The sequence below is a fragment of the Podarcis raffonei genome, chromosome 3 (genome assembly GCF_027172205.1).
Source record: "Podarcis raffonei isolate rPodRaf1 chromosome 3, rPodRaf1.pri, whole genome shotgun sequence".
Lineage (NCBI taxonomy): Eukaryota > Metazoa > Chordata > Lepidosauria > Squamata > Lacertidae > Podarcis > Podarcis raffonei.
In genome coordinates, this window is record NC_070604.1 from 109,353,135 (window position 1) to 109,423,563 (window position 70,429).

Genomic DNA, 70,429 nt, shown 5'->3' on the forward strand with positions numbered 1-70,429 from the left:
ATCCCACACCTTGACTAAAAATGCATGCTCCTAGAGTGGCTAACAGAATAGGAAGGAACAGAAAAGTACAATAAGAGGAATATAATGTAATGCACATTAATGCAGCAAATTAAAACAACTAAAGGAGAAATCAGATGTTGTTAGACTCCAAATCCCATCAGCCACAGCCATTATAGACAATGGTCAGGGATGATGGGACCTGTTGTCCATCGTATGGATGGTCACAAACTCCACATCCCTGGCTTAAATAAAGTCTCCAAGTGCTGGGGGGGTGGCATTCCAACCCATGGGTGCCTGGAAACTCTGCCGAGGAACAAATTATACATTTAAATCACAGCTGAAGCACATTTTTCTCCTCAAAGAATTCTGGGCACTGTAGTTTGTTTAGGGTTGCTGCGAATGGTCACTCTGACTGTGAGTGGTAAATTACAGTGTCCAGAATTCTTTGAAAGAATGTGCTTTAAAGTTATAGTTTATAACAGGCACCCCCAAACTTGGCCCTCCAGATGTTTTGGGACTACAACTTCCATCATCCCTAGCTAACAGGACCAGTGGTCAGGGATGATGGGAATTGTAGTCCCAAAACATCTGGAGGGTCGAGTTTGGGGATGCCTGGTGTATAAGCAGCCTCTGATGAGCTGAAGAAGGCAGCCTGGCCAAAGGTTGGAGGGGGGATGGAGTTAGTGGTGATATAGCAGTGTGGAGATCATGATTGCACCTACTTGTCTGATGAATTCTTCCATGTTGCTCTGCCAGAATCTGTTAGGTTTGAGCCCCCAGTGGTTTTCACCAAGCAGCAGGATTTTTGCAATGCAGCTAGCAACTCTGCTGGAATCGTAAGTCGGGAGGCTGCCTGTAAGGTGTACAAAACATGTGGCCTCTAAATGATCTGGGACCAGCCCATCTGAAGGACCACCTCCTCACACCTCTGTATATCTGTGTGCTCATGTCTACACCTGAGGCCTCGCCCTCATTTGGCACCTGGCTCAGCTGTTGCTTAGCAATGAAATACATGTTTTTGCAGGCCTTTGTGGCAAGTTAATAGCCTACTGCTATATATAAATAATATTTCTCATGTGCCAGGGTGTTTTTTTCTTTTTCACGCTGCCGTTTCGTTTTGCACATTTTTATAACTGATTTAAGTCAGTTTGTTATTTATTGAGTATGTTTGTATGCTTCCTTCGAGGTGCTTTGGGACGACTTTGGGGTGTGCAATATGATAAATTAATAACTAAGCAGATCCTTCGCCTGGTGGTTTTTGTGATTTTAGACCACCTTGCATTGTATCCTTTGAACCAGTCAATACAACCCTAAATAATGAGAGTCCTGCAGAGGAGAAGATGCTCATTACCTGTCCATTATACACTATTTTCAGACACAGGAGGAACTGCAGGGAGTCTGAGATCTTACAATAGCGGCATGACCCCCCAAAATGAGAGAGAAAACTGGTTTCTATTCTCCATCACCTGCTGTAGCTAGAACTCTCTCATATAATCTCACCATACTACTGCCATGTTAAAAAAAAACCACAGTAATTTTTGTGCATTTTTCCTCTGGCAGAAAATTACTTACACACCCATCAGCTTTGAAACGGGACGCCCTTTTTTTCTCTCTAGAAGACAGGTATCTTGAAAGCGCAATCAAATAATTTCTCAACAACTGATAAAATACCAAGTCATCAGACTCGGAGCATGATTGTTTAAAACGCAGCAGACGCACACAGTAATACAATATAACCATAACCAGAAAACAAATAGGACATGCTTTTAATGGAGTCCTTCATTATCTAGCGGTCGCCTTTAATGGAGCAAACAGCGTGTGCCATTTCTGTTATCTTACCGTAGACAGTTTGCACACACTGTAAAAATTGCTCTCCATTCTCTGGCTGAAAAGATCAGTGTTTCTAAAAGGTGATGGGGAGGGGAGGTCATGCTGATTTATTGGCAATTAAACCTGAAGGATCTCTATACCCTCTTCAAAACAAAGCCTATCTGGGTAATTCAGCCGGGGAGACCGCAGAGCAGGCTGCCTCTCCTGTCACGAGCCCACCTTTTCTGTTTGGGCTCAGCAAAAACAACTGCCTTGGCCTTGCTGAAAATGTCCTGGCCTGTGCAGGTTCTAGCTGCAGTTGCTATAGAAACTAGCTTCCAGGGAACCCTTTCCACAGCAACTAGAGGAAGCCCTGCGGGTTTGCAGTGGAACCAGAGCACTGAATTCTGGGGAAGTGTTTCCATTCTTGAGGGCTGCTGGCCAAGTCTATTGGTCCCCAACCTTTGCTCCGCATAAGTAGAGAGCAGACACAAGAGAGTGCGGCATAGTGGTTAAAGGGTCGGACCTGGGGGATCAGGGTTCAAATCCTCACTCAGCCACAAAGCTCACTGCACTGATGACGTTGGGCCAGCCAATGGTCTCTTAGGGTGGTGTTCAAAAGCAGACCCATGGAAATGAATGGAAATGACCACAGGCAGTCCATTAACTTCAATGGATCTGTTCTGAGTAAAGATTTGTTGAATACCACCCCTTGCCTACACACTGTTGTTGTGAGGGAAAGTTCGAGAGTTCTATCCAAATGCGATTTTGGTTTTAAACACAGTGTAAGGTAGTCTCTATGGGAGTATATTGTATTTAATTATGGGGTATCAGAGTTTTTAGGGGGTTAACCAAGCTGGGATAGCAGGCTTGTTGGTTTTTGAATGTCTGATGTAGACTTTTTCAATTTCATTCGCACTTTCCCCTGAATTTTTTTTTTTTTAAATTCGTTGTTCTGTATGGGACAATGACAATAAAGATTATCGTATCATATCGAGGTGGAGAGCCACTTGTGGCACTTTGAGCAACTTGGGAGATACAGAATAATACGCAAGTCAAATCTTGAGGTGCTCTCTTTATTTTTTATTTTATTTTATTTATTAAATTTGTATACCACTCTATACTCACAGGTCTCTGGGCAGTTACAGCATAAAAAACTCCCACAATATAAAAACACAACATACATAATAAAAATAATTTGCTGGGGCCTTGACTATAGGCTTGCCTGGCAGAGGTGACAGCCATTTCAGGACAATTTCAGGTCCAGGGAAATCAAAATGGCTTCCGGTCACTTGGTTAGTCCACGGCTGAGGTCAAGGAAAGGTATCAGCAAAGTGAGCCTTGCCAAAGAGCTGTGACAACTTGTAGCTGCCTATGAGGTGCTGGGCGCTGATACTAGGCCTGTCTGCCCTTCCCAGTCTTCTAACAGATGTGACCCCTGATCAACATCTGGGAACATCTGTGGTGTGTGTGTGTGTGTGTGTGTGTGTGTGTGTAGGTGACCTCTCCCTACGCACCATGGTTCCAATCCAAGGCTGCTAGTTAAATTTTAAAAACTAGGCTTGTTAGTGGCAATCACACAATTCATGTCACATCTAACTGGACCTAGGACCATAAGGTTTCCAGCTCAGCCCTCCGAGTCTCTGACAGGTCTCTCCCCTAATAATAATAATAATAATAATAATTTTTATTTATACCCCGCCCATCTGGCTCGGTTTTCCCAGCCACTCTGGGTGGCTCCCAATCGAGTATTAAAAACACAATACAGCATTAAACATTAAAAACTTCCCTAAATCAGTTGCCTGTATAAGTATCTCATTAAGTTGGGACAGGGAACGTGTTGCCCTCCGGATAATGGATCATAGAATCTCAGAATTGTAAGTTGGAAGGGACCCCGAGGGTCATCTAGTCCAACCCCTGCAATGCATGGAATCTCAACTGAAGCATCCGTGACAGATGGCCATCCAACCTTTGCTTAAAAGCCTCCAAGGAAGGAGAATCCACAACCTTCTGTGGGAGTCCGTTCTACTGTCGAACAGCTTTTACCATCAGAAAGTTATTCCAATCGTTTAGTCAGAATCTCCTTTCCTGTAACTTGAATCCATTGGTCCTAGCCTCTGGAGCAGGAGAAAACAAGCTTGCTCCCTCTTCCATGGGACAGCCCTTGAGATATCTGAAGATGGCTATCATCTCTCCTCTCAGTCTCCTCTTTTCCAAGCTAAACATACACAACTCCAGTGCTATTTCCCTGGGGGGTGGGGTGTACTCAAGGTTAAGCCGTACCATCACTTTCCCCCAAAATGTTAAATGTGTGGCACTTACTGTAACAACTTCATGGTGAGTACCAGCACCTTTTTTCCTAAACAAGGGGGGGGGGGGAATGCACTGCCCAACTTCCTCAACCATTCCTCATAAGGCCTGGTTTCCAGACCCTTGATCATCTTGGTCGCCCTCCTCTGCCACATTGCAGCCTGTCAATATCCTCCTTAAACTGTGGTGCCCAGAACTGGATGTAATATTCCAGCTCCGCTCTGCACAGGAGCCGACAAAGCGGGCGGTGGGGGTCCATGGGCTGGTTAAACAACCCTTATGGGCCGCAGTTTGCTGACCCCAGGTCTGGACTGTATACTTCTGTTGATACAGAATTAACCTTTTTTTGCTGCTGCATCACACTGTTGACTCACATAATCCAACAATGTCTGAAGAGCCACCGGTTCCCAAGTCTTGTGATAAAGTTAAAAATACAGTTCAGGCACAATTTGATTGATTGGGGAAGAGCCCCCCCCCATCTTTTATACTCTAGACAACATACTGGGCAAGATTACTTATCAGAGCTGTTTCTTCCTGACTAGACTGACTGTACCAAATTGCTGCAATGTTTAGATGTGAATGCTATCCCCCAAATCCCGTATCATGCAGCAGAACTCTTCAGTGTAAACACAGCACACAGAACACTGAGCTGAACAAATACCAAAGTTCTTGGCCAGAGGAGCTTATAAAGCTAAAACTATCAGGATACAAGATGTGGGACAACGCAAAACAAACAGCTGAGCAGTCGGGCTTTACAAACAGAAACCTTGTGGGGTTTTTGTCACTGTCCTCGACCCATAAAATCATGTTTAATTTACTTTAAATTCAGGAAATAAAATCTAAGCAACACCTACACTGCAGATGTCACCTGTGTTCCTGCAGTTGAAGTCTACAGATCTGTTATTCCAATTTAAAAATTATGACCCATGTTTAAACATTCTTAAGGCAGTACATTTCAAAAGTCCATAAAAGACATCCATTATTTCATGACTTTCCCAGGCCATACTGTATAATCTGGGGTAGACGTTATGGTTTACAGCTTTTTAAACATAAAGGGTTATATCAAATATTAGACGTACTTAGGAGTAGATCCTTTGAAATCAAAATAACTTGCATAAATCCACTGATTTCAGTGGATCTACTGTGCATATGACTAATACTGAATATTACCCAGTGTGTTTCTTATTTCACGATAAAGTGACATATTCTATTATGAATAATGAAGCCATAAGAAAGACCTCCTGGAGCTCTCCAAAAGTAATATACACATGTGGATATGAATTTGGAGCCAGTTTCACCACCACACAAGAGACAAGATGCTTTATAAAAAGTAAACAGTGGCTTACTTCTTTGGCAAGAAGTCCAAGAGAAAAACCATAGCAAAACCCAGTTGTAGTTGTTGTTTTCTCTCATGTGCACCCTCCTTTGTTACTGGATGTTGTTTCTAGGTGCAAAAAGTGTGCTGACACCAATGCCATCTTGAGTATGAATTGTAAGTCAAACTTGTCTGGAACCTGGTTTTGTCACTTGGGCCTCACTTTCAAAATCTTATTTTGACTGAAGCTATAACAACAATCGCATACTATTATCAACACACTAAGGCCTGCTGGGATTGTTCAGATCACCAAGGTACTTAGCACAGTAATACCCTGCCACCGTAAACACGACCAGTCACTCATAGTTAAGAAAATATCCAAGTACAGTGGTACCTCGGTTTAAGAACAGCCTGGTTTAAGAATGATTTGGTTTACAAACTCTGCAAAACCGGAAATAGTGTCCTGGTTTGAGAACTTTACCTTGGTCTAAGAATGGAATCCAAATGGTGGAAGGGCACCGGCGGCAGGAGGCCTCATTAGGGAAAGTGAGCCTCCGTTAAAGAAGGGTTTAGGTTTAAGAACAGACTTCCGGAACGGATTCAGTTTGTAAACTAAGGTACCACTGAATCTCAAATTAAGCTCCGGTGGTACGCCCACTATTTCTGGTGCTCCCTTGGACTTACGATACCTTCTCTCTGTTATCTGTGTGGATTTAAATCCATCAGTTTAGGAGACTACTTGATGCACCCGATAAACATCTCTTTTCAGCCATGAACCCAATTTGACGGTTTTTAGGATGCCACTGCAGATTCTTTGGCTGCCACTGTAAACATATTTATATGGAAATAAGTCCCACTGAGATCAGAAGGCCGTACTTCTGAGCAAATATTTAGGAGTGCACCTGCAACTTTAGCATGCTTGTGGCCTCCCTAGAGGCATCTAGTTGTTCACTGGAGAAAACAGGGGGCTGGACTAGATGGGCATTTGGTCTGATCTGGCTTGACTCTTCCATTCCTAGGATGGTTAACAGGAGTTGGCCCCCATCCCTTCAGGGCATATTTATGTAAGTGGTGGAGATTCTGATCTGAGAGTTTATGAGGACGGAACTTGATGGCGTTTCTCCTTTTCCCATCTGTGTAAGAGATGTGTATGTCGTATATTTGGGCACATGGTACCAGTGATATATCACTGCAGGTTACCTGAGGATTCATTTGATAAAACTCTTCTTGCAAGATGTATAAGAGAAACAAAAACAACATACCATTGAATTAAAGAAGCAACGGTGGTTATCAGGTCTTGCAGGGATGTAGCTAATTTTAGACCCAGCAATTAATGGACTTACAGGGCTCACCCCATTCAACGGTTTATAGCGGCTTCTACATTCCTGCTTTGTTAGATATTATTATTATTATTATTATTATTATTATTTAAACAAGGTTGGCAACCCAGATTTTCTACATACATATAAAAAGCAAATAATGTGAGCACTCCCGATTTCACATTTTAAACTCAATTAAATCATAGCACCACCACGACTCCAGGAATAAAATTGAGCTTGCTTCTGGTGCCCTGATACTAGCTCAGTTGGTACAGCATATGAGACTCTTAATCTCAGGGTTGTGGGTTTTGAACCCCATGCTGGGCAAAATATTCCTGCATTGCAGAGGGTTGGACTAGATGACCCTTGTGGCCCCTTCCAACTTTAAAATTCTATTATCAAAATAAGCACGATTTTATTGTAAAAAAGGCTGGCATCCGTCTGTCTCGGGAGACGATGGGAGTGCACCTTTGGGGGTGAGGTCAAGCTGTTGGACGGTTGCTGCACCTGCTGTGGCAACCACGTAATTTTAAAAGTAAAAATAATACAGTAACACGAGCATCGTAAGCATGTATATGCTATGCTAGCCTGGTCTGCTAGCCAATGACTAGAATTTGTGTATTTTTAAAAGTAGAAATAAATGATGCTTTGTCACCCTGGGTGGGTTCCAGCCAGCCATCTGTCTAGCACCCGTTTCATGAACAGAACTTTGGGGGAAATTACAGTATACAGCTCGCCCTATGTCTGCAACCCCATGCACCCCCACCTAGGCTATGGGCGGAATGCAATCTGCTGCTAAGCAAGCGTGCAGGCCCTTTGGATGCGGAGCACAAAGCGCCCCTAGAGACCATTCAGAAAGCATTGTCGCAAATTTAAATAGTTGGGCCAGTTCAGTCAGTACAGCACGAGATTCTTCATCTCAAGGGTCGTGGGTTCGAGCCCCACGTTGGGCAAAAGATCCCTGCATTGCAGGGGGTTGGACTAGATGATCCGTCCAACTCTACGGTTCTGCAACCATCTCCGCATTTGAACCCGGCACCGTATCCCTCCTTTGTGCCACCAGCCCGCCAGCCATGTGCTCCTCCGATGCCCGGGCAGACTCCACAGGCGACCGCCGTCCCTTTAACCTATTTGGCCGCCAACTCCCGACCTGCGGGGAAGAGTTCTGCCTGGACACTGAGGTCCAGCGCTGCCAAGTTACAAGGAACCAGGCAGAGGGCCTTCTCGGTAGTGGCACCAGCCCTGTGGAACGCCCTCCCACCAGATGTCAAAGAGAAAAATAACTACCAAACTTTTTGAAGACATCTGAAGGCAGCCCTGTTTAGGCAAGCTTTTAATGCTTAATAGGTTATTGTAGTTTAGTGTTTTGTTGGAAGCCGCCCAGAGTGGCTGGGGAAACCCAGCCAGATGGGCGGGGTATAATTAATAAATAATAATAATAATAATAATAATAATAATAATCAAGAGTCAAGCCAGCGCGCGTGGGAACTTCTAAGGGTAAAAAAACCAAACCCTTCCTCCCCACCCCCTTTTTTGCAGCGAGCTCCCGCGTGCCATGTGCCCCGCGCGCACCAGCGACGACCCCTGCCCTCCGCATACCCCACCCCCCAACTTCGCGCCGGCCCACCCCTTCCGCTTGCAATGGACTCGGCCGCTTTGCCGAGGGGGCGGTGCCACCGCCGCGAGGGGAGGGGAAAAAGGGGGCCGGTTGCGCGCCCGGAGGCTGTGCAGGCGGGCGGGCGGAGCGAGAGGAGGAGCCGTCGGCGGCCGGGGCGCCTTGTTGCTATGGGGAGACGGCGAGGGAGGGGGCGGCGTCGCCGCTGCTGCTGCTGCGCAGGGCAAGGGAAGCCAGAGGCAGCGGCGGCGGCGGCGGCAGCAGCAGCTGCTGATTCCTGACACATTTCCCCCCCTCGCTGCCATATTGCTGCCCCCTCCCCCTTTGCGCGAGCTTCATGCGTACAGTGAGTCGGAACCTCTCCTTTATTAACTATCTCGGGTCGAGGGATGCGGGTGGGGTGGGGAGCTGGGGGTGGCTAAGAGATACATACACCTCTCTTCTTAAATTTATTCTTTCCAACCCCTGGGTTTCTCCCCCCCTCCTTCCGATTTCTTTTTCTACTTCTAGCTTTTTAATTCTCACTTGTCTTCCCTTCCCGATTTCAGCAGCGACTACTTCCAGTTGTGTTTTGCTGGTGTATTTTTGTTTCATTCTCTCCCTCCCTTGACGTCTGGTGTGTGTCTGTGCAGCGCGGAGGCTTAAATTGTGCTCTGTGTGTGTGTGTGTATGTATTGTGTGTACACACACACACACACACACACACACACACACAAAATATATTGTGGGTATATGTGTGCGCGCGCGCCTCCAGCTGAGTTCCCTTTGGCTTCAAGATGCATGGCGAGCTTGGGATCTAGGGCGGCTGGAGATCAGAGGAAAGGTGAGGAGGTTTGAGTTGGTGTCAGAACTGGAGTACGCGTGTCTTTCTTGAGGGTTGTGCCTGCAAGTTGGTGTGTGTGTGTGTGTGAACAGACATTCGTGTTCCGGAGTCAGGGGTGTGCGACTTGGAGAAGGGAAGATAAATGCTCGAAACTGGAGAGGAGGACATTGGAGAGGAGAACGAGGGATTTTCTTGTGGGTGGTGAAAAAGGGTTTCTGCCCAAGCCAGTCGTGTGTGTGAATGTATAAAAAGCTTGACTGCCAGATCTGGGTCTGACCTGTTTATGTGGGGCGTTGGGAGGAGTGAATGGAACAAGAAGGTTGGATGCAGCCAAAGCTCTCTCTCTCTGTCGGACCTGAGTCTCTAAATACGCCCCTCGAGAGATAGGTGGACTTAGTGGGACCCAAATCTGATTTATTTTTTAACCTTCCTACTGACCACTTTAGAGCTGTGTGTTCTGATATAATGTGCTCCTCCTTCAGTGAAGTGGTCCGGGCTCCCTTGGGCGGTGGAGAGACGAAGGTGGCATCTGGGGCAGGCAGGCGAGGGTGGCGTTTCACTGGAGGGGCTCCGATCTCCTCCCTCACCAGTCCCCCCTTTCCTCTGACCCTTGTCCCTCTTCCTGCCCTAGACTTTTGCTACAAACACGCACACCCCTTTAACCAGGTAGCTTTGCCGTTGTGCACGCGCCCTTCCGCCTCCTTTTGGAGTTAGCTTCATCCTCAAGCGCTGCTTGTGCGGTTCCACCAGGCCCCCCACTAAATATGATGCGTGCGCGCTTGGGCTTTTGCTAAGACGCTTGTGTGCCCTTTTGCTGTCCGTATTCTTTTAATAAATCTTCCCCGCTTCCGGGTGAGAGTGACTGGCTCGATCTTTCTTTCCGTCGTCACGAAGTTGAAAGGGAGCAAGACATCCCGCGTGCGCACAAAAAAGTTCACCTGCTTTGGAAGTTTTTCAAAATGCAACTAAGTGAATTCTTCCCTTCTCCCCATAACCCCTTAGAAAAGAAAAAGAGATTTTTCTCCCGGCTTGCTCCGTCCCTCCTTCCTCCAGCCTCCCCCATTTTGGTTCAGGATTGTGACAGCCACGTGGCTGGCAAAGCCTCTCGCCGGGGAAAGGCGGCCACGGGGTCACCCGGGCGGCTCCGCGAGCGTGTGGGTGGCTGCGCGTTAGCAGCCCGGCACAAAGCCCGGCGTAAAGTCTGCAACGCCGCCGCCGCCCCCTCCTCCTCCTCTTGCATGCAGGCGTAAGAAAAGGTGCCCCCCTCTGCGCTTTAGTCCTGCCTCCCATCTCTCCCCCCCCCCGCGCTCCTGCTTAGAAAATGCAAACTCTCCGGACGCTGAATGCGAGCGCAAGAGATTCAAGCCAACGGAGAAAAGACCCCCCCCCAATCCTCTGAAAAAACTTGGACCCTTTTGTATGGGATCGATCAAGCCGCACTAAATAACATTAACCTCCCCCTCCTCCTCCCGTTCTGTAACTGGCACAATTGGGAGTACACTCCCCGCCCCCCAACGCCTAAATATGTGCAGGCATAGAGAGAATAGGGGGACAGCGCGCAGAGAATTTTAAACACGCTTCAGTATGTGTCAAACCCCCCCCCCCATATGCATGCGCTGTGAAAGGGTTAGGGAGGCAACAATCAGCACTCTTCTCTTTTTTTCTTTCCCTTAGTTAACAGCCCTAAATGTGCACTTGGGAACTCCTGGTTTGCAGAAATCCTGTGCAATGCTTCCTGCAAATAGGAATAAGTTGCATTGCTTTGAGGGGGGGGGTGCTGGTTCTGTTGCTCCTCCCACTGGGTTTTTAACTTCGGTGGACATGTGTGTGTTTTTTTGAAAGGTGTTTGTTAATGTTACAAATTATATCTTGGTGGTGTTTGTTGTTGTTTTTGGCAGTGGCTAATTGCACCTTTTGGTTGGATGGTTGTAAGCTGCTTTGAGGGTCATACGCCCGCGGGGAAAGTGGCTGAGATATTTTAATAAATGGGAGGGTAGTGAGCAAACCCTGTAGAAAACATGAAATGCATTTGTGGTGGTCTTTTTTTGTTCTAATGTATCTCAAGGGCAAAAAGTGGCCTTTAAAAATATTTCCTTTCTCTGTTTATTTTCTGCGGAGTCATGCTCAGGTAAAAAATTACTTTTTCGCCCTTTGCCAATAAGGGAATTTGTGCTTAGGTCTTTTCCAGATGTTTTGGACAACCAGGAGGGAAACCCAGATGATTGTGGGGCTGCCTTGGCCTTGGGGTCTCTTCCAACTCTACAGTTCTATTATTCTAAGTCATGGGTAGGCAAACTAAGACCTGGGGGCCGAATCCGGCCCAGTCGCCTTCTGAATCCGGCCCACGGATGGTCTGGGACTGAGCGTGTTTTTACATGAGTAGAATGTGTGCTTTTATTTAAAATGCATCCCTGAGTTATTTGTGGGGCATAGGAATTCGTTCATATTTTCCCCCCAAAATATAGTCTGGGTCCCCACAATCTCTGAGGGACAGTGGACCGGCCCCTTGCTGAAAAAGTTTGCTGACCCCTGGTCTAAGTTCTATGGGACCTGACTCCCAGGTAAATGTGTGTTTAGGGTTGCAACTGAAATTAAGCTCCTTCCGTTCCCACTGATTTCAGTAGGGGAGAGTTCAAGACGCTAAACTTCCCCAATGAAATCGGTGGGATGCAAAATCAGTTCCGAACTGGCTCATGCCCATGGTGCATGATGCTGATTTTTTGTTTTTTAATTTAAATTTCTGAACAAAATAAGAAGTACCTGCTGGATCAGGCCAATGTCCCACCTAGTCCAGCATCCTGTTCTCACAGTGGCCAACCAGATCCCTGTAGGAAGCCCACAAGCAGGAACCAAGCACAAGAGCACTTTCCTCCGGCTGGAATTCAGAAACATGCTGCCTCTGACCACAGAAGCAGAACACAGACACTGTGGTTGGTAGACATTGATAGCCCTTTCCACCAAAATCCTCTTTTAAAGCCATCCAAGCTGGTGGCCCTCACTGCCTCCTGGGGGAGCAGGTTCTGCATGAGAAGTACCGGTACTTTCTATTACCTGTCCTGAATCTCCCAGCTTCTTTGGATGTCCATGACTTCCTAGTGTTATGAGAGTGGGAGAAGATATTTTCTCTATCCACTTTCTTAAAGGTAAAGGTAAAGGTACCCCTGCCCGTACGGGCCAGTCGTGACCGACTCTAGGGTTGTGCGCCCATCTCACTTAAGAGGCCAGGGGCCAGCGCTGTCCGGAGACACTTCCGGGTCACATGGCCAGCGTGACGAAGCTGCAACTGGCGAGCCAGCACCAGTGCCGCACACGGAAACGCCGTTTACCTTCCCGCTAGAAAGCGGTCCCTATTTATCTACTTGCACTTAGGGGTGCTTTCGAACTGCTAGGTGGGCAGGAGCTGGGACCGAACGACGGGAGCTCACCCCGCCGCGGGGATTCGAACCGCCTACCTTGTGATCAGCAAGTCCTAGGCACTGAGGTTTTACCCACAGTGCCACCCGCATCCCACTTTCTTAGTGCCACACAATTTTCTGTGCTTCCATCCTGGCTCCTCTTACACCTCTTTTCCTTGAACTCAAGAGGCTGCTGTCCCTTGACCCTTTTGCTTGCCCTTTTCTCAGCCTTTTCCAACTCCTTTTTGAGGTGAGGCAACCAGAACTGTACACTGTACTCCAAATGTGGTTCTGCCAAAGATTTGTGTAATAATAGCATTATAGTAACAGTGGTTTTATTTTCCTTTCCTAATGATCCCTAGTGCACTGGGCTGACATTTTCATCAAGCTGTCCTCTATGAACCCAAGGTCCCGTTTTTTGGTCAGCCACTGCCAGTTCATAACCCCATGAGCGTATATGTGAAATTAAGATGTTTCCTCCCAGACACGCATCACTTTACACTTCTTTACATTGAATTGCATTCACCTTTTTGTTGCTCGTTCACTCAGTTTGGAGAGATGCCTTTTGAGCTCTTCCCAATCTCTTTTTGTTCTCTATCAACTCATATCATCAACGAACTTGGCCACCTAATTGCTTGCGCCTAACTCTAGATGGTTTATGAATCAAGCATAGGTCCCAATACTGATTCTTGGGGGACTCTACTTTCTTAGGGCTGCCATATGTCTGGGAATTGGGCAGGAAAATGGCGTCCGGGCGGATTTTCGGCAAATTGGCAAAATGTCTGGGGAAACCCAGACGTATGGCAAGGGGGGGGGTTTTAATATATACATTTTAAATCATTCAGTAAAAAGGCCAACAACTTCCAGCAAAAACAAAACTAATAATAATAATCAACTCAACTTTGTCCGGATTTTTGCTTTTGGGAATATGGCCACCCTAACTTTCTACATCCTTCCATCAGGAGAGCTCTCCATTTATTCCTACTCTCTTGCTATATAACCAGTTCTTGATCCACTAGGACATCTCTTCTTATCCCGTGACTCCTACTCTGGTGTTTCTGGTGAGGTACTCTGTTGAAAGCTTTTTGAGCATCCAAGTGCACTTTGTCAGCCAGATCACGTCTGTCTATATGCTATGGGTTAGCTTATTTAAATAGGTGGGTGGAAACTGGGGGTGGGGGGTGGGGAATCTCTCGCCCCCACCTCTTCTTAGCAGAGAAGCCGGTACTGTATTCACAAAAGTTTAAAGGCACCTTGTTAAGCTTCTGACACCTTCTTGACTTCCAGTCCTGCCCACCACAAGAGAGAAGATGTGCTTTTAACGAGCTCTCGATTTCATTCCAACCCACAAATAGAAGATGTGAGTCTCCACCAGGTGGTCTTCAACTGAGGATTATCCCTTTGTAAAAATGGCCATGATCCCTGCTAGCAAGTGCAAGAGGGGATATTTCCCTTTTCCTTCCTGGTCAAGAAAGTGTCCATCTTGGTTGTGATCTTGCGGAGTGGGATGGGGACCAATAGGAAGCAAAGATAATGCCAGCGCATGCAGGTTGAGATACAAACGCAAACTCAGCTTCTCCATTGTAGCCATCAATTAGTTTATGGTACGGAATAGGCAGCAAGCAACACAAATGGCACAAGCAGAAATGATTTCGTGGCTCAGATAGGCGCATGCAGACCTGGTTCTAGCAAAGCGTCGTGCCTCCTGTCCTCTATGCCGCAGGGTCCCAAACTGTGGTCCGTGAGCTTCAGTCAGGTTCCATGTACAGTGGTACCTCAGGTTAAGTACTTAATTCGTCCCGGAGGTCCATTCTTAACCTGAAACTGTTCTTAACCTGAAGCACCACTTTAGCTAAAGGGGCCACCTGCTGCCACTGCACGATTTCTGTTCTCATCCTGAAGCAAAGTTCTTAACCTGAAGCACTATTTCTGGGTTAGCGGAGTCTGTAACCTGAAGCGTATGTAACCCGAGGTACCACTGTAGTTGATGCAAAACCCATGAGGGGCAAGCAAGGGTCACAGTGCTGGGTTTCTGCCTATTTACCATGCAGTTCTAGACATGTCTTCTCAGAAGTAGAGCCCTTTGAATTAAATGAGACTTGCTCCCAGATAAACGGGAGCAGGATTGCCTTCTGCACTGTCCTTTCTCCCGCATCATCTCTCTCTCTTCCCCAGAGGCAAATCGATAATTGGGCCTTCAGGACTTTGGGCAAGTATGGGTCGCAAGTTGTGACTGATAGCTGTGTCTGCGAAATATGTGTTGCCTGGCAAAAGCCATTATGGCGAACCACCTTCAGGCATCTTATTTTCATTGTTCCATAACTTTACAAACTCTTTCTCTTGTTATATCTTAAGTACCGTATATACTCGAGTGTAAGCCGACCCAAATATAAGCCAAGGCACCTGATTTTACCACAAAAAACTGGGAAAACTCATTGACTCGAGTATAAGCTGGCTCACCACACGACAAACCTCCTGGTGGGCCGGAGTGCCCACGGCAGAGGGGGCTTCTCTCTCCCCCCATTAAAAATGTGCTGAAAAAGTCGGCTTATACACGAGTATATACGGTATATAAAATGTCTGAAATGAGGAGCAGGAATAGCTGTATTGTCGCAATGCAAAACTAGCTGTGTGTATCTTGTGGCAAAAATGACTTGTACAGGATATCCTTTTTTTAAAAGCGACTAGAATTCAGAGCATGGGAAGTGCTATACCAGAAGTCTTATCACGTGACCTTGCGTCAGAATTCCTTCTCTCTCAGCTTCATGTTGTCTGATCTTGCCGCTCAGTCTAGACAGAAAAGGTAAACTCGCAGGCAGCTTCCTCAGTGCATTGGATGCATGTGAATTATATTATTCTGGTCTACTTACATTGTTGTGTTGAGCACCTTGATAGGATCTTCTGCCTTTCCACAGCCAACCTTATCTTTTCCTGTAGGGGTAATAGTATTTTACTGGCAAAATGATGGTGTTTCCGTTCTAGGCCGCAGGCAGAACTGTTACATGAGGTTATAAAGGGTCAATATATTGGCTGGACTGGGATAAAAAAGTGCTTCCGAGTCTCTAGATGATAGCATCCGTTTTGTGTTTTTTTTTGTATTTGGGGGAGGCTGTCCAGTTTTCTCAGTACAGCACTTCAACCAATTTTGCGGTGTTAGAAACTCGGATATACAGTGGTACCTCAGGTTACATACGCTTCAGGTTACAGACTCTTCTAAACCAGAAATAGTGCTTCAGGTTAAGAGCTTTGCTTCAGGATGAGAACAGAAATCGTGCTCTGGCGGCGCGGCGGCAGCAGGAGGCCCCATTAGCTAAAGTGGTGCTTCAGGTTAAGAACAGTTTCAGGTTAAGAATGGACCTCCGGAACGAATTAACCCGAGGTACCACTGTATAAGCTAAGCGACAAATGGCTCATTAAATCAGGATTGCAGTCGCCAAAACGGAAAGTCTAGTTCAAAAGTCATCTTTTTCAATACGACTTTGTGGTTCCTGAAATTCATTCTGATTGTGCAGATGAAATAGAATTGATATAATTCTACAGGATGTGGTATTATTGTGTGAAAACAATCAAGATCCAGGGATCCCCAAGGCTGCAACTCCAGTTGGTGGAGATGTCAGGCATCATCCTGGCGCCCGACCATCTTCACTTGGTCACAAGTGGCCGATAGCCAGGTGCAAAATGCGCCTGGCGCCTGGCTAATTTTGAACGCTGCTCTTTTGCATCATGGGGCTTGTGTTGAACAGGGGCTGGGGAAACTTGTGTCCCTCTAGTGGATTTTGGAGTCCAATTTCCAGCTGCCACAACCAGCTTGGCTAACAGAGTGGATGTGGATTGAAGTTCAGCAGCACCAGAAGGCCCCACAGATTCCTCATCTCTGTAATAGTAGCTTTTATCTCATTAAGGGATTATTCAATAATACTTCAGTTTCGTGCTCTTCATACACCCAGGAATGCCCTTGTCGCGTGGATATAAAAAGTGGGAAGAATTAGGAAAAAAACGCAGGCTCTTAAAACCAGGCATAGGCAAATGCGGCCCTCCAGATGTTTTGGGACTACAACTCCCATCATCCCTAGCTAACAGGACCAGTGGTCAGGGATAATGGGAATTGTAGTCCCAGAACATCTGGAGGGCCGAGTTTGCCTATGCCTGCTTAAAACACTTTGTGGGGGCGACAATATATTTTGATAGGGGGCTAGAGCAACAAAATTTGCAGTGTAGGGGACTTCCTAGTTTAGGGGGGAAAGCAAGGAAGAGGGGACTTGCTAAAGGTGTATAAAATTATGCAAGAAAGCCGATAGAGCAGTTTCCCCCCTTTCATTATTATACTAGAACTCATTGCCATGAGCCCCGTGGAGACGGACTTGGTGAGAGTGTTCAGATGTGGAAAGAGAGAGAACTGGAGGAGTTTGACCCAGGAGAGGGGTCCAAGGGAGTGGGAAGTGGCCATTGTCAGAAGACGCCAACCCTACAGTGGGGCCTGGTGGATTGGGAAGCAACCAGGACTCGTGGAAAGGGCCAAGTGCCTTGCCCAGGCATCATGTCTCAGCTGGTCAATGTGGTACCAGCCCCTGCTAGTACAGGGTCACCTGCCTCAGGAGGCGCAGTGCAATAAACCTGACAATGAACTGGTTCAAACTATCTTCACAGGCTCAGCCCACTTGGAAAAGGGCTTGCTTGCTTAGTCCTGAGCCTTGGGATGACGATGTCAAGTGATGGTGCCCACCCTGCTCTTCAAAAGTCCAGGGGGTATGCCGAATGTTGGGTCAGCATCTTAGCTTCTTCTGAGCCATGTGCTCTGCAGCTCTGCCATGTTTCCTGACTTGGTAACCTGTAACCTGTTTGGGCTCTGGAGCGAATTTTGAAATTTTGGGTGGGGTTTGTTCAAACTCATGGGAGATACAGCTGTCAGTGGCTACTTGCAACAGTGGCTGTGTTCTAACTCTGTTATTGGAGTTGGTATGCTGAATGGACTAAAATGGTTTTGAGAATTTTATTTTTTTAAAAATGATACGGTAAATATTCCCTTTTAGGAATTACGAATTTGATAAAATTGATGCAGGAACAGGAGTTAAGGAGGAGTAAAAGTTGTTACACATGTTGTGGCTGTCAAAAGACACTGGTGTGCTGTGAATTTGCCTTTTCTTTTAATGGTATTTGCAAATTTATTTAATAAATGCATATTTTTTTAAAAAAAACAATATAATAAAAAGGGTGTGGGGGAGAATTGACCAGATTGGAACTTAGACTTCCTACTGATCCATAAAACTTATTTACACCACTTATTTTATTTTTAAAAACCTCTCAAAGCATCTTACAAAAAAGGCTTGAATGACAAAACGGTTAAAAGCAGCTATTTAAAATGGTTTAAAATCTGCTGTTGCCTTATTGCTATTTTAAATATTTTTTTAAATAAGATAAAAAACACAGATTAAAGCAGATGTTTTTAATTTCCAGATTCCTCTGGGGTCTCCTCAATCCCAGCTCAATGGGATACAACCACACTAAGCCTCTCTGGGGCTGGATAGATACGAGTTGTAGGAAGCTACTGCTGTAGCTGTTTAAATAGCGCTTAAAGCCCTAAAATGACTTATGTCCAAAATATGAAACGCCACCTCCTTTCCTCAGGCCATCTTGGATGTTAAACTCATCAGAGTGGTTCCTCTTGGTAGATCTGTTGCCTTCAGAAATTTGGGAGGTAGCAAGCAGAGAGCAGGCCTCTGTGGCATCGTTTGGCATATTCTTTGTATTGCATATTCTTTGTACAGTGGTACCTCAGGTTAAGTACTTAATTTGTTCCGGAGGTCCGTTCTTAACCTGAAACTGTTCTTAACCTGAAGCACCACTTTAGCTAATGGGGCCTCCTGCTGCTGCTGCTGCTGCGGCGCCGGAGCCTGATTTCTGTTCTCATCCTGAAGTAAAGTTCTTAACCTGAAGCACTATTTCTGGGTTAGCGGAGTGTGTAACCTGAAGCGTATGTAACCTGAAGCATAAGTAACCTGAGGTACCACTGTATTCATCATACGGCGGAAGGTACCCCTCTTCTTCCTCTGACCTTGGGCACCTGAGATAGATACATCTTAAGACCCACCTTATTCTCTTGATCGCAACCTGTTTTAACATTTTAAAACATGTGTTTTAAATGGTTGTCACCTGTCTGAGGAATCCATGGTGGGAGGGAAGGCAGGTAAGAAATCTCAATTATTGTTATGAAAAATATATCTCCAGAAATAATGTCGGAATGCTCTGCACCATGATTTGCTCTCTCCCCACCCCTCATTCCTGCGTGTTAAATACAGTGGACTTCGGCTCTTCAAGTAGCCATTTCCTGCAGCAGTAAATTAAGAAAACAAACACACCCATGCAGAACCATTTCAGCTATGGTGACAGTGGTGCCCTTCATTGTAATCCTAACCTGGTTTCTCGAGGAAGGTGTGAAGCCTCTGCTTCTTTACTTACACGAATCCACCTGAGTAAAATGTTAAAGGAGCCCATATAAACGGGAATAGCCTGGCTAAAATAAGCCTGGCTTGTGCTGCTAATTTTTATTTGCACTTGGAGCTCACCCAGTTATGGATGCCCCGGAGGGCGCAGTAGTAACAGATTAACAAGCACAAATATATATTTACAGTTCTATTAACATCTAGATTAAAAACATAAATATCAAAAACCCCAGCCTTCTGTCAGCTGAACCTTTCTTCGTATAGAAAAGCCTTGCAGTCTTCCAAAAGGTGTAGATATATATATGCTTTGAAAATCTCGGAGGTCTGAGAGAAATGGCAAAGTAGGGAATTTGGGGGCTGCACTTCCATATAGAAATTTCCCTGCCCCTGGAAAGGCAGAGAGGGTTCTTGTTTCTGGGACTAGGCTTCTCTCTGCCAAACTTCTTGTTGTTTTTTAATGGAGCATTTAAGAAAATGATACCCAACTTATCCCCAGTGTTCAAAATTCCCTGGGCGCCGGGCACGTTTTCTACTAGTGCGGGTCCAACTGCGACTACGTGAAGATTTCTGTGCGCCATGTTGGCGACTGATATCTCCATCGAGCCAGCAGACTTGTGCATAGCAAAAGACACAAATCTTGTGCTTCTGTACTGCTGAGAGAATCATGGACCCCTTGCTGGGCATCTCAGTCCTCCAGGCATCATATCAAGGAAAATAAGTATAGGGCTGAATACAGGTATTTCTGACTGTGCTGCAGCCTTTCTGCAGGCTACCCAAGCAGAACTCACAGACCACAGTTTGAAAACCTCTGCCTTTGGTCCATTTCCATTTCCGTGGTGTTGGTTTCTCCTTCTTGCATACAGGGACAAGCAAATTGTTTTACGAGCAAGCTACAGCCAAGCAATGTAGTTGAGATCATAGAATCACAGAATTGTAGTATTGTAGCGCTGGAAAGGGGTGTCTAGCTCAAGCCCCTGACGAATAAACATTCTGTTGTGGTGACCGTAACCTAGGTTTGAGGTGCTATTTGGTGCTTGGCTTACATATCTGCGTTTCCAACACGGCTTCTCCCCCAGCCATGCACCTGCCCCACCATGAAATTGTACGATCCCAGGCACTCAGCACCAAATGTCTTCCCTGCAGGTATAGATTGGCTCTTAAGCATATATATATATATATAATCACCAAATGGCACCTTATGGTCACCACAATGGAATGTCTAGGCCAGGGGTCAGCAAACTTTCTCAGCAGGGGACCAGTCCAGTGTACAGTGGTACCTCTGGATGTGAACGGGATCCGTTCCGGAGCCCCATTCACATCCTGAGTAGAACTTAAGACGTGCGCGTGGGTCACATTTTGCCACTTCCGCACATGCGTGTGACATCATTTTGAGCGTCTGCGCATGCGCGAGCGGCGAAACCAAGAAGTAACGTGCTCTGTTACTTCTGGGTTGCCGCGGAGCATAACTTGAAAACGCTCAACCTGAAGCACATTTAACCCAAGGTATGACTGTACCTCAGACCTTGTGGGGGGCTGGACTATATTTTGAAGGGGAAAAAATGAATGAATTCCTATGCCCCACAAATAACCCAGAGATGCATTTTAAATAAAAGGACACATTCTACTCATGTAAAAACACGCTGATTCCCAGACTGTCCGCGGGCCGGATTTAGAAGGCGACTGGGCCAGATCCGGCCCCCGGGCCTTAGTTTGCCTACCCTAGGCCCTTTTTAGCACTGGGATTTATTATTACTATTATTCATTTCATTTCTATACCGCATTGTATTTTAAAGAGCAAACCTCAAAGCACTGAAATGTCAAATAACACCAGAATAAAACAAATTCAAGCTTCGAGGAAAATATTACAGATCCTTCTCCAAGGGGCATTTTGCTTTCCCCAGTCGCCAACCTGGCGTCCAAAGATCTCCGTGTGGTTGAAATTGGGCTTGCACCAGCCGTAAAACACGGCTGGCTAATTTCTGTCACTGTTCTTGATAGGGGTGTACGTTCCACAGTGTGTGGGAAGCTGCTGTGACTATCCGAGTGCCCATCTACATGCGCCCTTGCAGTTTGAACATGAAAGTGTGGCTGGAATTAGAGATAAGGCGCAGGGACAGAAAGGATCTCTTTGTACAGCTTCGAGCTTGAAGCATGCACAGACGGTGAATGGCAATTCTATATGGAGTTTGCCCAGGTGGCTAAATTAAAAAGTTGATCCCTACTACAGGCATTGCCAATTCCCAAGCCCTCCACCCCCTTTGCGGCTTTCCAACCGGTGAGCAGGTTTGCAAATGTACGGATTGCAACACAGATGATTTCCTATTAGATATTGAGCTGCATAAGCAAGACTCGCCGACCATCCCCCCCCCAAAAGCCCCCCTCTCCCGAAAACCATGGCAATCCAGGGTGGCTTCACTCGTTCAACCACCCTGCCGGAGGTAGTAGCAGACAGATGGTTCTCAACAATGGGAAAATCCAGTTGGTTTCCCTTAGGAAAATGCTTGAGAACAATAATGCTTAAGGGGATAAAGGCAGATTAATTAATAGAGGCATTGTTGGTGCCTGTGTTCGGTTGCTCCTATTTGCGCTCTAATTATGCGGTAGATGTGCTCTTTTATGGAGAGGTCTAGCACACAGCGTGGATAAAGCGCCCCTTCCATCGTAACAGTATCTATCAAAAGAAAGGAATTGGGCTTAAGTCTTGCTTCAATTTTTAGACCAACAGTGAGCTGAACGTGTAATCTGCAGAGCAACCCTATGCATATCTGTTCATAATATAAACTCCCTGATTTCCATAGCAGTGTTTGTTTTACTTTGGCACAACCTGCCCTTTAATTTGGTGTGAGTACTGTCTTCGATATCCAGTGTGTATTGTAGGACAGTGTCCTCAGTAGCCTGATTTATACTGGCACTAAACCATGGTTTTGAGGGATGCGGGTGGCGCTGTGGGTAAAACCTCAGTGCCTAGGACTTGCCAATCGCATGGTCGGCGGTTCGAATCCCCGCGGCGGGGTGAGCTCCCGGTCCCAGCTCCTGCCCACCTAGCAGTTTGAAAGCACCCCTAAGTGCAAGTAGATAAATAGGTACCGCTTTATAGCGGGAAGGTAAATGGCGTTTCCGTGTGCTGCACAGGTGCTGGCTCGCCAGAGCAGCTTCGTCACGCTGGCCACGTGACCCGGAAGTGTCTTGGGATGGCGCCGGCTCCCGGCCTCTTAAGTGAGATGAGCGCACAACCCTAGAGTCGGACACGACTGGCCCGTACGGGCAGGGGTACCTTTACCTTTACCTTAAACCATGGTTTAGTGTTGCAAGAGCAAGCCAAAGTGAACCCCAGACTTGAACTCTCCCTCATCTCCTGGCACAGACATGAGGACAAGATAGAAAATTTCTGTTTCGGATGAACCACAGTTTGACGTCCAACCCTAAACTGATTAAGTTTAAGTATGGTTAGTTGAAACAAAGCCAACTTCCTAAACTATAGTTTGGCTTGTTTCAACAAACCATACTTAAGATTAATCACAGGTTGTCAGGTTCTGGTGGCATGGCAAGCTGTGGTTAATATGAAAAGGAACCAAAAGTTTTCAACCTCCTCTTCATGGCTACATTGGAGGGGGAAGTTTGCCAATCTGAAGCTAACTTGGAGATATCGTAACAATCCAAGCCAACACACTGTGTTGGGTAAAAGTGTATCCCCCCCCCCTTTCCTTGGAGGGAGTTGTGAAGAAAAACAGGTTTTCATGTTTCCATTGTGGCTGATTTGAACTAGAGAAAAACCAGATGTGAAGGATGTCAGTTTGCTAATGCTCTTAACAGCATCTTCACACTTCCACTCTGGAATCCCCAGAGCAGTTTTGTAATTGTGTTTTAATTCTGGGGGAAGTGCTGGTGGAATACAATGAAGCACGGCCGTATATAAACATACATGTGCTACATATATATGCAGTCATACCTCGTGTTGCGTTCCGTTCTTCTTACAGACTTTCAGCTTACAAATGTGGCAAACCCGGAGGTTCGCCGCCCATGCATGTGCAGAAGCAATCTGCGCGCTTCACACATGTGCAGAAACGCTCGATCGTACCCACACGTGTGGAAGAGGTGCTCTAGTTGCAGACTTTTTGGGGTTCAAACGGCACCCTGAAACGGATTAAGTCCGCAACTAGAGGTACCACTGTGTGTGTGTGTGTGTTTGTTTGCGTATGTGTGCGTGTAATAATAATAATAATAATAATAATAATAATAATAATTTATTTGTACCCTGCCCATCTGGCTGGGTTTCCCCAGCCACTCTGGGCGGCTTGCAACAAAGATTAAAAATACATTAAAATGTCACACATTAAAAATTTCCCTGAACAGGGCTGCCTTCAGGTGTCTTCTAAATGTCAGGTAGTTGTTTATCTCTTTGACATCTGGTGGGAGGGCGTTCCACAGAGCGGGCGCCACTACCGAGAAGGTCCTCTGCCTGGTTCCCTGTAGCTTTGCTTCTCACAGTGAGGGAACTGCCAGAAGGCCCTCAGCACTGGACTGCAGCGTCCGGGCAGAACGATGGGGGTGAAGACGCTCCTTCAGGTATACTGAGCCAAGGCAGAGGACATATATATATATATATATATATATATATATATATATATCTATCTCCACTACCTGATGCTGAAATGCAAGTTGCAAAGCTGGGCATACGCAGTTGGCTGATTTATAAAAGGATTTCTATATGCTGCTATTCTGGTGGAGTACCCAAGTGCAGTGCACCACATGATTAAAACAATGTTACATTAAAAACCAAATTAAAATATATAGGGGAAAAGTCGCAAAATTCACCCAGAAAACAGAGAGTAAATGCAATCCACAATCTACAGTTGTCTGGATGAGCAGAAACTTTTTATATTACCGGTGGATCCGCCACGCTCAGGCTGCCTGCCGGATCTCTGCGGGAGGACTTTATAAGTCAACAGCAGAGCCTTAAACCTGGCTTAGTAGCAAATTGGCAACTGGGGAAGCTCCTTCAGGAGGGGCGATAGGGTGGACCAGTAAGCAGCACGCTGCACCAGTTGCAGCTCCCAAGCAGCCTAGGTGAAGCCCAACACAAAGGGCATCACAGCAGTCTTGTCTTGACACTGTGGACATGTGATATCGATCCAGGAGTAGCCACCATTGATATACCAGCCACAGTTGGTAAAAGATGCTTCTAGGTGCTGCAGCTACCTGGACCATGATGTCTTCAAGAGCATGCCCAAGCAACTCACCTATTATTTGGGCGATGGACTGGCTCTTAAAATCTTATGTCTGTCATCAGCGCAGCCAGAGAGAAGGCAGGTGGTTTGTGCTATGAACACTACAGCTGCATGCGCTTTCTCATCTAGCGGGGATGAGACTGCTAAGGGATGTGCCAGCTTGCCTTAACTATGACCAAGAGGCAGGTTTCTTCTCCCCCCCCCCTCCTTTTTTATCCCCGAGGAGAACATAATGCTCCAGTTGTCTTGGATACACGGCGGTGTATGTAGCATTGTAATCAAATATAGGCCGTCTGTAGTTGCATTTTGGGATTTAAATCTGACCTCTGATCTCAGCAGCAGCTCTGGTGAGATGGGCAGCGTAATGTAGCACATGTGTGGAAGTTGCTGAGAACAAAGGGAAAGGGAGAGAAGGAACAAAGGTAACTCTTTTTGCTCCTCGCCTCTTGGATTTTCCTTGAACATATGCTTTAAATGGATGAGTGTTTCGGGGGCCTGTTGGCGGAGCCAAACGAAGCTCTCTCTCCTGTTTGTTGGTCTACCTCGATTGGAGCGTTTAGACATTGGAATGAAATTCGGTGCGTTGCGTTCAGGTGGGGAGTCTGCGTTTGAGTTCGGGAGCCGTTCCTACAGGCTACACCCATTGTCAAATTGGAAGTGGAAATTATGTCTTTGGTTGGGATGGGCAAATCTGGCTATTTTGGTTTCTTCCAGTCTCTCCCCCCCCCCCCCGAATCTTAACTTCAGTTCTTCACATTTCCCCATCCGTTTGCATTAAAAAATACTGTATTTTTATCAGCATTATAATACAGATTTCTTCTGATACACGTGTGTATGCAACTTTGCCTAATACACAAATTTTGTGGAGCAATTTCCCCTAAATTTCAGGTGTTGCTTTCACTAATATATGCCTTTTATTGGACACTTTACTCCAGCGCATGCATTTTTGTACACATTACTTCTCCAGAGAACTGCCTTGCAAAATTCAAAGAATTGTGAGTTTTGAAGGATGGATGTGCTTCAGTTTTTCTTGTGTTGTTTCAGAAGCATGAATAGGCGCATTTATCTTTAAATGAGAACTGAAACATATTTCTCTCCTCGCCCATAGCACACAGGTGTTGTAATGAGATCTGTGTCAAATGTCAGCCTGAGATTCTGTGTTCCAGGTTCGGACACCAGCTGAATCTCCACACCTGGTTTAGAGGTTGTGACGTTTGGGGAAGAAAATAAAGATTCAGAATGCCTTGTTGTGAAATACCAGAAGGCCTTTGGATGATGATTGTGATTTAGTAGCGTAAGAATGTTGTGATACTAAAGCCTTTTTTTTTTTAAAAAAATACTGCGATTCTGTTTGCCCAACTACCGTACTTTAAAGGAAATTTAGAGAAGTTCATGGAAAGAAAAGTCTGTTTCGAAAGTGTTGTATTCCACTGAGTTATACTTTTGAGTCGACTCATTGAAAAGAATGGAGCAAACTCAATCATATTCATGAATTGAGTGGGTCTACTCTTGAGTAACTCGGGACGCGGGTGGCGCTGTGGGTAAAAGCCTCAGCGCCTAGGGCTTGCCGATTGAAAGGTCGGCGGTTCGAATCCCCGCGGCGGGGTGCGCTCCCGTTGCTCGGTCCCAGCGCCTGCCAACCTAGCAGTTCGAAAGCACCCCCGGGTGCAAGTAGATAAATAGGGACCGCTTACTGGCGGGAAGGTAAACGGCGTTTCCGTGTGCTCCGCTGGCTCGCCAGATGCAGCTTTGTCACGCTGGCCACGTGACCCGGAAGTGTCTCCGGACAGCGCTGGCCCCTGGCCTCTTAAGTGAGATGGGCGCACAACCCCAGAGTCTGTCAAGACTGGCCCATACGGGCAGGGGTACCTTTACCTTTACTCTTGAGTAAGTCTGTTGGTAAGGAAAGATTGTCTCACATACTGAACAGTGTTAGACAGTTGCCAGGCGTGTTTTGCACGGGTCCAATTGCAACCATGTGGAGATCTCTGGGTGCAAAATGCCCCTTAGAGAAGGATCTGAAATATTTTCCCTGGAAGCTTGAATTTGTTTTATTCTGGATTGTTCTGTTTGATGTTTTAATGTGTTGAGATTTGTTCTATAAAATATAAAGCGGCATAGAAATGAAATGAATAATAATACTAACAAACTTCATTGTGGAGGAAGAAGGCGCCTAGACATTCCACTGGCGACCGTAACCTAGGTTTAATGTGCCATTTGGCGATTAGATTAGATCTCTTGTGTTTCTGACACTGATACCCAATCCATCACTGTGCTCTGCAGGTGAGGGTTTCCTGCAGATACCACCTAACATGAACATAGGAAGAGCCTGCAGGATCCGGCCAATGGCCCATCTAGTCCAGCATCCCGTTCTCACAGTGGCCAGCAAGATACCTGTGGAAAACGCATAAGCAGGATTCAAGCACAAGAGTTCTCTCTGCTCCTGTGATTTTGAGCCACTGGTACTCAGAAGCAGGGGACAAGGGAGATGCGCATGTCCAATTATGACACGGAGGTTGAATGCTATTCAGCAGCGTAAAATAGTCTTGTCTGTTTTTACGCAGCCGCCTTCTCTCTTTTGCCCAGGAGGCAAAACAGGTTTTATGGGATGTCAGATCATAATGACAAGTCTAGGAATAACCCTCCTCCGCCTCCTGATTCCCTGCCCCCACCTACACTCTCATGCAGGTACACACCCTAAAGAGCATTGCAACATAATGCACTCTGGTATTAAATGCCAAAGGTTTAAGTTCTGGCGTAATGAGGCCACAGTCCAGCCGTTCAGAGGCCGATTGGAACGTGCAGTGCTGAACAAGCAGGAAGCCAGAACACAACTCTATTTAGGAATGCTGCGCGTTCTCTTGCTTCAGTTATCCCCCTTTATCCAACACACTTGCTGGCTGATTTGACTCCTATACAGAAAAGGATGTGTGAGGGTCCCGTACTCAGAGCCGTCTTGTACAGTGGGGATTTCCCCCCCCCCCCACTAGGGAGAAATTCCACAGTGAGATTTTATCCATAAAATAAATTTGCAGCTCAGTACAGTGGTACCTCAGGTTACAGATGCTTCAGGTTACAGACGCTTCAGGTTACAGACGCTTCAAGTTACAGACTCCGCTAACCCAGAAATAGTACCTCAGGTTAAGAACTTTGCTTCAGGATGAGAACAGAAATTGTGTGGCGGCGGCGTGGAGCAGCGGGAGGCCCCATTAGCTAAAGTGGTACCTCAGGTTAAGAACAATTTCAGGTTAAGAACGGACCTCCAGAACGAATTAAGCTTTTAACCTGAGGTACCACTGTAAACGGGTTTGATATCTGTCCGCCTGGGCAGTGCCAAACACCTGACTTCATGTGACTTCCCCTCACAAGCATGTGCAAATATATGATAAATCTCTTTGAGTGTGCTAAAAATTAGTACGTTAACAGTTTTTCTTTTCATAATAATAATAGCAGCAACTATTATTATTAATTTATTATTTAAACCCTGCCCATCTGGCTGGGTTTCCCCCGCCACTCTCTCCATATAAGGAAAGGACTTGATCGACTTCTCTCAACCTGATATCTCAGAGGGGTCATGCTGGTTGGGGCTGACAAGAGTTTTAGTCCGACAACATCTGGAGGGCACTGGCTTGGGGAAGGCAGGGCTAGGTAGGCACGTCATCATGCCCATTCTAAATTAGTTTCATATGATCCTATGGTTTAGCTTGGGAATGTGGCACAGAAGCTCACATCCTTTCCCAAGTGCTCTAGCCACAGTTTACCACGTTGTCCTACCAGGAAAGCTATTGTCAGTACCAACTCACATCATGGTTTGAGGCACGTTTTCAAAACATAGTATGGAGGTTCGTGCCAACTAAGTTAGCCACTCTCCAAACTAGGGTTCATCAACCCTCTTCAGACCATGGTCTAGCATTTAATGGCCTTGCATCATGGGAAACCATGGGTAGGGCAACCTGGGAATGAGTTGGGAACCCACACTTGTGAGGCAGAATGAACAAAGGCTGTTGAGAAAATCGGAAGAAGATGTTTTAACTGGGCTGCTGTTTCTTAATCTCAGTGTATCTGCCTCCCCCCACCGCCGCCCAAATCTGCAGTATGTGTTTCTGAAGTGTGTGTGGAATACTCTTAATGTTTAACAAGATTCTATGCAAGTCCTTAACAATATATGGGGGTGATGATGTTGTGCCATGTGTTATTTCTGGATGTTTGGGACAATGGGTTGTGCCCAAAGTGTCCCTTTTATGAATGGAAGGGCTCCTCCTGCTCATGGAGGAACTGAGATCTAATGCACGATCCTGCTCGAGAAAGTAGGGGGATGCTATTTCCACCCATTCATCCTGCAGCCCCCCCCCTGCATAACTACCTATGCTTTTCAGGCAGTTCTCTCAATCCTATGGAGAAGCGATTGCGAGTTGCACAGCCTCCATTCTGCATGGCAAAGAGTTGTGGGTTATGGGTGGTTTTGGGAAAGTTGCCTGTACCCTCAGCTCGGTTCCCCATCTTTTAAAAAAATGAAATAAAAGTAAACATCAATGTACCTCTCAGGCTTTCAGTTTTGTTTTGTGGATGCCCAAGATATAAGGCATGCAAAGGCATTGCGTGCTCTGTTTGCGTATCAGCTGCCTGTTAGCCAGGTCTGAAGAAATCGCTTTGCCATTGCTATAGAAACCTTGCCTTGATTAGATGTCATAACTCTGTTTGATTCACACTGATATGGCTGTGGGTTCCCACTGTGAAATGAAGACAGGTTTCTTTTTATATATGCACAGAGAATATAAATTCTGCTGCTTTATAGCTTACCAAATGCTTAAGTGGTTTTTGATGCAGAATTTAATTAAAGTAGTTGCAGGAAATAGTAAAAAAAAAAAAAGAAGTATCTTTTTTTTCTATGTGTATATGTGTTTGGACCATAATCTGCAAGTTTAACACATTGGTGGTAAACCTTTTTATGAAATATTTTAATTTAGAGAGAGCTTGTATATCGGGGAGCTTATATCTCTCCAGGGAGCAGCAATCTGTCCCCGTGCTTACAGAATAATTTGGTGTAGGCAAGGCAAGTCATCCTTGATGGGTCTGAACAATATTGAAGGTTCAGCTTTATTTGGGCCTTGCTAGTTGACATTTTTAATGCAGTAATTGCCTGGTTGTTACTTTGTGGTTGCTAGCGATCCAACCATCTTAGAGGCGTCTTCCGACTTCAGGACATGAAGAATACTGGAAGTGGAGAGAATTTCTCTTGCAGCAGAGAAACTTCGTTTTCATGGCAGCGTGTGTCTAAATGTTACCCATTCCCAAATCTTCAGCATTGGTGGATGCTGCACATAATTGTGGTTCCACAAGCACCGTTGGTGACTGATGACTCTCCACCTCAAACTACATAGCTTCTTGGCCTGTTGAGTTTTAAATGTGTGTGTGTGCGTGTTGATGTTTTAATTGTTAATCATATTTTTATCTGTTTTAATACTTAAGTGGTTAATTTGAAGCAGAAGTCGTTATAGTGGGTTATTCACCTGCAAGCGCAAAATGGCTCTGGATATTTGTGTGTCTGTGATGTCATGGATGCTATCCAGTCAGTGCCTTCCACAGCTAGGTGAACGCTTCTTCCTCCTCCGTTTCATTTCCAATCCTACTGCAGATTTGCAGGAGTTTTTCTTTCCCAGAGCTTGAATACATAGCAAACAAAGCGAGAGCTCTTGGAATTTTGCCCTCCTCTTTTGTTTTATTAAAAAAAGCCCAACCCATGATGTCCATCTTTACCTGCCAGTGCCATAGTAGTCAGTGTGTTGCCAATGAGCCCCCCAAAATTGCATTTCCTTCAGAAATGGCAGGCCAGCCAATACCACACTTTCTGTATATTCCTGCCTTCCAGTGAGCTCAAAAGAGCTCGCATTGAGCTTTTGCCATGAAAATGCCCCCCAGTGGGAAATGGCGTCTCTGATTCAGCCACACCGCCAAAGGGGGATGGTTAAGAGCAACCCACGGTTTTAATACTGTTTATGAGAGCAACAGTTTACGACACATCGTATCAAATATTAATACGAGGGACAGAAAGGATGGCAAAGGACTTGTTCCTCTTAGTGGCGCCTGCAGGCAAATGAATACACAGTTGCCAATAAGCGAGTCGAGGGGTGGGTGGGTGGGTGGAAAGGAGCCGAGCAAAGATGGCCCAAACAGTATCTCCTATGCACCCACCGCTATAATAAAAAAATATTAAATTTCAGGTTGGTAGTTTATTATGCACTTTAATTCTCCAAAAAGCATGGAGCCGTCCTCTCAGGAAAAGGGCCGTAGCTCAGTGCTCTCTGCACACAGGAGGTTCTGGGTTCAAGACTCCTCCCTGAAACCTTGGTGTCAGGGCCGGAGTCAGGCGTAGGTCAGCAACAAAGCAATGCATCACTCCAGGCCAGTGGAGTTATCTCTTTGTTCAAGGGAACAATCCACAGCTCTGGCCTACTGGTCTCAGCAACTCTTCCCAGGAGGTCTTGTCCCGATTAAGCAGTTGCGAGGACTGAAGGTCCCCGCCTTCCCGGTAGTCACTAGGCCTCCACCTCTCCAGGGCCTTTCCCACGCAGTCTCAGGCCGTGTCTGCACACAGTCATCCTCTGCTCTGCCTGCTTAATTTCTCTCCATGTTATGGGAAACCAGGGGGAGGGGAGCTGCTCAAAGGAGGAGACTCCCTGGATTCTTCAGCAGCCTGTCTCCACTCTGCCATTTTAGCCAGCTTCCTCTTCAGCCTCCGAGTCGGAGTCTGAACTGCTCTCTGCCATGGCCTCTTCCTGCTCACTAAAGCCTGTTGCCTCTTCAGCTTCCGACACCACCTCCTCCCAGCCTGCTCTCTCTTCTCCCTCTGAACGCTCATGGTCATCCAGTCCCCTGGCTCTGAGCCTTCTTCCCATGAAAGTTCCCTGACAGGTGCCTTCATCCAGCCAGTCCATGGCACTTGGAGACCTGTTTCCAGTTACTTTCAACTAGGGTTGAGGAACCCAACTCAGCCTGAGGACTGCATTCCCTTCTGGGCATCCTTCTGGGGACCGCATAGCAGTGGTCAGGCGAATTAGACGCAAAAATGGGCAGAGGGTGGGATGTAATTTCCTACCTTGTACAGTAGGCTAGTTTCTGCGCACCCTATCAGATCCTTCTCTGTCCTCCAAGCAAGAGGCCTCATAAGAGATCAAGGACATGTTCCAGCCCAGGTAAAAAGGAGGCTACAAAACAGGGTTAGTGTGACCATGGGAGAGTCCTGAGGGCCAGATGGAGAGGCCAAGAGGGCCGCAATCAACCCCTGGGCCTGAGGTTCTCTCCCAGACCCCTGGTGCTGCTGTACATAATACGCAGCTGGGCGGACCAATAGTTTCATTCATCTATAAGGCAGCTTTCTACTTCAAACCATGATGGCTATACTCTGTCTCCATTGTATGTTTCTGAATGCCAGTTGCTGGAAACCACAGGAGAGCAGAGATAACGCCAAGGTTGCAGGTTCGATCCCTGTATGGGGACAGGGGCATTGCGGGTGGTTGGACTATATGATCCTCAGGGTTGCCTCCAATTCTCTGATTCTGTTAATTCCTGTGCTTGGATCCTGCGTTCAGAATGCTGGACCAGGTGGGCCCCTGGCCTGATCCAGCGGGCTCTCCTTACGCTTCTATAAAAGCTTTTTCCCCCTGTTTCTAGGCCAACAAGATTAAATGGGTCCAGTAACTGGAATGACTCCGGACAAGAAAGCTGAAACGCCGGGGGCAGAGAAATCCGCAGGGCTGCGGCACATCCAAAGAATGGGGAGCTTGCCGGAGGCGGTGGATGCGGCTCGGCCGAAGGCCACGGCCGTGGATAGCGAACTGGCCGACGACGAGCTCACAAACTTGAACTGGCTTCACGAAAGCACGAACCTCCTAACAAACTTCAGCCTCGGAAGTGAGGGTCTTCCGGTGGTTAGCCCCCTGTACGACATCGAGGGCGACAGTGTGCCATCCTACCCTTCTTCCTGCTACTCCAACCCCGAGAAGAAATCTGCCACATCGAAGCCCCCCTATTCCTTTAGTCTCCTCATCTATATGGCGATAGAGCATTCGCCCAATAAGAGCTTGCCGGTGAAAGAAATCTACAGCTGGATCCTGGAGCGCTTCCCGTATTTTGCCACGGCCCCCACTGGCTGGAAGAACTCGGTCCGGCATAATCTTTCCTTGAACAAGTGTTTCCGGAAGGTGGAGAGAAGCCACGGCAAGGTGAGAACTGGGCGCTTTTTGCTCTTCCTTTTGTTCTTTTTTTAAAAAACAAAAACCGTAACCAGTTTGCTTTGCTTGTTGGTTTAAGGTAAAATATGGTGGAACTTCCTTTGATTCAGATGTTTTGTTGGAACACACAAACACAAACCATGTCTTTGCTGCCCTACAATTTTGAGAGGGGGTAGCCCTGTTCAGTTCCCTGCAGTCAAACCAACAAAGAGTATTTTGACGCTGTCCAAAAAGACTGACACTTTCCTTCTAGGGGTGTGCAGCCCCATCCTGACCAGGCCTTCTTCCCACCTCCTGGGCTGGAGAACTTAGAACATGTAACACCTCTGTCTTTTCAGAATATGGTTTCAGTTTGTTGGTCCACATCTGGCCCACCCATCACTTCCTCTGGGCACCCATCTAGCACCCTAGCCACCTAGGACTAGGCTGATGTCAGCGGGTTCCAGGAATCCTCTTTGTTGTGTGACTTCGTTGGGTCATCTTAGTTTGCTTGGGACCCTGGATGAGAGCTAGGAGGCTGAGAGGCACTGGGTAGGGAGATGCTTCAGAATCTCAGTATTTATTAGCAACGTGCAACAATAGTTTTATTTGGTCTGTTTTTGCAACTTTTTTTTTTTTAGTTTGCCATGGTAAAATTGAAAACAAATCAGTAGAATTAAAAACAAACTGGGCTTCCACCTAACTTTGCCCGCCTCTCCAGAGTTTGTAGCTGCAGTATTAGGAGCAAAACTCAGGCTCGTCTTGCTCCCCAGAAACAGATGGAGTCTTTATAGCACAGCCTTCCTCAGTATGGGGCCCTCTCGATGTCTCTGGGCTACAACTCCCATCATTCCTGATCATTGGCCGTGCTGGCTGGGGGCTGGTCGGAGCTTGGAGCGCAATAGCATCAAGTTGGGGAAGAGTGTTGTCGTAGATAGGGCATGAGGAGGACCTTTTTCTGCTAGGTGTCCTTGTTTCAAGGAAGGATCTTGCAGTTCAGGGGAAGAAAAAGAAACTCCACTTTGGAAGAGTTTGTTGGCGTATGGAGACCCTCGTACGTCTGTCCATGAATGGGCAAGAGCATCGTGCAAGGAAGATAACTTACCTGCAGCCAGTGTTCGAAGCTCCCATTGTTCTAGGCACATTTTGCGACATGGAATTTCATTAGCGCGAGCCTGTGCTGGGCCCGGGGGTAACCCGAGAACTGCGGCCCAGGTCTGGTCCAGAATCCGAAGGTTCCACTAGGAGACAGTCCGACAGGGTCAAGGCAGGACACGAGGCAGGAAACCATGCAAGGACAGGTACAGGATCTCAGGCAGGGTCTGGCATACAGCAATGTTGCTCCTGCAACATGGGGTGGCGTCCGACAGCCTTTTATCTTTGTCAGGGTAATGGCTGGTCCTGATCCCCCAGTGACTCACCTCCCTGTCTTGCCCAAAGGCGAGCACTCCTCCTGCGAGTACTCAGGTCTCTCCTTCTCTCAGACCTGAGTCTCTGCATCTCAGGAGACGTCGGTGGGTTGTTAGACCCAGAGGCCGCCTCAGCCTCCCCTGACCCAACCGGTAGTGGAGCAGCTGTAAGTGATTGCCCAGCAGAGGGCAACGAGGTAATCCCCGCATCTGGAGCCAGGGCAGGCTCAGGCCCCTGACTTGGCCCAGCTGGTGTTTGTTGCAAGGGAACCTGTGCAGACTGGGACGTTTCAGGATCAGATTCCAGACTTGGTTCAGATGATGCCTTAGGCAAAGGATACGGTGCAGACTGAGACTCCTCTGGTTCCGAGTCCGAGCCTGAGTCCCAGGCCATCACAGAGCCGTTTCTGAGCTCTGCACCTAAGATTTCAAGTTAAAACTGCAGAGTGGAAGGAAAGGAGGACCTTTTTCTGCCTCCAGCTACTCTCTGAAGATTTCCAGCTACTCTCTGAAGACTGGAGAAGAGACCCTCTTAAGAATATTAGGGGGGTGGGCAGGGGAAGGACTAGACCCTGTGAAAAATGAACATGTTTTAGATGCAGTTCATTCATTTTCAGCACTGTATTCTTGTTGTTAAAGAAAACGTGCCTAGACATTCCATTGTTGCGCCCATAACCTAGGATGAAGATGCCATTTATCTTCTAGCTCTCATATCCCAGTGTCTAACACTGCCTGCTGCAGGTAGCAGGATACAAGACTGTCTCTAGTAAATTGAGATCATTGGAACGGGTGCCGTCAATGTCTGCGCCTGTGTATTGGTAACCAAGGGAGTGGACAGGCACCCTCTTCCTCCCTTTCTGAACACTGATGACTCAGTAATAATTACACGCGAGCGTAAGACATGCCGCAGAAGTTAATATCGGTGCCCTGCTTGCCCACTCTTGCTGTTTTCCTTGCTTTGGTACCTGCCCAGGTGACTCAGGCTTTTGCCAGCTCTTTTGGGTGTACCTTTCAGAGCCTGTGCGCCTTGGGGAAGGATGTGGTTGTTTCAGAACAGCTGGAAATTGCATGTTGCGTCAGCCCCGCTTCCTAAAGTGGAAGAGATTAGTTATTTGAAAGTTGTGCTGTTTGCGGGGGGGCGGGGCGGGTGGGTAGAGACAGCTTAGCGTGTGAAGTATGGGCTCAAATAGCAGCCTGGTTTGTGTTGCCATGGCAGCATTTCCTCTTGCTTGGCTGGCTTGCGAGAGGCTGCCGCCGCCACGATGCAGAGGTTGTGTTCCTGCTGATCCGGTGGTGTGCCATTTGCTGGGGGTGGGGGCGGGCAGGAGGGGGGGAGGGAGGAACCTCTCTTTCCTCCGTCTTTTTTTTTTTTAAGCTTAAGCACAAAGGCACGTACAAGGCACACGTGTGTGCGTGTTGATGCAACCCGAACTCAGGAGTATCAAAGGGGAAGAACACTGCCGCTTTCTAAGTTGCTCTGCAAAACCGGTTTTGGAGAGGATCTGCTTATGCAATGGAAACAGGATACGTGCGCAGATCAGATCTGCTGAAATAACACAACTCGGCTTTGTTATATAGCCAGGGTAGCTGTCTGGAGCAGGGTGTGTTTCTCACCTGAGGGCTGTGCTTCTGCTAAATTGGACCCAGTTTTCAGGTCAAACGTAACTGCAGATAGAAAGCTGCCTTCTACAAGCCAGGCCATTGGTCTGTCTAGCTCAGTATTGCCTACCTCTTTAGTATTTAAGGCAGGAGTTCCCTCTCTATGCTATAGATTGAGCATGTGCCCTACCAGTGTGGCTGGGGCAACCCAGTCAGACAGCAGGGTATTATTATTATTATTATTATTATTATTATTATTATTATTATTATTATTACCACCACTGGCCCATTGCGCTCTCATGCAGAAAGAAGTGTGGACATAGGAGTGCAAAAGTGGTCAAGATCTGAACTTAAAAGCAAGCCTATTTATTGCTCCCTCTCCTTCCACTGCTACTCTTGGAGCTGGTGAGAACTGCTATTGGCTTCCAGGTTAAAAATTGCCAAGCCTGTCTTTGCATGTTTGGAACTATGATTTGTAAAAGACCAGTAGTAAATAGTGCAAGTGATGCAAAACCTTATTTTGCTTTCCCATGGAGTGGAGGCAGGGTATGACAGATGTTCAAGAAATGCTCACTTTAAGAAAAAGAAAGTTGGTTTTATTTTCTGTTTTTGGCAATGTGAAGATGCTAGGGGTGACTCAGGAACTTCCCAATGCAGTGTGTTTCTGCAGTTCACCTTATTTAGCTAGCTGACGTGTGCAGCCTGCCTGCCTTGTTCAAAATCATAGACTTTTAGAAGCTGAAGGGTCCTTGGAGTTCATCTTGTCAACATGAAGGTTTTCTCCCTGTTTATATTCTCATCACCGCTACAAAAATGTCTGCTCGGACAAAGCATCACATTTTGGGATTGGGATCGCAGCTTCTGCAAAGTCAGCTTCCCTTGTAACACACAGGTGTTACCTTCAAGACAAAGGCTGCTATTTCCAAGCGTATTTAGAAATAACGGCCACTGAAAGTAGACTGACTTATTTCTGATAACCTAGGCAAGGAGCTGACCTGCGAGATCCTTTATAGCAGGGGTAGCGAGCCTACGGTCCTCCAGAGGTTGTTGGACTCCAACTCCCATCAGCATGGCCAATAGTTAGCAATTGTGGGAGCTGCGGTCCAGCAACAAATAGCTGAGTTCTAAGAAGTACATTCAGGGGAGTGATTTCAGCTTCACCTCTGGTGATGATGAACTCAAGTGACTGGCCAGGATGATCGGATAAAGCTATAATACTTTCAGGAGATGAAGTTGCCTTCCATACCAAGTAAGATGGGGTCTTAGGTGGTAGCCTTTCGTAGCCAGCCACCTAAAACCTGAATACCCCAGGGTCTGAACCTGGGATCTTCCACAAGCAAGCCATATTATCTGCCACTGATCCCAAGGTAGGCAACCTGGTGCTCACCAAGTGCTGAAACTCCCATTGCATAGTACGGATGCTGGCCAGTGTTGGGTAGTGGTTACAGGGTTAGACTAGGACCTTGTAGACCAGGGTTCAAATCCATGGAGCTCACTAGATGGCCCTAGGCCTCAGTCACTGCCTCCAAGCCTGACTGAGCACATGGGGTTGTTGCAGGGATTATTTTTTAAAAACAACATTTTAAAATTAGCTTTTCAAACTTTATAAATTCTTTTAAACAACCATCAGAACATGTATCTCATATTAGTTGACTTCCCACCCACCCTTCCGTTGTGTTCTTTTCGTACCTTAGAAAGCTGCTATATTACTTACATTTTAGCCATTACATATGTTAATCATAAATGATTAAACTACCACTATCAGCTGCTATACTTTAAATCCTGCATAACCATGATATTTTTTGAAAATATTTCCATTCTTCAAGAAATTTTTCTTCATTCTGTTCTTTATTTATCACAGTTAAGTCTAGCCATCTCAGTATATTCAATCATCTTTGTTCACCATTCTTCTTTCGTTAGGACTTCATCTTTTTCCATTTTTAAGGGTTGTTTCAGGATTTAAAGGAGGTGTGGAAGCACCATGGACACTACTTTGAGCTCCTTGGAGAAGAAATTTGGGATGCAGATGCAGTTAATTAAATAAATAAGAGCTGCCTCAAGCACCCAGAAGAAAGATCGAGATGCAAATGGAACGAATGGTTGTTATTTTGAAACAGGCTCCGTTAATTCGTTGCCTGAAGAGAAAGAAGCCCATAGCACCCTTTTCCACACGGCCTTTCCAAATGAGATACCATTAGAAATGCAAGCAAACCTGCTATTAAGAAATTACGCTATTAATTGTATCCATTACTGCTTTCAACACTTCTTAGTTTTTCAGCGATGGTTTGCTTCCAGCAGGCGCTTTGAAGCAGAATGGTTGAGTTACGCACGTAAACCTCTCTCCTTCTCCTTCTTCTCCTTCTTCGATCACTCATAGCTGAGTAAAACTGTCTTCCATTAACGGTGAGTCTGTAAGTGATTGTGGAGGCCAATTCTGGATCCACACATCCTTCCACAGTGGGGACATAGGTTTTCGGGCAGGATTTGATCACGGTGTGGATTTGCCAAGCGTGCCTTCCTCTTAGTATGTTTCTCCCTTTCATCCTGAGTTCGAGCGTCTTCAAAGCCCATGACACCTTTGGCAAAGGCTGTTCTCCAACTGAAGTGCTCGCAGGCCAGGGTTTCCCAATTGTCGGTGTTTCTACTACATTTTTTTAGATTTGCCTTGAGAGAGTCTTTAAACCTCTTTTGTTGACCACCAGCATTACGCTTTCCATTTTAAAGTTCGGAATAGAGTAGTTGCTCTACCCCTGTGTAAAAAGAAAGAAGGAGGAGGCTGCCTCAGGCAAGCCTAAAATGTCTTATCTTGCGGCCTTGAACATCGTCATGGGGATTAAAGCTTGGTTCAGATATTTATTTGGTTCCTGAATCGTCATACGAAAAGCCCCACTCAATCAGGTCAAAGGCCCATCTCATCCAATATCCTGTTCTCACAGTGGCCAACTAGGTGCCTATGGGAAACCCACAAGCAAGACCTGGGGCAACAGCCATCTCCCCACTTCTGATGCCCAGCAATTGTGTTCAGGGTCACAATCCCCCAACAGTGGTGGGAGGAGCACAGCCATCGTGGCTAGAGGCCATTGATAGCCTTAGCTTCCATGAGTTTGTCCTATCCTCTTTAAAGTCACTCATAACTACCATTGTTTTACGTAGGGGGGAAAATACCCCCTGGTATTTTTCTGGTGCACACAGAATGAGGCATGTCTCTTGGGGAAAGGGGTGGAACCCTGCTGGAACCCTGAACAGGAGCACTGCATGCTGCAACACATCGTTGCAGACCCCACCTATAAGCAGCAAACCAGCCAGAACAACTTCCTGCAAAACCAGCATTTGGGCCACTGTATCCCTGTGGAGTTGCCATATTTTTGCCTGATTTTAGGTTGTCTGGGAACAAGGGCAGAACACGGCTTTCTCCGTGTACTGAAGCCCACCCATGGAAAAGTTCAGCAGGCCTGCTGCTTTCTATTTTCTGTGTTTAGGATGTCTGTTAAGAACATGGTGTTCTAACAAGGGTTTGCGGGAGTGTGTGTGAGAGAGAAGGCAAATTCTATGCCAAACTTATCAGATAATTTATTTTAGAGCCTGCTGTTACAGAAGCTAGAATTGTCGTTTATCCTGGCTTTGGGGCAGCGGAGTTCATGCCCATGGTGGGCAGGACCAGGTGCAAAAGCAGGTGCAGCAAGGGATGTCCATGACGCAGGCTAGTTTCTACACCACCTTTGTTTTCCATCCTGGAGATTAAGAGGCTTTCATAGACATAGAATTGGAAGAGACCCCAGGGGTCATCTACTCCAACCCCTTGCAATGCAGGAGCATCCATGACAGATGGCTGTCCAACCTCTGTTCAAGGCCCCATTCCAGCCAGTCAAAAGCTTTTGAAGAGGGTGCAAAGCAGCTCTGGCGAGGGCGGTGGTTGGAGGAGGTACCGTATTTTTTGCCCTATAGGACGCACTTTTCCCCCTCCAAAAATGAAGGGGAAATGTGTGTGTGTCCTATGGGGCGAATGCAGGCTTTCACTGAAGCCTGGAGAGTGAGAGGGGTCGGTGCACACCGACCCCTCTCGCTCTCCAGGCTTCAGGAAGCTCTGCGCAACCCTTGGGAGACCGGCGCGAAGTCGCGCCGGTCTCCCAAGGGTTGTGCAGAGCTGCCTGCATTCCGAAGCCTGGGGCGCGCTGAACAGTGCACCCCGAGCTTCTTGCAGCTCTCCGCAACCCTAGGGAGCCTGGCGCGACTTCCCGCCGGGCTCCCTAGGCTTGTGGACAGCAGCCTGTTCTGGGCGCTGGGGTCGGGGGAAGCTCGGACTTCCCCCGCCCCAGCCCCACACCTGGGGGGGAAATAAAAATTTCTTTCTTTATTTCCCCCCCAAAGAAACTAGGTGCGCCCTATGGGCCGGTGCGCCCTATGGGACAAAAAATATGGTATGTAATTTGGGGAGGGTGCTGAGGGCCTGGTGGAGAGATCTGGAGAGCTTGAGGTTCTCCACACCAGGTGTAGACAACACTGATATAGAGGGACCAGCTGCCCAGCTTGGCGTGAGGCAACGTCGTGGTTCCTCTGTTGCTGTAAAATCAAACTGTATTCAAAACAGCCGTGTTTCTTAGGGTTTGAATCAGGATTGCTGATGGTTTCATGCCTTGATACCGTGGCAGGTGTTGAGTAGGATGTTTGGGATGTCATGAAACATATGAGGTTTTCCATCAATCTGTTGAGAGAGATGTTCTCTCAGCTGGCAACTTGACCCTTCTCCTCCCGCTTTTCCAACTTGCTTCCTGGATCTGATGGAAAAGTGTTTGGGGTAGGGGCTGGGGATGGAGTTTGCAAACAAGCACTTATTTCCCAACATCTGGTGCTGTGAAGATGTTGAGACTGCAGCTTTCCTCAGACCCCGCCAGCATAGCCAGAAAAACACCTGGAGGGCACCACCTGTGCCTTTCTGAAGAACCGACCTGGTCCCAAGGCACCGCGTAAGGTTGATATTTTTTTCCCCCTCCAGTGTGGTGGGTAACAGGCAGAAGCTGTTCAAAAAACCCATCTTAAGTGCTTGGAAGTGAGTAGCCGCCATGTTTTAAAAGGTTAACCTGCGCATTGGCCCCATTAAGTACATAGGATGGCTGTGATGTTGCAGAAGATTAGGTAGAATCTTGGTGTGTGGATGAATGGCAGCCTTGCTCAACCTGGTACCCTCCAAACATTGCTGGACTATAACCCCCTAGCAGTGTTAGAAATTAGACAGGTGACCAAGCGCATTTTGCTACTGGCGCAGGTCCAGTTGCTACCATGTGGAGATCTCTGAATGCCAGGTTGGTGACTGGGATCTCCATCTGGCTGGAGCAGGTAAGAAGAAGAGCTTATTTATTGCATTTATTGTTGTTGTTTAGTCGTCTCCGACTCTTCGTGCCCCCATGGATCAGAGCACGCCAGGCACTCCTGTCTTCCACTGCCTCCTGCAGTTTGGTCAAACTCATGCTGGTAGCTTTGAGAACACCGTCCAACCATCTCATCCTCTGTCATCCCCTTCTCCTTGTGCCCTCCATCTTTCCCAGCATCAGGGTCTTTTCCAGGGAGTCTTCTCTTCTCATGAGGTGGCCAAAGTATTGGAGTCTCGGCTTCAGGATCCGTCCTTCCAGTGAGCGCTCAGGGCTGATTTCCTTCAGAATGGATAGGTTTGATCTTCTTGCAGTCCATGGGACTCTCAAGAGTCTCCTCCAGACCATAATTAATTCAAAAGCATCAATTCTTTGGCGATCAATTGCATTTATAGCCCACCTTTTTTCCAAGGAGTACGATTCACACACACCCCTCCTCAGTTAATCCCTACAGCAACCCTGTGAGGCAGGTTAAGAGGCTGCGACTGGCCCAAGGTCACCTAATGAGCTTCATGACTGAGTGGGGATTTGATCTCCCAGGTCCTAGTCCAGGCATAGGCATAGGCAAACTCCAGCCCTCCAGATGTTTGGGACTACAATTCCCATCATCCCTGACCACTGGTCCTGTTAGCTAGGAATGGTGGGAATTGTAGTCCCAAACATCTGGAAGGCTGGAGTTTGCCTATGCCTGTCCTAGTCCGACATTCCAACCACTGCACCACACTGGCTTCCTAGAGTCCTTCTGCTTTGGGGGCAGCTCTATAAATTAAGTAGATAAGTAAATCTACTTAAATCTACTGCTGCCAAGGAGTGTGGTGGAGTCTCCTTCTTTGGAGGTCTTTAAGCAGAGGCTTGACAACCATATGTCAGGAGTGCTCTGATGGTGTTTCCTGCTTGGCAGGGGGTTGGACTCGATGGCCCTTGTGGTCTCTTCCAACTCTATGATTCTATGATTCTATGAAATAGGGGAAAGGAAAATGTCACCTAGAGAAGGATCTGAAATGTTTTCCTTGAAGCTTGTATTTGTTTTATTATGTATTGTATTATTTGATGTTTTAATGTGTTGTAAACTACTTTGAGATTTTTTTCTTTAAAATATAAAGCGGCCTAGAAATGATATACCCGTATATACTGGAGTATAAGCCGACCCGAATATAAGCCGAGGCACCTAATTTTACCACATAAAACTGGGAAAACTTATTGACTCGAGTATAAGCCGGTTCACCACACCACAAACCTTCTGGTGGGCCAGAGTGCGTGTGCGCGCACATGCACACATGGCAGAGGGGACTTCTCTTTCCCCACAGCCCCTCCCATCCCGCTGCCTCCCTAGGGTGCTGCCAAGAGGTAGAGGCTGGTGGCGGCAGCGACGGAGGAAGAAAAAGTAGCCCAAAAGGACTTCTTTCGGGCTGCTCATTCCTCCACCGCTGCCACCGACAGCGGCAAAGGCGGAGGAGGAAGTAACAGCCCAAAAGGGACCCTCACTCGAGTATAAGCTGAGGGGGGCTTTTTCAGCATAAAAAAATGTGCTGGAAAATTCGTTTTACACACGAGTATGTATGGTATATATATATAAACTTGCAAATTGCACAGGAAAAAAGATGCCTAGACATTCCATTGTGGCAACCATAACCCAGGTTTAAGGTGCCATTTGTTGATATACCTGAGATACCTGAGTTTCTAACACTGCCTCCTAGCTGGGGCTGATGGGAGTTGTGGTCCTGAACATTGGGAGGCCCCCTTAGTTGAGGAAGCTTGATGTACGGAATAGTGCACAGACTTTGAAGTGCAATTTGTCAGGCTTGGGGTGCAAGTCTGTCTCAGCAGCCTCCAGCCTGCCGTGAGCATATTTCATCTACGACCCAGAGTCTCCCAAGTACCAAAATTGGCAGTTCATCATCACACGTTTGCAAACTGGATATGCTGCTGCCTTAGGACCATTTCCCAGCAGGAGGTATCCTGGAATGAGTCGGTTGTGGAAGTGGTAGTTCTGTCCTCTGAAACGGCTTACGCAGACATGCACAAAATGGGAGAAGTCCTTCGTAATAAGCACGGGTGCTTTTGTTGTTTCCTAGGTGAATGGAAAAGGTTCTTTGTGGTGTGTGGACCCAGAATATAAACCGAACCTAATACAAGCCCTGAAGAAGCAGCCTTTCCCCTCTGCCTTTTTTTATACCCCACCAGCATCACCACTGAGGTAGGACTCTTGTTGCTCTAAACACAGTGCAATCTGGGACGGGTGGTTGGTGGAATGCAGATTTCCGTCTAGATCAGTGTTGTCCGCAGGTGGTGATACATTTTTTTTTGAAAAAAATAGAACATTAGTTTTGGTTTTGGTAAGTCTGGAAAGTCAGCCATAGCTTAGTGTTGAGAAGGTCCTAGGTTCATCTCCAGACTCCCACACCCTTCTCCAAACATTGTAGCCCTGCAAAGCCATTGCCAGCCAAGATCAGGCAACGGTGGGATGGCTCTGAGTAGGAGCAGAGGAGAGATTCAATTCAGTTCTCATTGAACGGCGAACTTGCGCAGTCTGCCCTTTGTGAAACAAGGCATGAAGCGAAACACAGCCACCCTTCAAAATTGGCACTTCTGTGAATTTTGCGGTGCATTTCTCCAGGCAACAGAGCCATAGAATTGTAGAGTGGGAAGGGACCCCGAGGGTCATTTAGTCCAACCCCCTGCGCGGCAGGAATATCAACTAAAACAGATGACCATCCAACCTCTGTAATGTGTACAAAAATGCTTATACTGGGGTAAAGTGTGTCTGCAGGAATATTAATGTATTGATGGGAAGAGCGTCCAAGCACACATATTAGAGGAAATAGTAAAAAAAGAAGAGGTGTATATCAGGCAAAAATTATATATATATATAAAATGGGAGAAATGTTGCACTGAAACACTGATGAATTTTCATGAGGACTCTTCTATTTTAAAAAAAGTGCAAACTGATTTGAACATATGAAGAACTCAGCTTAGGACTAGAAAAAATGAGAAACACGCACACAGAGAAAATAAGACTTAGCTCAGTCTAAGACAGCTTCACATGTTGACCACCTTCTTTAGATTATCCTTGCTATTCTGCTTGAATATAGGAAGCATCTTTTTAAAAAAACAACGGCAACAGCTGAATGTTTGTGTTAGCTGAGAGAGACTTACTGGAATCTATATCCCAGTGGAACGTCTTGATTAAATGTTATAGGCAGTTTGCATTTGATATCCCTTCTCTGATAGAAAGCATACAGGAGCAGAATGGGTAGGAAGCCATTTTTGGCAATTCCTTCTCCCCCCCCTTACCCTCTGCAGCTCATCCCCTCCCGGTCAGCTCTGAAGGCTCACCACAAAACCTAAAACTAAGGAACTGAGAACAAATTATAAAGATCAAGAGTAGCCAACATGGTGGTCTTCAGATGTTGCTGAATTGCACCTTCCATCATCCCTGACCAACAGGGCACATTGGCCAGAGTTGGTGGGAGCTGGAGACTATCAACACCTGAAGACCTCCATGTTGGCTGCCTCTGATAAAGAGATCGTATAGATTTTAACTAGGCTTGCTTCCAAGTAAGTGTTTTGAAGATTGTAGTTGCAAGCTAAAATTAATTTTCTGATCGCATTTGGGTTATGCAGAACTTGTTTTTTTGCATGGGAGAGATTGGGGGTATTTATGCTCCCAGTTTAGAAGATGAGCCAACTGTGCCTGATAGAAAGCAAATGAACTTGTGGTGGGAGAAAATGGAGCTCATAGCCCAGGTCACCACCGCCAGCCTACGGAAGAAACAGTTTGCCCGCTGCAAACACAGGAATGCCTTTCAGCCAAGGTTGCCCCTTGATGACGTGCAGTGAGGAGAAATCCATTCCAGCAACGAATCCAACGGAGAAAATATCAATTGGTGTTTTACGCAAAACTGACGCTCTGCCCAATTAACGAAAGAGTTAGATGCGCTCTAAAAATCGACACAACTAATCAACTTTAGGAGAAATCTTTAACCTGACCAAGATGGAAAGGCCTTCCTGGCAAAGCGCCAAGGCTGAAATGAAATTTTGGGAGTCCCTTAACAACAAAAAGTCAAGCCTGTATCCATGTCTGGCATGAACTGAAAAACAGCTGACGTGCTTTGCTTTTGTTTTTCTTTCTGCCAGAAGCATTGCATATGTAGGAGCACAGAGATCGGAGCTTGGTAGCTCCCAAGGGTGGCTGGACCCTTTGGGATTGGTAGAGTGGAAGGCAGAGAGGACAACAGTCGCTTGAGAAGAGCCTCCCGTTGACTGGTTGCAAGTAGACTGAAGTTGGTGGGCCACAGGTGTTAAATGCTGACAAGATCTCACTCCTCTTTGCAGTTGTGCTGCAGCTTTCTGCACTAACTGCAGATTCCGGATCAGGCACAAGGGAGGGCCCACAGAGAGCGCATTGCATTAATCCAGCCTTGAAGTAACCTATGCATGAGCGACTGTGGCCAGGCTTTCCACTCAAACATGGCTGCAGGAATGCAGCCTGTGTTTTGAATGTGAACGGTAGTGTCATAACTAGAAGATGTCTTGCCAGTTTTTGTTTGGATATTCCAGGGCCCAAGACAGACTTCCTGTTACAGACAGAATGTCAGGTGGGGATGGAGGAGAAACTCGATTCAGTTCGTATGTGAAACAGTTCGCATATGTAACTTGTAGCTTTTTAAACAAGACAACAATCCGAAACATGGCCATCCTTCAAAATTGGCACTTCTCTGAATTTTGCAGGGCCAAACACTGTTTACAAAAATGCATTGGCTGGGCTAAAAATGAAAACAACATGCAAACGATGCATTACCTGAAGGAAAATTGCTTTGCAAAAATGTGTATGTTAGTGGTAAAATTGCATATGAAAATGTTTGTGTTAGGAGAAATTTGCCCTAAAAATGTGGATGAATTTTCACAAGGACTTTAAAAAGAAAATTCTACACTGCTGTAGAAACATGGGGAACTGAAATTGGCAGATTTGCTGTTCTGTCGTGTCAAACTGGCTGCCCTTCATTAGGTTAACAAATACTGCTGCTGAGGAGACGAGGTCCTTTTAAATTCATCAGGGCAGCTAAAAGTTCTGTAGTGTTGTCCCTGAGGTAGATTATGTGCACCACTGCAGGAAGGACGCATGACTTCCAGTCCCCTTTTCCCAAAATAGACCAGAGCGCAGTAGAAATTCTCGCCAGGAGGGCTCCTGTTAACAGATGCTTGTTTCAGACTTTATTCTCCAACTCACTTAGGGAAAATCATCTTTAAAGGAACACACACACACACACAGAGAGAGAGAGAGAGAGAGAGAGAGAGCGCGAGCGAGCATTCTTTACAAAGACGGCTTAAAAAATATGTGGTGGTGTTTGGCTTGAGAACACTTCCCACACACTTTAGAACAGGATTTGCAAGGCCTGTGCTGGAGCTCAGTGTTTGCAGCCCTGGAGTAAAGCCAGATCTAGAGACTGGGGTTTAAAACAAGACAGGAAGAAATGCCAAGGGAAACTCTGTTTCTGAGAAAGAAATGGCAGGGCACGAGGACGCAGGATCAGGATAAAAAGCACAAAACGGTTGCTCATTAACAGAGGTTCTAGTCTTCAGGATTATGGAAACCTGAAGGTGGAATCCAGGAATGTAGTAAATTGCCTTAGACCAGTTCAAACTATTTGCCCAAGTAGCCCAGTATTATCTCACTGGAAGTGGCACTTCGTGATCTTAGGCAGAAGTTTTTTCACATCACGTGTAACAGGAGATGCCAGGGTTGGAACCCAAGACATTCTGCAGCCAGAGTATTGCCCATCACTGAACTCTGTCCCCAATGGGTGCAGAAACGTTTTGGTCTGGCAGGCCAGATCTTTATATCCCAACACCCCACCAGCTAGCTCTGACAGATGGGCAGGACAACTCACTTGTCAATCATCTGATATAATGATATCAGGTGCTCAACAGGTCCCACCAAGTGTGATTGAAATCCCTGTGCACTAGTTGATGGGCAGGAGGTTTGATCCTGTTTTCTGCACCAACTGTGCCTCTGCCTGCCCCACACATATAGGGCATCAGGTGTGCTACAGCTGGGTGTGGTTTGGGGGAAATGGTCTGATAGGCCAAATGGGGACTGTTTCACACATTCCACAGCGGCCAGCCAGGGTTTTTAATCAAGTGTCTTCTCAAAGGGATTTGCAGTCAATCTCCTGATGAGCAAGCAATTATGATAGAGGTGTGTTTTCAGACACCTCTGTCTTGCTCACACTGTCAGTGTTTAGATATAAGCTCCCTTCCACAACTTATTAGTTTCACGTCTTTGAAAAGTAAGTCTGAATAGGCTCTCAGTCTGTGGCAAGCTGTCAAATGTGGCAGTGGGTTTAGATGCAGTCCCTTTATTTCTGTTTTCTTGAGTTCAGTAGCAAAAATGCCAGTTGCAGATATAATATAATAGGCAAGCTAAGCAGTTTTTGACTTTGTTAACTAAATGCCCGCAAAAGAAACCTGTTAGATCACTTTCCGGGACATCAGAAAATGTTCGGCGGCAAGGCGCCCTAGGGATTTGCATAGGGAAACCTCCGAACTCAAATCTTCTCCAGATTACCCACATCACAGATTAGGTCAGCTCTGTAGTACACCAGGTTTAAAACTTACACCAGGCCAGCAGTCCTTGTTGACATTACTTCTGGTACAGGAGAGATCCTGCCATTTTGAAATCATTGAAGGGGCAAATATGGCTAGACTAAGTGAATTCTTTCTTGGTTCAGCACAGTCTCTAAACCTTCTTTCTCCTCTCTTCCAGTGGTTCACCTTCTCCTCACTACTTAACCTCAGTTTTGAAACAGAATCAGGGTCGATCTATCAAAGGTAAGTTGTGCTATCCATTGTCCATCTTTTAGCTCTCCTTTGGGTGGCTTTATAGACGCAGTCTGTGGCCTGGTATAGATGTTGTGGCCAAATTATGGTTTGGTCATCATGAACAACAAATTCCTTCCTGCACTTCCTGGCTTGGGGATTTGAGCACATGGGGAGAGGCAGAAACGCACAAACCCAAAGGCTGTTCACAATGGCCAAACTATAATTTGGCCACAACATTCGTACTGGATCACAAATCACGCAACCTGTGGCCATCAGAAACGTATCAGTTTGCATCCCAAACCATGGCCTAAACCTGTAGATGTGGTTTAGTTGCAGCATCTGAACTCGGCTTGGTTGTTTCCGGAAGTTCTGTTAAAGGTCTTCTCTCTTGACATTTTCAATTCTAGTTTCTTGGACCAGTCTAAGGTCTCATCTGCACTATCCATTTTAAAGCAGCTCTTTACAACTTTCAACAGTCATCTCTTGCCCCAAAGCATCCTGGGAAGTGTAGTTTGTAGAGGATGTCTATTCCTGTGAGAGCCCCATTCCTATCACAGAGCTACAATTCTCAGAGTGGTTTAACAGTCAATCCCTCTTCCCTGGGTACTCTGGGAAATGTAGTTCTGTCAGGAGAATAAGGATCTCCTAACAGCTCCCAATCCCAACAAAGTAGAGTACCTGGAATTCTTTGGGGAAGCCATGACTGTTTAGAGTGGTTCAATACTGTTTTGAATACATAGTGCAGATGGGGCCTTAAATCACCAATTTCATCTGAACTTTCGTCTCGATTCCATCTTCTTTTTTAACAGCTGCATTTGCAATCAGGACTCCTCTAAATCTTGAATTGCTTTTTCCATTTATCATTTAGATGTTTTTCAGCATCTCAGCTTGTCTTCCCTTTTCACCTTCTCGATTCTCACCCCTCCCTGCCAGCCCCAGCACTTGTTTTGCTTCAGTGATTGTCTGGCTATTCCTTCCAACTTTGTAATTGACTAAGCACTTGGAGGAGATTGGGGCGCTGAACAAGATCTGTGTTGATCCATTTTTAAATTGGTTGTCGCAACGATGTGATCTAGAGGACCAGGGTGGTTGGCACCTATCAGCATGAATGTGGGGGAATCCAGTGTGTGTCAGCTGTGGAAAAGGCACACTAGGGATCTTCAGGAATGGGACCGAAAATTAAAGTGCTGATACCACAGTAGCATCAAAGAAATCTATGGCGCAACCACATTTGGAATAGTGTGTGCAGTTCTGGTCGCCTCACCTCAAAAAGGACATTGTAGAGCTTGAGAAGTTTCAGGAAAAGGCACCAAAAATGATCCAAGGGGATCGAGTAACTGCCCTATCAGGGAAGGCCACAACTTTTAGACCCTTAGCTTAGAGGTGTGTTAAGAAGGGATGTGGTGCAGGTATATAAAATGATTCATGCTCTGGAGAAAAAAGTTTTTCTCCCTCTCTCATAACGCTAGAACACATTGGCATCCAATGACGTTGAATGTTGGAAGATTCAGAACAGACAAAAGAAAGTAGTTTTTCTTGCAGTGCGTAGTTAAAGGAGAGAATTCGCTGCTACAGGATGCAGTGATAGCTTCAAATGAGGATTACACAAAAGCATGGATGATAATAATAATAATAGTAAATTTATTTGTACCCTGCCCATCTGACTGGGTTGCCCCGGGCACTCTGGGTGGCTTCCCATATATATAAAAAAGAAAAAAAAATAAACATTAAATAGCTTCCCTCTATAGGGGAAGAATAGAATCATAGAATTGTAGAGTTGGAAGGGACCCCAAGGGTCATCTAGTCCAACCCCCTGCAATGCAGGAATCTCAGCTAAAGCATCCGTGACAGATGGCCACCCAACCTCTGCTTAAAAACCTCCAAGGAAGGAGAGTCCACCACCTCCACTGTCAAACAGCTCTTACTGTCAGAAAGCTCTTCCTGATGTTTAGTCAGAATATCCTTTCCCGCAGCTTAAAGCCAATGGTTCGAGTCCTGCCCTCTAGAGCAGGAGAAGACATAGCCGGTATGGCTATGTTTCACTGCCTCCCCTGTCAGAGGCAGTATACTTCTGAATGCCAGTTGCTGAGAATCACAAGCAGGAATTGCAGGCATCCCATGGGCATGTGGTTGGCCAATACGAAGACAGGATGCTGCATTGGGTGGGCGGGCAGGGCTTGGCAATTGCTTGGCTCTGAAGCTCACTAGGTATCCTTGGTCCAAGACACTTTCCTTACTTCTCTTCCTGAACCATGGGTAGGCAGGCTAAGGCCTGGGGGCCGGATCCGGCCCAATCGCCTTCTAAATCCGGCCCGCAGATGGTCTGGGAATCAATGTGTTTTTACATGAGTCGAATGTGTGCTTTTATTTAAAATGCATCTCTGAGTTATTTGCGGGGCATAGGAATTCGTTCATTTCCCCCCTCCCCAAAATATAGTTTGCCCCCCCCAAGGTCTGAGGGACAGTGGACCGGCCCACGGCTGAAAAAGTTTGCTGACCCCTGTCCTAAAAATGAAGTGTGTTTTTAAAAGCATGGTCATGTTTCATTCCTCTAGATGAAACCTAATGGGAGGCAATTTCTTTTTCCTTTTCCAGACTCTGATATTGATGCTGCTACTGCCATGATGCTGTTGAATACTTCCATTGAAGAAGGCATTTTAGATTGTAAGTAAAAATAAGTTTTTGCTGCCTTTCTGTTTCTCAGTGCTGCTGCTGTATTAAATCCCTTTTCAAATGTAAAATTTTAGTTAGAGCAGCTGATGGTTTCACACAAAACACTTGAGGCCATTTATTTCTGGTTTGTTTGTTCGTTTGTTTTAAAAAGCTCTCCTTTAGAATATTGATTTGTGACATGAAATGAAATAATGTACACCCTGTTTGCTTGGTAGAAAGTCCCATTGTGCCCAGCTGGACTTACTTGCAGGTAAACGTCCTTAGGATTACAGCACAAGCTAAATCTCATTACTTTGAAACAGTACCGCATCTTGAAATGCATATATGGCTTATTTATTTCTAACTGTAATCTTCAATACTGACAGCTCATATTAAACTATTAATGTTAAACTAAGACAGTTTTAACGAAGCAGTTGGTTACTCTATTCAAATCCTTTACCCAAATTACGCTTTTATTCCCTCCAACCCAACCCCCCCATTCAGCCTCATCTACACTATAACTGAGAATTCTGCTAGAAGCCTCTTTTCCAACCCTTTGCTGAGCTTTTGTCCTGCAGCAATGCCCTGGAAATATTCCCTGTAATACTCCTCCTACCTGTCACCGTTCAAAGATGTTCCTCACTTCTCTTCTTGGCTCTGCAGACAGGCCTTTTCTCCCTGCCTTTTCACCCTAGGTTGGCTAGTTCAAGTAGGCCCAGCAAGTCTTGGGTCACTGTGCCTCTCCTCCTGCCTCTCAGGTCTTCCTCCTCCTTCCTCCCCATCCCTCTCCTTCAGCTTCTTTCTTCTTCTGGCTCTCTGCTGACCAGTGCTGGGCTATATATACACTCCTCTGGCCCAACCCCAGCCAATCATGCAGTGTAACTGAAAATTCTAAACCTGCACCCACCAATCAAAAGACGCACGCCTTCTGTCCTTCATTTGCATTCTGAGAATTCAAACGCCAACCCTTCCTCACAGCTGTCAGTTAAGGCCCTGTTCAGCCACAGTTAAACCAACTGTCGTCGGACCAGACAGAAAACTTCCCACATAAATGTACGTTCCGAATCAAATGTTTGGAATGCCTTACACAATGCATGGGATTTCTCAACAACAGGGTCCAATAAATTTTGAAGGGCACCGTGGTGACTATTATTAATATATTTGCGTACTGCCCTTCATCTGTAGATATCGGAGCGGTTCGTGACATAAAAATACAAAAAACACAAATGAAAAAACACCAGTTTCTGGTGTCTTTAAATTTATTTATTATTTTTAATGATTTTATTGATAAATCAGGACAACAACAAAAAGAAGAATATATATAATATCAATAAAAAGATATTAGAAATTAGATAATGACAATAAAAGTTACAAAAGTAATTAAATTTATTTATTATGCCTGTTTGTTATGGGACGGGGGTGGCGCTGTGGTCTAAACCACTGAGCCTCTGGGCTTGCCGATCAGAAGGTCAGCGGTTCAAATCCCCACGACGGGGTGCGCTCCCGTTGCTCGGTCCCTGCTCCTGCCAACCTAGCAGTTCGAAAGCACATCAAAGTGCAAGTAGATAAATAGGTACTGCTCCGGTGGGAAGGTAAAGGGCGTTTCCGTGTGCTGCTCTGGTTTCACCAGAAGCAGCTTAGTCATGCTGGCCACATGACCGGGAAAAACTGTCTGTGGACAAATGTCGGCTCCCTCTGCCTATAGAGTGAGATGAGCGCCGCAACCCCAGAATCTTCTGCAACTGGACTTAACTGCCATGGGTCCTTTACCTTTTTATATCTGTTTGTTAAACTTACAGCATGTCCTTCCTTTGAAAGCAGCCCAGAGCACCAAACACATTTGTAATAAAAACACAATTAGAAATAAAGTGAAGACGTATTTAAAGAAGGTTTTTGGCATCTAAAAACAACAGATCGTAACAAAATCATGTGTCTGGACAGGCCTGCCAAAACAGAAAAGTTTTCAGCAGGGGTCTAAATCAGCATTTCCCAAAGTGGGTGGTCCTGCCCCCCCCAGGGGTGGCGGGATTGTCTGGGGGGTGCTAAGGGGTCACAGAGGCGGCGGCAGGGGGGGCACTGGAGGTGTAAATACCGGTAACTATCAGACTTTGGAAAGCTGGTATCACTGGATCAAATTCACCCAATTTTTAAAAATAATTAAACCACTGCACATAGTTTTAACTGGATTTTGGATAAATGTGCCATTAATGGTTACTGTTTTGAATTGTATCGCGTTGTTATTTTCCTTTGTGGGTTGTGGAAACCGCTATTCTGAATAAAGCTTTTTGTAGGGTACGGGGTAATAGGGATGAGTTAATGGAGTTAAGTGGCCCAGAAATCTTTGGGAACCTCAGGTCTAAAAGATGGTGCTTGCCGAACGCTGGTATTGGAAACCTGACCCCTTTCATGGAATCATAGAATTGTAGAGTTGGAAGCGACCCTGAGGGTCATCTAGTCCAACCCCCTGCAATGCAGGAATCTCAGCTAAAGCATCCATGACAGATGGTCATCCAATCTCTATTTAAAAACCTCCAAGGAAGGAGAGTCCACCACCTCTCGTGGGAGTCCGTTCCACTGCCGAACAGCTCTTACTGTCAGACAGTTTTTCCTGATGTTTAGTCAGAATCTCCTTTCTTGTCGCTTGAAGCTGTTGGTTCGAGTTCTACCTTCCAGAGCAGGAGAAAACAAGCTTGCTCTCTCTTCCATGGGAAAGCCCTTAAGATATTTGAAGGTGGCTTTCGTTATTTCCTCTTTTCCAGGCTAAACATAGCCAGCTGCAGAAAAGCCCACCCAAAACATCTGGAGGGCATCAGGGTGGGGTGGGGTGGGGAGGCGAGGCACTGATCCCTCCCGCTTCTGACAAGACTCTTTATTTTCCTCAGGTAAGAAGCCGCAGCCTCTCAAGCTGTCCAAGAAAAGGAATTACGTCAGCACGTTCCAAAGCCACGGCAAGTCAAGTCCCGGGGGGAGCGATTTCCCCGTCCCCAACATTGACCCCAACGAGGACCACAACTACAGTGCCAGCAGCGTGGCCTCGCAGCGCTGCGTGTCGCCCTCGAGTGTGTCTTCCCTGTCGTCCGTCGACGAGGTCTACGAGTTTGTCTCCGAAGCCAGCCGGGTGGGGAGCGAGGGCAGCGAAGGGTTCCACAGCGAGGTGGACACGGACGGAGACGACCGCGAAGAGGACGATGACGACGACCCCCTGGCCGATAGCGGCTACACCTCGCAGCCGTGCCTCGCCACCTCGGACAAGGCCCAGCCTCGCAAGAAAGCCCTGGAGGAGCTGTGCCTAGAAATCGACGAGGAACTGAAAGAGGCGGCCGGGTCTCTGCTTCATCTAGCCGGGATTAGCCCCTGTCTAGGCTCCCTCATAAGTACTGCAAAGACCAATAGCCAGAAACGAAGGAGAAGGAACGACGTCACAGCCTGAGAAGTGTGTTTGGGGACGGGGGGGGGGGGGAGAAGATACGTCTATCAATAGAGATAAATGCATATTTTATTTTTTAGCGTGGCAATACTCCTCTACTTTTTACCCTTCACAAGGGAGATCAAAGCCATAAAAGGACTTTTTGTTCATGTATTTTTATTTTCACAGATTATAGTTTTGCAATTTGTTTCTTTTTCTAATTGCAAAAGCGGTGGTTTTGAAGCATTGAAGAGTGGATTACAATTGTGCAAAACAGGTGGGACGGGGGCAAAACAAACCAACCAACAAACCAACACAGCAGTTCCTTCTCCCTGGTAATTTTAGCAAAGTTGAATATTTGAGTTTATTGGAGGAGTGGGTGCCAGTATCTCTATCATCTCATACCTTGTACATCTCTTTGGGTTTGGAACCTGGGGGCTTCATTTGACCTGTCTGAGTTCATCAGGCTCTGCGCAGAGAACAGGGCAGCCAATCAGATGTTGGGAGCTGGACTGCAGCTTCCTTCTGCCCTCCCCATTGGCTGTGCTGGCAGGGGTTGATGGGAGTTGTAGTCCAACAGCATCTAGAGGGCCACACATGCCCCATTTCCTCCAATGGGAGTGAAGAATTGTGCCTTGCTTCCTGGCGCACCTGTTCCGCAGCGAGGCCCGGTGCTTGTATGTTATGGCGCATAAAGTCCAATGTGTAGTCTGTCTTTCTCTAATTTTTCGGGGAGAGGGTGGAGTGGATGCAGTGCCTGCATTGAACTCTACACATGTAGTTCTCAGCCTGCATAATTTTTGGCCCTCAAAGATCAGTCGGTGGAGAACAAGTGGGAAAAGGCTACATGGACTGTCTCCTGTTCCAGACTGACATGCAATTCACAAATCCCAGGTGGGACTGAAAGTGGAGGGAGGTACATTGGGAGCAGGAGAACAAGCAGGTGCAATCCTGCCCCCTCTCTCTGTGCCCACGGGCTCCTACCTCTCTCGGTTCTAGACCAGGGGTAGTCAACATGGTGCTCTTCCAGTTTTGTATTCCATCTTCCACCCTTCTTGATCAATGTCCATGCTGGTTGGGGCTGATGGGACTTGGGAGTCCAGCAAGAATGGAAGGGCATGGAGTTGACTATCCTTGATCTGGTTCTGACACCTTCACGTGTTCTGATTTAAGTATTTGCAAACGCAGGATAAGGTCTACCAGCTTTCAGCTTGGCTTCCGTTGTTGCATAATTGTCTCATGTGCAAGTCGAGGGTCTGGAATAACCTGAATAGTAGACAACTGCCATGGTGGGTCAGTTACCGATTGACTGATGTCTGCAGTGATAACACAGGGAGGGTGTTGGGAATGCAACATGTAAACGTGGATGTTTTTGAGACTCTAATCTTGAAGGGTTAATCTCCACTCTTGTTTTCACCTTCCTTGGAACAGCACAAAGTAAGGAGCTGGTTCCTTTTCTTGTCTTTCTTTCTTTCTTATATTTTATTATTATACTTTAGATCTTCAGCGCACACTTTTATTAGCAAACCCAATGTTCTTTTGGTCTCGATAGCCAGATTGAGTGAAAAATGTTGACTGCTAAAATTGTAAATGGCTGTTGCACAGAGAACTTGTAGTTACATGTTCAGGTGAAGCATAATGAAATGGGTTTCTTTCTTTTCTCTTTAAGGTTACAGTGGTTGATGCTGGCCTACTTCTCACTGAGGAGAAAAGCTTGTTCTGGACTGGACCATTTTAGGCTACAGGTGAGGGCACACACAATTGATTACTGTTCTGCATGAAGCAGAAAATCTCAAATAGGTGTCCAGGGGAAGGACTCTAGCCTGGCTTTCTTCCTGACATCAAGTTCTTTTAAACGTAAAAATCATTCAAATCGCCGTGCAGCTTTACACTGTGTGAGCCCCCACCTGCAGTCAGAAGCAGAACCGTACAAACAGAGCTGGCAGCCTCAATGAGGACTAGGTTCTTGAATGCATTCTTACTCCACTTGGAAAACCGACCTTTTTTCCTTCTCTTCTACTGTGTGCTTCAGTTTTGCACTGTATTAACCTAGCATCCCTCAAGAAGACAGTATATAATACGCAGCCTTAAAGGGCACCGTTTTTTAACGTGTGCGCGGGCAGAGTTACGCTCCCTCCTTAAGACTCTGAGAGGAGCTTAGGAAATGCCTGCGGTTGATGGTTAGCCGTCCGTCCCATCTTCCTTGGGGAGCAGTGACCGTTGGAGTGAAATCCTGACTCCTGTTAAAATCAGCGGGAATTTTGCCATGGTTCGTGCAGCCAGAATGGCACCTTTCTTTTTATCCATTATCGCAGCAATAATATCCCCTCCCTTGTCAAGTGTCAAGGAAGCCCAAGAGCTCTGTGCTTGCTCTTCCGCCAACACAGTATTCTAGCGCGTGCTTAAAGTGTAATGTGGGAATGGTAAAGATGCGCCTGTGAAGCCCTGAGTGCGGGCTAAGTCCAGGTAATGATCTAGACACCTTCCATCTTCCGACACAGCCCTTTCTGTGCGATGACATATGCCTCGTGCATGGACTTCCACGGGAAACTTTTGTGTATTTTACCATTCCCACGAACCATGACACAGGGTGTTTGTGTCCTCCTGGGTCTTCTGTGTTGTTTGGCTGCTGTTAGGCAGATGGAGGCATCGTTGCCTGAATGGTGCGGCCAGTCTGCCATCCAGGGGCAAGTGTGTAGTCCAGTCTAGACCTTTTGCTGTTCCTGGCACTTGTAATGATGAGTTTGGGAGATGGAGGGAAGGACCGAGGGGGGTGGGATGGATCCCGCACCCATGTCCTGTTGGGAAATGGCCCTGACTGGAGTGAAATAGTAGCCTGGGAATGGATTGTCACGGTGCCACTGGAAAGATCTCCCATGTCAGTCCCGTCTGAGTCTCTCCAGGGAGGCACAGCCAAGCTCTTACCCCACTCCTGTTCCTTTCGGTCGATGCTTGTGCAGGAAACATTTCTGCGAAGTGCGCCCTGTGGTTCTGAGAACCCCTTGAGCATTCTTTTGCAATGATCAAAGCATTAGCGTAGCTCATTCTGCCTGGCATGGAAGGTCAGCTTGAAGTGCCATTTTTTAATTTGTTTCTGAGTGTTCAGCAGTCACGAGCGGCTGGTTAAGCAAACCTCGCCTCCCCATTAGCAAAATGCTTCCCGGTTGGCAGAGAATGAAGGCGGGAAGCTAAACTTCTATTAATGGTGCAGAGCTTCTCTGGCTCCTTGGTGACTAAGCCAGAGGTGGTCAAGAGTTCTGATTTCACTGCCTCTTCATGAACGCAAGCCGCCTTATACACCTGGTATAAACTCTGCCAGCTTAATAATTCTTAAAACCATTCTGCAGACACACACACACCCCAGTATCCCTCACGCCTTCCATATGTCTTGGGCTACCAGTTCCATTGCTCCTGACCATTGGTCATATTGGGTGTGGCTGATGGGAACTGGAGCTCAGCAAGATCCAGAAAACATCCTATTGGCTACCCTTGCTGTAGACTTTCAATGCCTTGGGCTGGGATCCAGTGAACCCAAACCAGGCTTTCGCCCAGCTCTGGACCTTGACGTGGTTTGCTGGATCCTAACTACTCTCAACTGCATAACCTGGTCAAGAGATTCTCCCAGTGTAGGCCTTATGTTTGCAAGGATTTATGTAGCATTCCACCCCCTCCCAGAATTTCAGAGGAAATCTTTCGTTCAAATGGTAGTAAACTGTAAATGGCTCTTGCTCTGTAATCATGTTGCTAGTTTCTAGACAAAAAAAGTCTCTAATGCATGGGTGTTTGCACGCTCTCACCTGTTTGTACACCACTTTCTCTGATGTAAAAGTCTATAAACGCCAATGGTGCCCATCGTGTATGTTGCCTGCTGCTTCACTTCTCCCCAGAGGTTCTGATGGATTGGCCAAAACAATCTTCTTGCTGAAAAGCCCTTTTAGAGACGTTTCCTGTGTCACTGTTTTGCTTCCCAGAACTTCACGGCAACAAGTCAAACATGGGAAGGGTTTACAAGTGGGTCTACCTGCAAGTCAGACATGATGCTTTGTGATTCATTTCTTTTTAAAAGTTTATAGGTTTTAAAAAGAAATTGAATACTTTCAAAGGACATCTTTAAGAAGTCCACTAGAACAAAAGAAAACGGAAGCCTGGCTTGGTAAGCCTCTGGTGGGGTAGTCAACATGGTGATCTCTAGGTGTTTAAAACCACAGCTCACATCATCCCTGGCTATTGGCCAGACAATTAGAGGGTACCACATTGACTGCGCACAGCCTATGGTTTAAAATCCTTTAAATTTAAAAGTTCTTATTTGTTGTACAAAGAGGGTGTTCAGTGGACCTCTTTGTGCAGGCTGTTCTTAAGGTTGTGGTGCCACGACCGAAAAGGCTCTGCTCTAAGTTTCGCTAGATCTCATCTCCATAAAACAACACTCAGAGTGGAATCCTTCCTGCTGGTCTTGGGGTGGTTTATGGGGGGGAGGTCTTCCAGCAGATATGCTGAGCCGAGGCTGCTTAAAGACTCTGACTGCCATGCTTTCAAGGGCGCCCACAGGTCGTTTTGAATATTGGCTGTTGAAGATTTTAACAGAATGGAAACTAAAACAATTGGGAGCAGTTGAACAATACCCGCAAAACTACTATTGTAGCAGCTTGGGATCAGTTTGTGCGTCATTAGGTGGGATTAATTTGCAAAATATTTTTCACTCAATAGAAACTACCGAAGCTGTAGATTTGGCAGAAATGCAGAGAAAGAAAGGGGCCAATAGATGCTCATGTCTGAACTTGCGAATGGCTCTAGACGGACATCCTTCCCATGTCATGGCTTTTGCCACAGGTGTGACTTGTGAGCCCACCTCCTTAAGTGAAAAACGATGTCCTACTCAGTGGTCTTGAGCACCTGCCGCATGGGGGTTGAATGTGAACTCATTGCAAATGGACAAGCTTGTAATTTAAGTGCAAATGCACATCTTTAAATTCCTGTATGTCGTATGTGCTGAAAAGAGGTGTCCCTCCCATTAACATTCGTCCAAAATAAGTGTTCAATAACTTACGTGGTGTGGAATTTGTTTTTGTACTAATACAGATAACGATAGGGCTGGATTTTATTTATTTTTTAAATAATAAAAAGGACGTGTTTCTTTCATTTTTGTGTATCTTTTGAAAGCCGGCAAGGACTAAACTCAGTTCCGGCTAAAATTGACCAGATTTCCAAATGAGGCTCCTTTCCCCCTAGAACTTGTTGGATCAGTCTTGTTGTCTTACACCTGCCCTGTTCTGTCTGCCACCTTGCTCTTCTTCCCTTAACCCCTGCCTGCCAGAAATTGGTGTGTGCAGAATTGTCCCCGTGCGTCCTCCCTCTTTACTAGTGAAGTATCTAGTGTCACTTTTGTGCCGGGGAATGTGCTGTACTTGTTCACTGTTTCATTAATTAGGTTTTCTTGATTTTCCACGGACAAAGGCGGAGCAATAACACGGGAACATGTCCCCGTGGCGTGGGAACAAAAGTAGGAGGAAAAATACCTCCGCTGTAAGTTCGAATTAAAGGGCTGAAACTAGTGGCAGTGTAATGACGTCATCGTCTGGAGCTTGGGATCTGACGGGATGCATTTGGATTACCCTGTATGCCATAGACCATGTTTTACCGTGGTCAAGCAGTGGACTAGTGCAGGCTCCCCAATTTTGTTCCTCCGTGTTGCTTACTGTGTGGTGTCTGAACTGGTGCTTCGGGTTTGTTTCTCTCCAAACAAACCATTGCTTGAAGCCAAGGTCTGCTCTTCTCTTCCTGATAGCGTTTTGTTTGGGAGTATGAAACCATGGGCGCTGGTGCAGATGCCATGGGATGCCAAGGCCCAGGATTGCCTGAGCTCGTGGAAGAGCATAGTAGCAAGGAACTGGGAGTCTGTCCCAGCACTCTGCTCACTCACAGTAAGCCATGGTCCACCTGAATGCTGCCCCTGGAAGGATGGAATTCTGCATTCCATCACTTCAACCAGTGTCATCCAAACTGCAGATGGGACGTAGTCGGGTTTTTTTGTTTTGTTCATGTTAAAACCATCACCGCTCCCTGCATGTAGAAAGTCAGCACCTTAGAGAGAGGTTTCGTACAACCCTCTTCCTGATAATGCTATGCGCACGAATCTTTTTTCATTTGGTGGGTGGGTGGAGTTGGGGAAAAAAAATCACAGACACACAACTCCTGAATTTGATTGGCTTTGCCTGGAGTTTTACATACTTATTAGAACAATTTGGAGACAGGTGAAAGGTTGATCCCTTTGCCTAATGCAATGTGGGAAAAGTTCAGGGAAGGGAACTGCCACACTCGCATTCCCAGGGTGGCCAGAATGCACCCCTCCTGATTCCTACAGCAGCTTGTGCACAACAGCTCTGCCATCCTCGGGCAAACATGTGGTGTGAGCAAGTATTTGCTCCCCAATTTTTCAGCATTGGCAGGTCCGTGATCCCTGTTGGTCTGCTACTGTAGTTCAGATTATGTACTTTTCCTTCGTGGGCTGTCAACCTGTGTGTCTTCCTATGGCAAGACTCCACGCAGACTTCTGTTCCAGCAAACGGAGAAAAGTTTCCAGCATTTCTCTATCTCAGCCCTTCCCCATCTCACTTTTCTGTGGTGAAGTCCTTGATTTCTTTGCATCCGGTTAGCTCTGGCGTAGCAGAGAAATACCCGATGATGTCTGGCGTTTCTGTTTCCCTTCCTTGAAAATTTGCTCCTTCCCTGCAGGTCTGGGACTTTGACCCTCTGCTGTTCCCAACAACACAGGTTAGGATGGCCACAAGGCAGAAGCAAACATTGGTAGAGAAGTATTAACGCAAGTCCCTCGCTCATGATAGTGGCATGTTGCATACCTGTGTGTTTGCAAGTGCTGCTGACTTTGCTAGCCAGGGCATGAAACTAAGGGCAGTTGTTCTCTAAATGCACCTTGAAAGGATGTTAATGCCTTTTTAATTGTTCAGTGGTGCTTCTCCTTCCTCTTCCTTATTTGGCCTTTCCTGCCTATTAAAAGGCGCCGGTTTGCATACTGCCAACGGCAGAGTGCCTCTGCACCTACTTTTTCTCCTCCGAGAATAGCTGAGTCCCAGGTTGCACCTGGATTTACAAGCCTTCATTTTGCCAACACGACATGCCCTTTTAATATAAATGTTTTGAATGAGAATTGGTTGGTGATTTCAGAAGAAGTAACGTGGAACAGTCCCCCTTAGGCTATACCGCTTTAGAGTGCAGATGTGTGCGTGTGTGTGAATCTGGCACATAGAAAACCAGCTCATCTGTGAGAAGGCTAGGCTAGAACCTTTATCCTTGACATGTGAGGGAGTTTGTGCAGAGGTCATTAATAAATCCTGCCGCCCCTGCCCCTTATGTTCTGCAGTGCAATTCCTGGATGACTGTGCCATATACTATTTTCTGTCCATGTAGCTCGGCTTTTATTTACCCTTCATTATTTTTACTGTTGCTATTATTGTTGTTGTTGTTGCTGTTGTTGTTGTTATTGCTCAGTTCTTAAGACAGGCTAATCTAGCCCTATCAAGTCAAAAGGATGAACGAAACCTTTTTGTTGTTGTTGTTGCCACTGTAAGGGTAGGAGCAGGTAGATCTTGTGGTTCAGCAATTGCAGGATCTCTTTGGAGAAAAGAGCTGCTACACGTTGGGGACGCGAAAGCGTTGACAGTGACGGTGGCAGTATTCATGAAGATATACGTTGATGGTGTGTTAGGCTGTTTGTGTGAAAGGAGCCTCCCAATTTCAGTTTCTCCCGTGCAATGTGTGGGACCACCCACCCTTCTGTTGAACTCCACTGCCTTGTTGCCACTGGTCAGGAAATTTGTGTGGCATAATGATTTGGGGGTGAGGAGGAGCTGCCCTATGCATTGTAGGGAGAGAAACGGAGGACACAGGCATTGCCATTGGCCATAGCAATTCCGTGCCAAGTGTTCAAGTATAGTTCTGATGTTTGTGAGGTTTTGAGGGTTTCGGGTTGCTTTTTTTTGCTCTTTCCTTCATGCTTTTTAAACTTTGTAAATGAGTTGAAATCAGCAGCAGCAGGGGAGAGATGTTAAACGTAGCTTCCTCAAGCGCTAAAGATTGCCCTGGAGAGGTTTCTGGAAGAGGGTCGCCCCTACTTGAGATAACAACTGCCGGCTGTGCTGTGCAAATCTTTAGCTCTTTCATATTCCAGTGCTTAAATTATAGCTTCCAGGAGAATTGCAGGCAATCCTTTCTAGAAAGAAAAAAAAAGCCCAACTTTTTGAACTTGTATGGTTTTTGCAGCTTCTTTGTTTGGCTAAATCAAGCGCTTTGGTTAAAGCAAAGAATGCCCCGCCATGCTAATAATGGTGTAGTCAAAATATTTATTGAAAAAGAAGAGTAGAGTATTTTTTAAAATATTGTACCTGCCATTTATTGGGGGGGAAATCGCATTCTCCACAGCTTAACTGCCAGTGCCAATAAAAGGTCTGTTTTTAGAAATGTACATTTTCCCCCAGACTTAAAGTGCATAATTTAAAAAGTATTATGTTGCCATCTTACAGTGATATATGAAACCATTTACAATTGCCAATTCATTGTAACTATTATTTATTGAAGAGGTGGAAATTGTACGAATGCTTTCGGATCAAAGTAACTGGAGTTCTTTCTAATGATCCCCGTTTGCCTGTTTTCTTAGAATTTACTTAGAATAAAACTCTGCCAGTAGATAAAAACACCGTTCTAACCCCTTTATACCTTGAGCCCAGTTGAGTAGCTTGCCTGGTTTAAAGACAATTTTACAGATATTTTAGTTTTTGTATGCTAACCTCTATTAATTGAAATGTTTATGGAGTTTATTTTTACCAAAGAGATGCAATTCATTATGATAAAAGTATTTCAAAATAAACTTTGTTTTATAACATTCTTGAGTGATGTATTTTGTGGGTGACATTACAAGGGAGGTGTTCATGGTGAGTTCCTGCACCTCTTTTTCTAGTTAAAATAGCACTGTGGAAAGACAAGATTGCAGAGCTTTAGACTTTTGAAGACTCGTTCCTGTAAATTCAATTACAGTTATCCTGCATATTTGACACTTTGCTGCTCGTTTTGATTTACAGTCGTACCTTGGTTGACAAACGCCTTGCGACTTGAACGTTTTGGCTCCCGAACGCCGCAAACCTGGAAGTGATTGTTTCGGTTTGTGAACGTTCTTTGGAACCCGAACATCCTCCACAGCTTCTGATTGGCTGCAGGAGCTTCCTGCAGCCAATAGGAAGCTGCGCCTTGGTTTCCGAACATTTTAAAAGTCGAATGGACTTCTGGAACGGATTCCGTTTGACTTCCGAGGTACCACTGTATTAGGCACAACCTCTCCACATGAAATGTTTTGCTGCGGGTGGGTGCACAAGGCTGCCACTTTGCTGAAGCTAAGCAAGCTTAGGTCTGGTCAATGCCAGCACTGGGAGTCCTGGGAACCACAGAATCATAGGATCGTAGAGATGGAAGAGGCCCCACGCGTCATCTAGTCCAACCCCCTGCAATGCAGGAGGTTTCTGCTTTGGGTTCCAGCACATACCTGCTTGCTTTGGGTTCCAAGATGGATGGAAGGAAGGCAGGATAGAAATTTAAGTGAGGGAGCAATGAACTAAGGGGAACCCTTTGCCTGTCCACTGTTTATCAGGCAGAGGCTCAGAGAAAATTCTGTTTCCCATGCACCTCTACCTAATTCTCCTTTTCGTTGGAACCCTTTGCTCTCAGTTCTTGAAACCTCTCAGGAAAGGGGCAGCCATCTGCTTAACTTCAAGGAAGCATGTGAGCTGGTATGCTTGCTGATGCCATTGGGATCGAGGCTGAAACCACTGCTGCTGATGGTATCTCCACTTAGTCAAGGAACGGGCAGCTCCCTGCCCTTCAATAATCTTGCAATTTGCTTGCCCCAGAACAGTACAATTCTAGTGTAAAGCTTCAGTCACACACGGAGGTACGTCAAGGACAGGATTCTCTCCCTTCTGCACCTCTCTGCCCCTATATAATGTTTCTGAGGAGCTGAGGGCTGCCCAAGAGGAGGAGTTGTAGAGGTGGAAATGATCCCAAGGGTAATCCAGTCCAACCCCTGGCAATGCAGGAATCTCAGTGCGTGGTCCCCCCTCCAATTTGAAACCCTACCAGAACCTGCTTAGCTTTGCAAACTTGCCGGCAGTTTTATTGCTGCCTCACTAGGTAGTTGTTCCCCCTTAGAGCAGAAGTGGGGGTCATTTTTTCCAGCCAGGGCACCACATTCCATTGTAAGTATACTTCCAAGGTCTGTATGCTGGGAGTCGGAGGCAAACATGGGAGCATGAAGTGAATAAGAAGAGATGTGACTCTTAACATCTGTACAGCGAGCTACCTTTTAGCCGTGCAAAAGTCGAGAGGTGTCTAGTAAGAACACAAGAGCTTTCTGGATCAGGCCGATGATTCATCTGGTCCAGGATCCTGCTGTCAGAGTGGCCAACTAGATACCTATGGAAAGCCTGCAAGCAAGACCCAAGCACACGAACACTCCTCACATGGTTTGTTTCTGAGTACGTTTCCGAGCACAATTCAAAGTGTTGGCACTGACCTTTAAAGCCCTAAATGGCCTCAGTCCAGTATATCTGAAGGAGCGTCTCCACCCCCATTGTTCTACCCGGACACTGAGGTCCAGTGCCAAGGGCCTTCTGGCGGTTCCCTCACTGCAAGAAGCCAAGTTACAGGGAACCAGGCAGAGGGCCTTCTTGGTAGTGGCGCCCGCCCTGTGGAACGCCCTCCCACCAGATGTCCAAGAGAACAACAACCACCAGACATTTAGAAGACATCTGAAGGTAGCCCTGTTTAGGGAAGCTTTTAATGTTTGATGTATCACTGTATTTTAATATTTTGTTGGAGGCCACCCAGAGTGGCTGGTGAGGCCCAGCCAGATGGGCGGGGTATAAATAGTAAATTATTATTTGCAGCAACTGAATTTCAGGAAGAGACTGCCTCACATAGGCATCATGGCTAGTGGCCACTGAAAGCCGTATCCTCCATTAGTTTCTCCAATGTGTGTGTGCTGAAACCAGGGCCGGCCCACCCATGAGGTGGTCTGGGGCATTCGCCTCAGGCAGAAGAATCCTCAGGGACAGTGCCCCTGTGAGCACCCCACCAACCTATCAGAGAAGCAAGGAGAAGCTGAGGGGGTGGCCATTTCCAGTGAGCTCTCGCTGAGCTCTTGTGAGCACTTTCTGCTGCTTCTCACATCTCTGGAGTCAACCCAGGTAAATAAGGCTTGGGATGAGGAGAGACAGCGCCATTTTGCCTGGTGGGGTCTATGGCTTGCAGAAGCCCTTTGTACTTCTAGCCAGAGAGAGAGAAGCTTGGAGGACTATCTGTGGGTCCCAGGCCTGAGCCTTTCCTCCTTTGCCCTGAAGAAACTGCCTTAGGAATCCGCAAGGTCCTTCCTTGGGAATTTCCCCTGGAACCGGTTTCAAAAGTAGTTGCCTTTCTTTGTAAAAGAAAATTTTTGGAGCTCTTGTCAAGCGGTATGATGTCATCTCCACCCAATCATAACCTGCTTTGTGTGAGCAGAAGGTTGACTCTCTAGGGGAAGTACCCCGTGAATGACAGTAGCATCCCATGCTGCAGTTGCTAGGCAACTGAGCCAGCTTTCGGCAAGACCTAATTTTAAAGGGTTTAACTCTAGAAGAGCCAGGATTCATTGTACCTAGAGTGGTTTCTGGGCTGTTCATGGATATGTTGTTGTTGTTTAAGAAATGGTTTCGGGGAGGATTAGAACATTTGCTCTGTATTTAAGTAATGTACACTAGAGAAATATTTACCCTTACATTGGGAAGGCAGGGAAGTCAGGCTGAAATCACTGTTGCATACATGCCCTGGCAATTCAGTATGGAGACACATTTCCGCCTTCTACAATGTCCTTGTCAGTGAAGACTTGGCAGAGGCCAGATCTACTCCCCAAAGGGGAGTGATATACTTTTCTGAATAAGAGATAAAGGCAGCCATTTACAGACCCTCCAAGTGCCTCTATTGTCCAGGGACAGTCCTGGATTTATAGAAGCCGTCCCGGTTTCTGATTTGATCCTGGAATGTCTGGCTTTTCCTTATGACATCCCTGTTTTCATCGGAGAAGTGTTGGAAGGCATTGAATTATCCGACCCCTGAGCCATCTGAAGGCAGCACTGTATAGGGAAGTTTTTTTTAATGTTTAATATTTTGTTATGTATTTATATATGCTGGAAGCTGCCCAGGCTGGCTGGAGCGAGCCAGTTAGATGGGTGGGGTATAAATAGTACAACAACAACAACAACAACTACAACAATTCTTAAGTATAATAATAATTTTATTTATTTATAAATTTAAAATTTTATTTATATCCTGCCCTCCCCAGCCAAATCCGGGCTCAGAGCAGCTAACAACAATAAAAATAACACAGTTTACATAAAATCACAATCAATTAATTGAAATGCATTCTAAAATTAATTCATTCTAAAATCAATTCAAAAACAAATTAATGGATTATTATTATTAGTTGTTGTTGAATAGGACGTCCCTGTTTTCACTGAAGAAATGTTGGAGCGTATGCTTCGCTAATATGCAAACAAGCAAATGGTTGTGCTTGCAGATCCCCTTGGAACAGTGGCTACAAAAAGTCCTGTTGGTGGAGATCAGTGTGTGTCAAGCAAGAGGCAGCTTTTGCTAGGCCAGATGTTAATTTGTGGTACTAGGGAACAGCAACTGGGGTGCCAGCACTCTGGCAGAGCCTATCCCTGATGCCAACCAGTGGCGTAGCGTGGGGGGGCAGGGGGGGCCGGCCGCACCATCTGGGGGGGGGCGCTCGCACTCGCAGCTCTCTGCCCCTACCAGGTTAGGGGGCGCAAATTACTTGCCTTGCCCTGGGTGCTGACAACCCACGCTACGCCACTGATGCCAACTAAGGTGCCCATAATGTTTTGAGGTTATCCAATCAGTGCTAGGCCGAGGTACTGACTGCCACTTTTAAGTTTCCCACAATGCCCTGGACTGAACCTACCTCAGGGCATAGTGAGAAATGAAACGCAGACTCTCAGCCACTTGGCCCGTATCAGGAATAAAGGGAGATGCCTTAAACCAAGTTATTACAGGATCTGAAAACCATACACATGTACAATAAACTGGAGTCGTTGTCAAATGCCTCTCCCTCTCTATTTTAAAATGATGCAATGTGGTTTATTTGGCCCCAATATCATATTAGTAAAGTGTTTTTTTCGAGTATGGAGGATTAAAATAAGCTTAGGATAGAAGTGCAGAACAGAGGGTTATATTTGCCTTACACGGGATCTTGCTGTGGCAACATCAGCAGCCCATAATGCTTCGCTAGCATCACAATATTTTATGGATTTTAAGTGTAACCAAGCACACACCTGTCTGTACATTCTGCTCTCCCCCTCATGCCTGGTTTTTTAAGTACAGTAAAGAATAACTGGGTTTGGAGATTTAAAAGGCACTGCCTGTACAAGAGAGATTTGTCAAGACTGTCATGGGAAAGCATGTACATTTTGCTGCTCAGCCTTACTGTTGCTATGATAACAGAAACAAAACAGCCGTTTGGAGCATTGCAGCATCGGTTTCTGTGGGGCTGGGTTCAGCTGGAGCTGCTGGCTTTGGATGACTCACAATGGCCGTTTCCCAACAATTTCTGGTTCTCTCCCCACACCCTCCCCAGTTCACAGAAAACTGTAGTGAAATTCTCAGAACCCGTAAACGAACATGACTGGGCAGAAGGAAGAACTTTATTACATGGTGCATTAACTTGTGATGTTTGCGGTCATAAAATTTGGTGATGGACCCAAGCTAGGATGGGTTAAAAAACAACAACTTAAGGATAGGTCATGATAAACCTTGAACCTTCACTTTACAGAATCAAGGTAGCACTGAGTACTAGATGCTGACTACAACCTACAGTCGTACCCTGGTTTTCGAACAGCCCAGTTCTCGAATGTTTTGGCTCCCGAACGCCGCAAAGCTGGAAGTGACTGTTCCAGTTTGGGAACTATTTTTGGAAGCTGAACATTCCTGCAGCCAATCAGAAGCCACTCTTTGGTTTTCAAACATTTTGGAAGTTGAATGGACTTCCGGAATGGATTCCATTTGACTTCCAAGGTACAACTGTACAGGTTATGACCATAAGCTTCAACCCCTTCTTGTGAGTTTCCAGAGATATTTGGGAATTTTTGTTTTGGTTATTGTTTCATTTATGAATAGCTTCTTGCCAATTTTGGACTATGTATCAATACATCGCTCAGCCCTGGGTGATACACAATGTATGGGGAATTGACCCTTGCTCTGATCCAGCAAGAACTCTGTAAGCTGCTGTGTGAACCTTTTTCAGATGACATGGGGTGTGTGGAAATACTTCAAGTAAATAATAAAAGGTTTCCTTCCTTGCAAAGTGGGGCCTGGGTCCAAACTGAGACCACATTGGGGAACCATCCTCCCTTTCCCCACTTGGGGCCCATCCAGACACAGACCACTTAACACACCTGCTATTTACTTTTTAAAAGCCATTCACACAATTGCTAATTGTACGAGTGGTGACTTGTCTAGTTTCGGCCTTAGTCACATAACCAACTTTAGTTGAATTGGGAGCTTCTGTTTTATTTCTGAAAGTACTGTACAGAAAAGCGGAGCTTACATTCCAATCACAGACAAAAAGCTCCCCCTAGTGAACTTCAAGATAAAGAGCAAATTGGGTTATTCACAGGGAATGTGTAAAACGTTAATTGGCTTTCGGTATCCAGAGAAGTGACTTAAATCTTTAGAAACTTTTGTAGGCACAGCTCAAAATTAAACAGGCACCTCTGGAATCTCTGTCGAAGTTTAAGCCTTTTCTACCTGTAACAACAGCTACAAATTCCCATCATGACCTGGACTTAGTTGATGCATGCATTTTCTCATGATATATTTTCTGGAAAAAATAAAGATCAGAAGAGAAAGGCTTATTTGCATAGGTCTAATCTGAGTGTTTTGATTAGACCTACTATAAATAAGATTACTCAGTGAAAGCAAGCTCACACCACTCATTGAGTTTGTACACATACTTAATGTACACATGTAACAAGGCTGATTTATATCTTGGGAATGAATCATTTTATTATGCAGCTGTATTGTTTTATACTTTCTGGCTGCCCCATGATCATATTAAAAAGTAGTTGTCTACATTATAAATCAACCACTGCTAGGAGTTTTCTTTTTGTTTTCCAATGTATTTCTTATCAATTACAAATTTAGTGTGGAGTGAGCAAATTCTTATTCTGAAAGTGTGGTCCAAAGCAAAAAGCTTGAGAACCACTGAGTTCGCATTGGGACTATGAACTGAGAGACCAGGATTCAAATCCCCACTTAGCCATGAAACTCATTGGGTACGCCCTGCGAAGGACCTTAAGGTCCATAAACAACAACACGTTGGAGGTCCCGAGCCTCAAGAAGGTTAGATTGGTCTCAACTAGGGCTAGGGCCTTTTCATCACTGGCCTCGATTTGGTGGAATGTTCTGTCACAAGAGACCAGGGCCCTGCGGGATTTGACATCTTTCTGCAGGGCCTGCAAGACAGAGCTGTTCCGCCTGGCCTTCGGCTTGGACTCACTCTGACCCCTTATATGGGATTTGGTATATAAATTTTCCCTTTGCTTTTTTGCTGCCCATGTAGGACCAGCATGGATAGCTGGCTCGGGTGAATATCTGAGGTTTCCTCCCTTTATGGTCTTGATTTATGGGCTACTACTAAAATGAGGCTGCATTTTAAGCCGTATTTTAATTAACTGTTTTTTTCCTATTATGTTTTATTGTAATTTATATTTGGGGTTAGCTGATTTGAGTCCGGCCCAGGGTATAAATAAATAAATAATACTAATACTAATAATCTTAGGCCAGCCACCAACGTTACCTACCTTACAAAGTTGTTGGAAGGGACCCCAAGGGTCATCACCTTGTACACCACCTTGAGCTTTTTTTGGAAGAAATGGTAGTATGTAAATGTTTTAAATAAGAATAGCAGCCCTGCCGTTCTCAGCAACTAGCATTCAGAGGTACGCTGCTGCCTCAAACATAGCAGGGAGAATAGCGGGTAGGTACTGGCGACCTTCACCTCACTGCATTTGCCTCATCTGCCCAAAATGTTGGCCATCACTTTGGCCAGGGCCACCTAAAGCACTTTGTCCTCAATAATGCTGTGCTCAGGAGTGAAGACTCCTAAAGTGCCTGGATAGCTCAGTCGGTTAGAGCCTGGTGCTGATAATGACCAAGGATGCAGGTTCAATTCCCATATGGGGCAGCTGCCTATGCCAGCAATGCAGGGGGTTGGGCTAGATGACCCTCAGGGGTCCCTTCCATAGGATTCTATGGTTTCTGTCCTCTCAAGATGCCCACAGTGCAACCCTATGGAGAGGCTACTTGGTGCGACAGGTTTTTCTTCCCAAGTCAACTCAGTAGTGCGATTCTGACCCTCCCTGCTGGGAAGCAAGGCCCGCCAAATTCAAGGGTCGCTCGCAGCCTAAGCCCGTGGAGAAAAGGGCCTCCACTCCAGGCATCAGCCCAGCCAGAGAAGCCCTAGCTCCGGCCTTTTGTGTTCCCAGCCCTGGGAAAAAGATCTACGGCTGCCATGGCAACGCCGCCCCGCTGCATTCTGGGAGGCGTCGTCCATAGCCGCGGCCCGTGGGGGAGACCCCGTAGCCACTGAGCCGAA

The 70,429-nt window shown here is 46.3% G+C and overlaps 1 protein-coding gene across 4 annotated transcripts; it reads left to right on the forward strand.

The window, feature by feature from the left end:
- The first annotated feature begins 8,488 nt into the window (after nucleotides 1-8,488).
- On the forward strand, nucleotides 8,489-56,167 carry FOXN2 (forkhead box N2). 4 transcript variants are annotated; one of them, XM_053383575.1, is made up of 6 exons: nucleotides 8,489-8,714; nucleotides 31,926-32,476; nucleotides 42,914-43,035; nucleotides 47,605-47,669; nucleotides 50,256-50,324; nucleotides 53,177-56,167. In XM_053383575.1, exons 2-6 carry the CDS (start codon nucleotides 31,940-31,942, stop codon nucleotides 53,740-53,742), a joined length of 1,359 nt encoding a protein of 452 aa, XP_053239550.1. In that variant the 5' UTR covers nucleotides 8,489-8,714; nucleotides 31,926-31,939; the 3' UTR covers nucleotides 53,743-56,167. The 4 variants fall into 4 exon arrangements, with proteins under 4 accessions (XP_053239550.1, XP_053239553.1, XP_053239551.1 ...); XM_053383578.1 differs by having other exon boundaries at nucleotides 8,491-8,714; nucleotides 53,195-56,167; XM_053383576.1 differs by lacking the exon at nucleotides 8,489-8,714 and adding an exon at nucleotides 9,096-9,191.
- Nucleotides 56,168-70,429: the final 14,262 nt, after the last annotated feature.

Coding starts and splice junctions, on each gene's coding strand:
- FOXN2 (XM_053383575.1), top strand. CDS start 31,940: ATGGGTCCAGTAACTGGAATGACTCCGGACAAGAAAGCTGAAACGCCG. Junction 43,036..47,604: donor CCACCAGCATCACCACTGAG/GTAGGACTCTTG, acceptor CCTCTCTTCCAG/TGGTTCACCTTCTCCTCACT. Junction 50,325..53,176: donor TGAAGAAGGCATTTTAGATT/GTAAGTAAAAAT, acceptor GCTTCTGACAAG/ACTCTTTATTTTCCTCAGGT.